The sequence below is a fragment of the Archocentrus centrarchus genome, unplaced genomic scaffold, assembly GCF_007364275.1.
Source record: "Archocentrus centrarchus isolate MPI-CPG fArcCen1 unplaced genomic scaffold, fArcCen1 scaffold_126_ctg1, whole genome shotgun sequence".
Taxonomy (NCBI): Eukaryota; Metazoa; Chordata; class Actinopteri; order Cichliformes; family Cichlidae; genus Archocentrus; species Archocentrus centrarchus.
Genome location: NW_022060171.1, coordinates 1 through 72,089, shown reverse-complemented (window position 1 = coordinate 72,089; position 72,089 = coordinate 1). Strand labels below are relative to the sequence as shown.

Below are 72,089 nucleotides of genomic sequence, written 5' to 3'. Positions count from 1 at the left end.
GCTAACAGCTGATCCCGGCTGTAAACAATAGAGTGGCTCACCGGTTCTCCAGATGAAGTGGTGAAAAGTCCCAAAAAGAGTATAAGGAATGCCACTACTCTAATGAAACTTTGCAGGTCCATGGCGGGTTTGATATCCGATATAACTACGAAACTAAGAGTCTGAAAGAAAACCTTAAAATACAAGAAAAACACACAAGAAAGGGAAGTAACCTGGGAGCTGCAGTAACAGGCTGCCTACCGTGGCGCCATTTTGGAAAGAAAAAAAAAAAAAAAACAAAAAAAAAAACCGTGAACCGTGAACGAAAAATAACCACACTTGCCGTTACACTCCCACCATCACACTGCTACTACAGCATGCGTGATCCTACATGTAAATTGACAATGAACTTAACAAGTGTTTAGTACATAAACATTACTTTTGAGTCCTTATTCTGCTTCAAGTAAGAGTATAGTCTTATGTATAGGCCTTTCCAAAACTGTCCTTGCTGAATGTGTTCCTTTACTGTCTCGAGTAGAGTCACTAATGAGAAGCTTGATCTTTCTGAACCTGCCGTCAGCTCCTGGGGTCACTTCCACCACTTTGGCGAGTTTCCTTTGGTTCCTTGGAACGCAATCCTCTTGTAGCAAAACAATGTCATTTACTTTTGTATTCCTTCGTGTTTTGTTCCATTTGTTTCTCTGCTGCAGATGACTTGACACAATCATTGTTTTGGAGGTCATAGTGGAAATCTTGAGTTTAACTGGCTCAAACTTGGAGTTTAGTGACTCAGCTGTGTCTCTTAGGATGAAAGTAGTGTCACTTTGAGTGTCAAGCAAGGCATACACAAGCCTTTCATTCTCTGGTTCATTCACAGTTGATACATAGACTGGGATGACTGAGGAAGTACAACCTTTGGACTTCTGTTGTACGACTCTGTTGGAAGTGGCTTGCTTACATTCCTGCTCTTGCTTGTCAGACACCCTTTCAGTTTCCTGATTAGTCCTTGTTGGTTGTTGATTAGTCTTTGATCCCTTTTCTTTATCCCTCTTTTCTCTGTCTTGATGTAGACAACTTGGATGAGGCTTCTGACATTTGTCACACACACTTCTGGAAGTACAGTTCTTAGAGTTATGTCCGTACTTGAGACAGCCGAAGCACAGGTTTTCAGACTGCACAAATTTAACTCTGTCTTCCACTGGCTTTTCCATTATCTTTCTACACTTATGTAGTGTATGACCAGGTTTCTTACAAAGAGACATGCAGCATTTGCCCTTTCATTGGAGCTCGTGTTGAGAGTTTTAACACATAGTGTACTACTTCTTCTTGATTTGTCTTTGCATGGGTGCTTGTTGTCTGGTTCGGTTGGCTTTATTGCCTGCAATGAGGTGATTGGGTTACATGCAATTCTTGCTTCTTTGTTCAGAAATTTGACAAAATGGCTGAAATCAGGAAACATTTTGTGTTCATCTTGGAACTCTGTAACCTTTCTGTTCCAACGTGCACTTAGCCAATCAGGCAGCTTTGCTGCTATTCTCTGATTTTCCACGCAGTCATTTAAAACTTGTAAACTTTGTACATAAGGGATGGCTGACTCAACACTGCTTAGGAAATCAGCAAACTCACGTAAATCTTTGCTGTCCTTGGTGGCAATTTTAGGCCATGACTGAATTTTGTCACGATAAGATTTGCCTATGACAAAGGGATTTCCAAATCTATCATCTAGCATGTCCCAGGCAGTGCGATATGCTGCGTCTGTTCCAGCTAGAAAGTGACCTTCAATAGCCTTCTTGGCTGAACCTCCAACACACTTTCTCAAGAAAAAAAGCTTTTCTTCCATTGGCAGATTTTTGCGGTCAACTAATGTTTGAAAGGATAACTTCCAATCATTATACTGCAGCGGATCACCTGTGAAGACTGTTGGCTCTGGGATTGGGATTCTGTTGGCTGTGATTGCTTCAGCGAGAGTTTTAACAAGATCAATGGAAGCTGCTTCATTTGCAGTTAAAATCTCGGTTTTCTGCACAGATTGCTGGCTTGTGAGATCTTCAACTTGAGAAGGGTTGAATGGTTTAGAGTGCACATTTGGAAAGCGTGATTGTGGAAGAGAACTATCTGGTTTGCTTGTAAATGAACAACAGGAGGGCTTTCTTCATCCTTGCTGTTTATGCTTTCCGCATAGACCTTTAATCTTGCTTGTGCTGCATTGCGCCTTTGCAGCTCTTTCAATAATTCCACTTCCCTTTTCTTCTCTTCTAACTTTGTTTTTATTGTGGTGCTCTCTGTTATAAATTGAGCTCTTTTCCTTGCATCCTCAACTTCAAGTTCTCTAATTTCTTCCTCACATTGATGCTGTGTTTTCATTATTTTAATTACCTCTTCAGTGGCTGCTACCTCAGCTGCAGCTTGTTGCCTTGTTGTAGTGTGACTATAGATGACTGGTGAGACATCTCGGACATGGACTTTGACTTACATGTGATCTTAGAGCTGATGCTGGATGAACTGCCTCCAAACACTGACTCAGAGTCTGGCCAGGGAATACTATCTGGATCGCCATTTTCTTCCAAAAGGCACTGAGCCTTTGCTCTGGCTGCATCACTGAAGGCACAGCAAACATCACATCTTCTTCTTATTTCCATATCAGGGCTTTCAATCTTTCTGATCTCATCGTAAGTGTTGCAGAGGTCTGTTGCAATAGTGTCTATAGCACTCACAGCTTCTGGTATCAAATCGATATCTTTATTCTTTACCATTTTTTTTAGGGAGTTTATGTGGTATTTTCCACTTCTTATAGATTCTTTGGGTAAATCGTTGTAACCTTGCCTCTTGTAAAGATTTCCCTTTTTCAGTTAGTGTGCGTATACGCTGGCTTCTGCGTAAGTCTTCTGCCTGTGTGAAAGTAGATGCTGAGGACTGTGGAGTTTCTTCTCCATTTACCTGCTCTTCTGCATCCTGCACTTCCCTTTCTTCATCTTGTACATTAAGCTCTACACTGCTTTCAGTGGGCTGTACTGTACTCTTACTTTCATCTGCCATAGTGTCTTGTTATTCTTTTAATCCTTTATTTTAGTTATATGTTTGTTCATTGAATCTTCTTATCTTTGATATAAGTTACTGCTTCTTTGAAGGGAAATGTTACGTTGAATCTTCAGTGAAGTTGAGGCTTTAACAACAATATACAACGCTGCTGCTGCTTCAAACACAAACTTCAGTGCTTGCTTATTTAGCTTCCACTTCTTAACTTATTTCTTTATGTATTCATGCCGTTGTCCAAACACATTATACTTCCCTTTGCACACATGTAGCATCTCTTGCTAGTAGCTTCGGTCTCGACGGTCTCGTTGCCTTCTCCAGGGCAGCGAAGTGTTCTACTATGCCGGCTTGTTCACAAACACGAGAGACACGAGAGTTCCTTTAACTGATGTTTACTGTGGTCTTGAATCTTCAGCTTGCTTCTCTTTACACCACAAGTACAACGTAGAACTGATAAACACACAGATGTACAAAATATTATCTAACTTGTCTCAGCTTATTTAAAATATACAATTTACAAACATAGAAAACATACCACTTTGGCCTGCAAGTGGACAAACCGGTGGACTTGGAAACACTTATTTCCCTCTTCGCTGTTCTTAACCCTTGTGCTCCCACTGCATTTGAATTCACGATTGTGTTTCTGGGGTATGAAGGACCCCCTCCGTAAGGTCTGCAATGGGGACTCGCAAACGCGTGATACATACGTGGGTCTCAGGTGGGGTCGAACCGACCCCCTGACAGAGTGAATCCCCATAGTGGCAGCTTAGGTCCTGTGTGTGTGTGTGTGTGTGTGTGTTTATCACTAACACAGGGCCGAGGCGTATTGCGCAGTGGCGCACCGGCCACGTGTGTGTGTGTGTGTGTGTGTGTGTGTGTGTGTGTGTGTGTGTGTGTAAAGAAAGTAAGAAAAACCTTTCGGTAACCGTTGATACCATCGACCCAGTGTTGATCAGGCAAGGAACCATTACACCCCCTATGCTCACTTCTAGATGTGGACAGGCTGAAACCAACTGGGAAACTGTCCCCAACCCATTTAAAACAACCTCTGAGCCAGTAGCTGTCCCCTCCGCACTGTGGCTCTGCGATGCGGTGGGCACTAGTTTTCCGAAGCCTGGGCTGCGTAAGATTGCCTTCCTGGGTTCGGGGGGCCCTGTTGAAGAAACCTGAGGCCGGCGAACTCGTTCACCATCACACTCTAGCAAAATGACCAGGTTGCTGACAACGTCTACAAATAATGGGAGCACTACGTACTGACCGGGTCGTGGGACGGGAACTCTGCAACAGAGCAATACTTTGGGTAAGCTGGGTAAGTTGCTCCTGCTGCCGCTGTGTAACAGTTGTTTCATCTCCATCATTTCAGCCCTAGTAGTAGAATGAACTTCTGAAAGGTTGCTACGGACCCCATACTGAATCCTATAGACAGCGGAGGCAGAATTACTACCGCCCCTTCCACTAGTAGACGATCCTTCCCGTTCCCATCTAATAGCTTCTCCCCTGACGTCAAGCAGCGACAGCCTAGGCTGCCTTCGCACGAGCTGCCTTAACTCACGGCGCAACGCTCCATCTAAAACCTGTTCTATAAACTGATCCCTTAACAAGACTTCAGCATTAGGCATGTTATTTGGAGAACACTGCTTAACCTTTTCCATAAGACTCATCAGTGCAAGAGAGAATTCTTGTATGCTCTCACCCTCTTGCTGTCTTCTGGAGAAGAAAGCCTCCTGTAAAGCAACGTAGGAGTCTGAACAACCATAAAGCTCTTGTAAAATAGCAATTATTTGTGCTGGATCAGACCTCTCTGCACTAGTACGATACTTTATCTCCTCCCGCGCTTCCCCCTCCAGATGATCATACAGAAAAATGCCTGATCAGAGATAGACAAATGGTGTGCCCTCACACAGGCTTCCACTTCCTCCAGCCATTCACTCAAGCCTATACCCGACCTTCCCCTAAACATTGGGCATTTTTTAATCACGGGGTACAAAAACTAATCTCTCTGCAACAGAGACACTAGCAATTGGGGGATCAGTGGGTGTCACCCTAGAAGTAGACGGTACAGCACTAGTCCCAGGCCTCAGCAGCCCTTTCCTGACGCAATCTCTCATTATCTGCTTTTAGCTGTGCGACCAAATCCCTGAGCTCTTGCAATTCATCCTCCATTATTATAATTTGTATCAGTAAACCCCTCTTAGCTGCTGTTTTGCCTTAAAACCAGAAGAACAAAATCTTAAAATTCACACAAAATAATAAAATAAATAAAACACAACAAACACGTCTCTGTACAAAAGCAAATCCTGCCGACAATCCGCCAAGTTTGTGGCGATGTAAGGTGGATCGATCTGTATTTCAAAATATTCAAAGGACACTAACAGCGAATCTGCTTATAAAACAAAAAGAAACCGACAACGCCACCCTGGAAATTCCACCCAGGGAAATATTCCTTCAACAGACGCCAATTCACCAGCACAAGAAGGACACTCAGGTTCGTTTCACTTACGACAGAGACGTTGTAAGATATAAAACAAAATAATTAATTTTGTTCATAAGAAACAATAAAACAACGATTGCATAAACAATATAAAAAAATGAACTGGAGCTGCGGCTTACCCGTGTCGAATGAGGTGCTTGAGGAAGGGGCTGAAGATCACCACCGCACACGTGAATACTTAATACCCATCACCAGCACACGCACACACAAAACCTAAGTGCCACACGAAGTCTTAGACAGTCAGTCATGGCACACAAAAAATAGATTCCCGCCACCAGGGGGCACCCAGATATAATCACGGCAGCCGTCAGCTCCCTAATAAAAGAAATAAAACAAATTACAATTTTAATCAATTTTAATAAAAAACACTCATCAGCAAATAAAAACAAGTCTTCAAATAATAAAACAGTGTGGGTGAGAAATTACTCACCACACACGCACATTAATAAAACCCAAGTTTTCTCAAATTAAAATCCCCACAACCCGCTGACCTTAAAAACCGGCAGGCGTGCAATAAAACAAAGTTAAAGCCAACGCCCGTGCCATAACAATGGTGCTAAAACTGTCCTCCTGCGCAGTCTTCCTGCCGGCACAACATCGAAGGGATCGCACCAATATTAAAGCAAGGCAGCGGGCATAAAACACTTGTATAAAAAAAGGGAAGGCAAAACAGCAGCACACTGTAGCTTTATCCCGGGGGAAGCGATGGTGGCGCCGTGGAAATCAACACGCCGCCGACCCAGGCCCAAACACCCTATAACACAATAAATATTAAAATGACTGGCGAAAATATTGAATGTAAACAGAAACCCGCGGAATTACATACCAGTCAATCAATGCTTGCAGGGACCAAATTGGCCAGTATGGGGCTTCCCCAGCTACTACCTACAAATTAAAAGGCAAATAAGCTACAGGATATTAAAATCGCATTACAATTAAAAAAAGGGAGTCATACCATACCCAAAGCTTATGGAGGGAGGGCTACAAGGTTACCACCAGTATACTCCGCTACAGCCAGGAGAAACGTGAATGAAAACCCGGAAGCGTGTGCATCACCGAGAGCAAGATCACAATATGGTGTTACACGCCGCCCTTTTATACCATGACCGCCCAATCATAGCAGCCATCCAATTAGAATCCATTCTGCTACCCAATCGTTTTAATGTTTATGATTTTACCGAGGAGCTTTCTGGTTTTAAGAGTGTGCCCTCAGATGTCACAAACACAGTACACATTGATAGTGGAACTGTTTGTAATATCTTTCGGAAGACTAAGGAGAGAAAAAGCTCAGGTCCTGATGGCATTGGAGGCCGTGTTCTTAAAAACTGTGCCCTGCAGCTGGCAGATATCTTTAGTTTTCTTTTTAACATGTCTCTTATACTCACAGGGTCCCTCAGCTTTGGAAAGCCTCAACCATTGTTCCTGTTCCCAAAAGTAAGGACACTCGGTCCTTGAATGATTTTAGGCCTGTTACCCTCACCTCATTAGCAATGAAGACATTTGAAAAGATTATTAAGGGGAATTCTTTTATCTAGAGTTAGAGAACATCTGGGCCCACTTCAGTTTGCTTACCGGACAGGCAGGGGAGTGGAGGATGCAACGGGAACCCTTTTAAACATGATTTTGAGACATCTGGAGGGCACAAAAACCCTTGCAAGGTTGGAGCAGATATAAAGTGGCACTCCTTAGTTATTGTACTTGGTGGACTGTAACAGAGGAAACCTCAGCCTGGAAGTGCCCAAATATAGACAGTTTATAAGTGCCCTGACCAGACAAGACAATATTCTAGTTCCCTGTTAGACTACAGAGAGCAATGCTATCACGTGGTCCCTGTGATGTGCTTGATAACGAGATGTCAATCCAAATATGAGACCTGAAATGATCCTAATATGTTGCAAACTGACCACAAAGAGAGGCAACCTGGATGTACACATAATCAAGGCAACAAAAAAGATGTAAAAAAAAAAGAGCCTCTGACATATTTAAGCTTGTCTCATATTTAATTCAATTCAGTTTTATTTATATAGTGCCAAATCACAGTCGCGGCAAGGGGGGTTTTAATTGTTGGTAAAGACCCTACAATAGAGAAACAGAGAAAATCCAACAGTCAAAACGACCCCCTATGAGCAGCACTTGGTGACAGTGGGAAGTAAAAACTCCCTTTAAACAGTAAGAAACCTCCAGCAGAACCAGGCTCAGGGAGGGGCAGTCATCTGCCGCGACGGGTTTGGCTGAGGTGAGAGAAAAAAGACATGCTGTGGAAGAGAGCCAGAGATTAAAAATAATTTATGATTAAATGCAGAGTGGAGTATAACAAAGTATATAAGGTCAATGAAAAGAAACCCCCCCCCAGCAGCCTAGGCCTATAGGCAGCATAACTAATGTTGTGTTTTTATACATATCCTGGATGTCTGGCAAAAGAATGGCTAACACAGAGAGAGAGAGAGAGAACCATTTACACTCACATTCACTCCTATGGCAATTTAGAATCACAATACCTAAATACTGCTTGACTATATTTATTCTTTTGCTGAATTTCTTTGTATTTGTGGCAACATTTTTTGTAATAGGAAAAGCCCTGGAATTGTCCCTTTCAGTCTGGTGCTACAAGTTTATAACAATACACGAGTATTTTGTAACAAAAGTAACAAAAGCAAAAGAAAACAAACTGTGTTTCATTATGACCTCATCAATCTGCATGCTGAGAGTTCCATAGAATGATAATGTATGAAAGGAAAGAACATTCTAAAGATCACAGGACTTTTCTCATTATAAAGCTGACACTTCCAAAGCAGAAGTCATTTCACTGTCTTTCTATTGTGAGTGCACAGCGAAAGTCAGAGCTCGAAGTTTGGATTTCCAAACGGTCTTCTATGCCTTAAACCTATGATAAAATAAAATACAGAATATATCAATAAAAATATATATAATTACATTGCAATCTGAACAAATACATTATAAATTAAATACAAATAATAAATAATTAAATAGAAGTAATGTCAGATATCATGACTAATAATACTAGGAAGAAACAAGGACCAAGTTATTTACACCAAAAAAATTTGTTCACATTTTAGCAGAGGTGGCAAAGTACAGACATTCTGTACTTAATTAGAAGTACAAATACTTAAAAAAAAAAAAAAACCACTCTGGTAAAAGTTGAAGTACTGCTTCAACTTCTTTACTCAAGCAAAAGTGAAAAAGTACAGGCTCTGAATTGTACTCAAAGTAAGAAAAGTAAAAGGAGCTATTTCTACCAGCTTTTTTCTGTGTTAAAGCTATCTGGACCTGCTATCTTGATATAATTAGATTAAATAATATTACATGAGAATACAAACATTATTCCAATCTTAAATTTGAATCAGCTTGAATGTGTCATGTAGGACACAAGCTGTGAAAGGGAATTTAAAAACAACTCTATTTTCTGTTGCCTACATAGCAGAGGGTCACTGCGCCTCCACACGAAACACAAAAATGAGGATACTCAGGGGTTCCAGTGGGATTCAGAAGGTGGGGGAACCCTAAGATCATGTTGTAGTGGCTCCATATGGGGAGAAAAATCACAACTTTGTCTTGTGAGCGCCAGTAAATGTTCTTGGTGTGCAGGCCTGTGATCAGCTGAGCTGTGTGCTGCCTGAAGTTTACACTCCTCTCTGCACTGCACAGCATACACTATGTTGCTAGCCTGCGTTTGGGGGTTTTGTCCTTGGGACCAGTTTGAGTCTTAAAGTGTGTCTGGGATGTCATGCTTGGAGCAAATTCTCCTGCATTTCTCTGACAAGCTGCTACATAAGAGATAATGTTAGTTGGTGTCCTGCCTTTCTTTCCTGTGCCATCTCCTCTGATTTGACGAAGGCCCAATTGGAATAACCACATGTGTTTTGAGGACGCCACTGTTCACATTTTGTACTGAGAACAAAGATGTTTGAAAGAGGCCATCTATGTCCACTGTGAACGGCCAGCATTGAACAGAGGTGGTGGCTCATGATAGCAGCTGTCAGCTTCCTAATACAGTGACATTATTGCAGTGAAATTATTGCAGTGTAATTATAGCAGTGCAATTATTGCAGTGTTCATGGTCACATGTGAAATTATCGTAGTGCTATTATCGCAGTGCCATATCACAGTGAAATTATTGCAGTGTGATTATTGCAGTGTCATGGTTACAGTGAAATTATTGCAGTGTTATGATACAGTGAGATTTGTGCAGTGTCATGGTTACAGTGTTATGATTACAGTGAAATTATTGCAGTGTTATGATTACAGCATTATGATTAAGAAGTTATCATGCTTCTGTGTTATGTTTATGCTTGTTTTGGATGGATGTTCTGTTTAACTGCAATTTCCCCATTTGTGGGACTAATAAAGGCATTCTTGATTCTTGATTCTTGATTCTTGATCATTACAGTTTTATGATATAGTGTTACGATTACAGTGAAAAGATTACAGTGATATCATTACAGTGAAATGATGAAAGTGTTATGACTGCAGTGATAACGATACAGCGATTTGGTTACAAAGTTGATTTCAGTGAATTTAATGCAGTGTTATAGTTACAGTGATATGATTAAAGTGATATGATAGTATTCTGATTACAGTGTTATGGTTACAATGATATGATCAGTGTTATTAAAACTTTTTGTCACTACAATCAATCACTAATTGTGATCTCAATATTGAACAAAGTGATTGTGATTATTATTTTCACCATAATCCTACAGCCCTAAATAAATGTATAACTCTGAGGTGTGTGTGCAGACGTTGTTCCTCTTCGTGTGTGTGTGTGTGTGTGGTGTGTGTGTGTGTGTGTGTGTGTGTGTGTGTGTGTGTGTGTGTGTGTGTGTGTGTGTGTAGGATTTTGGGATAACATGCCGGTCACCTGGTGTTATGATGTTGAAGATGGACAGAAGTTCTGTAATCCTGGTTCCCAATAGGCTGTTTGTTACAGAAGTTGGTCAGCCTAAAGACGCATGTGTGGTCAATGTGAGTTAGTGTGTTAAATTACATTTCACAATTTTTTTTCATGAACAGCTTCCACTTACATCTAATTCATTATTTACACTTTTACTTACATTGTTCCAACAAATTTAACCTCTATTATGCGTTCCTGGGTAATTCTGTACCCCAAGTCCCAATTTTTTAAAATAATATTATTGGAGTAAATGTTATCGAGCAATCCTTTTAGGAGTTTGTTCCTTGGTCCTTACTGGTCCTTTTTTTATGCATTGCCCTCATCAATCAATAGCCACTTATTAACTTTTTCATTTCAATTGCGAAAGTTACAGTTTTATGGACCTGGGGTAATTCTGTACCCCAGGGTTTCCATCATTGCCAAAATGTGTCTCTTTTTGATGCAGCACTGCTACCTTGTGGTATCTCTATATAGGTAGGATATATAGATATATATGTAGATATATACATAGATAGGACTGGAATACTTGAATCAAATCCTATATACATCCAGCTGCAACTGTAAAGATCTGGGAGAATAAGTAGGGGTAAGACATACAAAACCTGTCAGCACATCTGGCATGGCTAGAAATACAGAACATTGACCTTGGACTTGAGGAGGTTATTGTACAGTGAACACAGAAAAAAGTGATTTGTCGTAATAAAAAAATATTTTGAAAAGGTTTCATATCAGACAAATTTAGATGAAATTAGCTAGTCTTTCTATACATATATCTGGATATTTTTGCTCCCAAGTCTTATCAGCTACCTGGTATTGTGTAACTTCATTTTAGGTATGTTCATCCAGAATGAGGTTGCTAATGATAAATGTTTTGCAGAATATTCCAATTCAGTTTAAGTGCATTCAGTGTTTGTTTGGTGGTTAAATGCATGCAGTGCTTGCTTGGTGGTTAGATGCATGCAGTGTTCATTTATTGGTTGAAATAAAGTTCATTTTATGGTTATATCTATGCTTTCTTTGATTAAATCCATGGGGTACAGATTAACTCCAGGTCACTAAAAACGTAAGCAAAAAAGTGCACGCATATAAGGGTTAAATTGTAAATGTGTACAACCATTCCCTATTATCATCATGATCAGTCATTAATAAAGATATAAAGGTTCACACAGCTACAAACAGCCTGGACTACGACAGCAAGTGACATTTTTTACCTGATCATGATCTGAACTGTTGTATCTTTGTGATTGTTTTCCAGTCTAACTTAATGAACGGGATTCTTTTACATCTTTAACCACGTGGACATCACCATCTATTACCATATTGTGAGCATGAGCAACTCGGGGCACGATTGGTTGCTGCCAAGATTGAACCCAAATAATAAAAAAAATAAAATCTCTCAATCTATCACCAGGTGTGTGCTGATAGAGACTGCTTGACTATTGGATTGTAGTTCTTTTTCTCAGTAATATTGCAGTATGGAAATCTGAATTTACTTCCACTGAAAGCTCTTGGTTTTGTCTTCTTTGTTCTCTGCTCAGCTATGAACACCCTAACGATCAACGCCCTGATTGCTCTGGGGCCCAAAGTTCCTGAAAAACAAACTCACAGGGATGTTCAAGATCACTTACACCTACTCTGTTACTTTGTGGTTAGTACAAAAATGTTGTCTCCGTATGCTTAATGCTGCTGCAAACCTTCAAAAATACTTAAAGACTGTTACAGGTTAGAAAGATTGTGCGGCTGCTCTAGGTACAGTTAGAAAAAGGTTCCATTATTAATTTGTCATTATGAAGGTGAATAAATAAAGTTATTTCTATCCTGATTCTACTCCTGACCTGAGCAGATTACACAAAGATTTATATTTGTCCGTCTGCGCTTTAGGAAGACAAGACTATTCGCTGGGCATCTCGATGGGACTACATCCTGGAGTCAATGCCTCACACTAACATCCAGTGGTTCAGGTAACTCACAGACGCTGTCAGTGTTTCATAAATTTTATTTCCGTACTCTTTTGTTGTTGACACAGGTACAACTGGTAACTGATAAGTTTCCTTTACCAGTTAACGAGTAGTTAGCAAGCTCTTTAATCAGCACTGTTCCCCATGTTAAAGTAACCAGTTCTGTCCATCTGCTGTTCCTGATGTCAGTGGAATGTGGTGAACAATAATACCTTTGGGGGATTTTGTTCTGCATTAATCTGTTACTACATTAAGATGCTCTGGCTCATTTTGTATTCAGTGATTAAGTGTTGCATCACAACTTCCAGAACGCTAATATGAAGATGAAATTTACAGACAACATTGATAGTGTCCAAGGAGCATTTCCAGCTCTGGAACCATAGGGGTTTCTTTTTAGATATGTTTACTGCACTGAAAGTCATATTATTGTGTTTCTTGTGTTTTTCTCATTGTGTTGCCTAATTTTTTCTCATACATCCACTCTTCACTGGATGTCATCCAGTGAACATGACTGCCTGTTTTGAATGGAATAGATATTTGGCAGATGACCACTCAAAAACACTCACTCAAAATACTCACATCTGCTCTACTTTTCTCCCAGCATAATGAACTCCTTGGTTATTGTGTTGTTCCTGTCTGGAATGGTGGCCATGATCATGTTGAGGACTCTCCATAAAGATATCGCCAGATATAATCAGATGGACTCTGTGGTGAGTCTCTGTTTCTTTGACTGACAGAACTGCTGGTGTTGTGCTGTCCACTGCATTATACCTGAGTTCATAGTTACTAAATTTTAAAATAACTTTTTACTTTGACTGTCTCTACTACATGATCACACATGTCAGCCATGGCACAACATGACAGAGCTGCATCTGGTGGACATTGTGGTAATGTTTGTTGCTGTCATCATAGCTGGTCATCTGTCCTGTTCTACAGGAAGATGCTCAGGAGGAGTTTGGGTGGAAGCTAGTTCATGGAGATGTTTTTCGACCTCCCAGGAAGGGGATGCTGCTATCAGTTTTCCTCGGCTCTGGAACCCAGATCTTCATTATGACCTTTGTCACACTTTGTATGTCTTTGCTACTCCATCCATTCATCCATCCATCATCCATCCATTTTCTCTCATTATACACTATATTGCCACAAGTATTTCACTCACCATCCAAATCATTGAATCCAGGTGTTCCAGTCACTTCCACAGGTGTATAAACCAGCACCTAGGCATGCAGACTGCTTCTACAAACATCAGTGAAAGAATGGGTCGCTCTCAGGAGCTCAGTGAATGCGTGATACCGTGATACCTGTGCAACAAGTCCAGTCACTATTAAATATTCCACAGTCATCTGTAGAGTCAGTGGATGCTGAGGGTCATAGTGCACAGAGGTCACCGACTTTCTGAAGAGTCAATCACTACAGACCTCCAACCTTCATGTGGCCATCAGATCAGCTCAAGAACAGTGTGTAGAGAGTGTTCTTGTTAATGCTTCAGCATACCAAGACATTTGGGACAATTTGATGCTCCCAACTTTGTGGGAACAGTTTGGGATGGCCCCCTTCCTGTTCCAACATGACTGCACACCAGTAAATGGTAAATGGATCAGTTCTTATATAGCGCTTTTCTACTCAGTCTGAGCACTCAAAGCGCTACACAACACGTTTACATTTACCCATGCACACCCATTCATTAAAGCTAAGTGCTTTAATTATCTAACATTCACACACATTCACACTCCGACGGTTGCGTCGGAGAGCAACTTGGGGTTAAGTATCTTGCCCAAGGATACATTGGCATGTAGCCTGGAGTAGCTGAACCGCTGATCTTCCAATCAGTAGGTGACCTGCTCTACCTACTGAGCTACAGCCACCCCACCAGTGCACAAAGCAGCTCCATAAAGACATGGATGAGCCAGTTTGGTGTGGAAGAACTTGACTGGCCTGCACAGAGTCCTGACCTCAACCTGATAGAACACCTTTGGATGAATTAGAGCGGAGCCTGTGAGCCAGGCCTTCTCTCCAACATCAGTGTCTGACCTCACAGACACTGATGTTGGAGAGAAGGCCTGACCATTCTTCCAGAATGGTCAGAAATTCCCATAAACACTCCTAACCTGTGGAAAGCCTTCCCAGAAGAGTTGAAGCTGTTACAGCTGCAAAGGGTGGGCCCACATCATATTAAACCCTCTGGATTAAGAATGGATGTTACTCAGATTCATTTTTACTCTGTTTATACTCCACTCTGCATTTAATCATTAGTTATTAGTAATCTCTGTCTCTCCCCCCTCAGCCCCCTCAGCAGATGACTGCCCCTCCCTGAGCCTGGTTCTGCTGGAGGTTTCTTCCTGTTAAGGGAGTTTTTTCCTTCCCACTGTCGCCAAGTGCTGCTCACAGGGGGTCGTTTTGACTGTTGGGTTTTCTCTGTATTATTGTAGGGTCTTTACCCACAATACTAAAGCACCGTGAGGCAATTGTTTGTTTTGATTTGGCGCTTTAATAATATAAATTGAATTGAACTGAATTGAATTGAATTTCCAAGCGCTAGCTTTTCACTTTAATCGTCTTTTGCTTAGTTACATTTCAAATAACAGGTACCAACAGGTATTGCAATGCTTTTGCTCTGATCAGGCTTGTGAAGTGCATTTTTTCTTTGTGCTTTGTATGCACAACATCATTTTCGTTAGTAAACTTCATCACACTTGTACAACACAATCTTTGTTTTAAAGTAATTAGACTGTAGTTTAGGTTTTTTACTAAGATAAATAACAAGGCGATTTTTTTTAATCTATTACTAAATAAAATGACATGGGCTTAATATGCCTTCTTGTTTAATGTTGACCAAGTAGATGTCTTGTCATTATTTGTGGACTACTGTGGTTGGCAAGACAGCTGTGGTGCAGCTGTGTCTGAGAGAATGAGCCATTTTACTATCACTGACTAAATGAAACTCTTTTTGTGTTTGGTTTTTTTTTTGGTCTGATTTATGAGCACATGTAGACCTAAAGGGCACCAGGGTCATCGGTCTTATTGGTGAGACGCATTAGCACTTGAAAGGTAGTCCTAATGAATGTTGACTGTTAATTTTGTACTTGGCTAGTTTAATATTCCTTGTTTAATCTGTTCCACAGGATCAATCATTGCAGACAACACTGACTTCTCTACTGGATATAGAGATCCCTTCCAGGTGCCTCAAACCCCACTCACACCTATTGAGGTCACCTGAAGTGACAAGGTCTCACAAATCTCACAGTGCTTTCACAGAAACCCTTTGTGCTAATGACCACAAAAGTCCACAATAGTACTATGACCTGGAATGACTGAGTAGCTACACAGACAATGGGTCAACAACCACCTCCAAAGGGGACAACCCCCACTAGGGTTTAATAAAGTTCCAGTCACCTTTTATGAAGTTCTTGAGAACAGCAGGAACGACACTTTGCCGTCAACAGCGAGCAGCAGGTGGAAGCTATCAGGGATCAAAAAGCATCCAATTTCACCAATTATGCTGTATATGCATATGGTCAATACGGCTCCTATGACCATGGCTTGCAGCCATCTTTACTTGACACACTCACCCAAGGTAAGTGCTTGCAAACTTCAATACCCATGAAAAAAAGAGCCAAATTTGAATATTTTAAACTGATCATCAGAATGTTCCTATTTGATTGACTGTCATTTAATATTTCAAGATAAAACAGTCAGATGATCTCTTTCTTTAGAGACTGCATTGTGTCTGGGCTCATATTACAGTAGACCTGGCCTACACAAAGATCATTAACACTTTCACACTCATCAAACCATCTGACAAATATTCTTGTTGTTCCCGATTATCAGAAATCATTCAAATTAATAACTTCATTGGTGTTTGCAATCTTTTAGTCCTATTTGAAAGCTTGAGGTTCAGATCAGTAGTTCAATCTAAGAGATCAAAATAAACTGTGGACCAAATCTGTACATGTTTTGTTAGTGGTGGAGTGGTGGCCTAGGGGAGAAGAAGAGGGTCGTCACTGAGAGGACCCTGGTTCAATCCTCGGGCTGGCATCACTGTGGGTCCCTGAGCAAGCCCACCCCCCCCAGGTTTCTCCCCGGGCGCCCTTTGGCTGCCCCCTGCTCCAGGTGTGCTGTGTTGTGCTACATACTCCATGTGTGTGATGGGTTAAATGCAGAGAATGAATTTCACTGCATGTAAATGTATGTGACAATAAAGCTCTTTCTTCTTCTTCTAAGCTGTAATCTTTACAGGGATTTCTGCTGTAGAAACATGCACAGGTTAGAAACGAAGGCTGGCAGTGCTGCAAGGCTGGCTGCTCGTCACTGCCTCTGTTACCTGTTGAAGATGAGGCTCTGGCTGCTGGGGCTGGGGGGTCAGCATGTGCTCAGCTTCATCACCACTCTGGGTTCTTGGCTGACTCTGTGTTAGCATGTTGTCTGTGCAGATACATGCAAAGAGCTGAAGTTGTGTTAGCAGTGTAACACACCTGTTTCTGTTCCTGGAGGCAGGTTTTCAGTTTACATCCAGCTTTTGTCCTTTTGCGGATAAAAAAAAAGTATTGTCCATATACTCTTCTCCATGAAAAGCTGTAGACGGCTCCACCGTTTTCATCCTCCTGCACAGGGAGCTCAGTCAGCTGATTGTAGCAGGAGAAAAAAAGCATGTAGTTTTTATTTTATTTTCCCTTTTTGCCTGCCCGATGTGCAGATAACTAGAGGACCCAAGCATTAACATAATTGCAACGGTAATGTCATTAGTCAATTTAGCACAGTAATGAGTTATGTTATTTTGTTACTGAAAAATGTCATGTAATTACATTGATGCATTCCTTTGGAACACATTACAACCAACACTGCTGGTGAGGGTCCCCATTCCACCGCAAACCAACATGCAGGAGGCACAGCGTTCACTCGCCCATCAAATAAATGTGGAGCAGATAAAGTGGCACTCCTTAGTTATTGTACTTGGTGACTGTAACAGAGGAAACCTCAGCCTGAAGTGCCCAAATATAGACAGTTTATTAAGTGCCTGACCAGACAAGACAATATTCTAGTTCCCTGTTAGACTACAGTAAGCAATGCTATCACGTGGTCCCTGTGACGTGCTTGATAACGAGATGTCAATCCAAATATGAGACCTGAAATGATCCTAATATGTTGCAAACTGACCACAAAGAGAGGCAACCTGGCTGTACACATAATCAAGGCTACAAAAAAGATTAAAAAAAAGAACCTTTGACATATTTAAGCTTCTCTCATATTTAATTCAATTCAGTTTTATTTAATCACAGTCGCATCAAGGTGCTTTTTAATTGTTGGTAAAGACCCTACAATAGAGAAACAGAGAAATCCAACAGTCAAAACGACCCCCTATGCGCAGCACTTGGTGACAGTGGGAAGGAAAACTCCCTTTAAACAGGAAGAAACCTCCAGCAGAACCAGGCTCAGGGAGGGGCAGTCATCTGCCGCGACGGGTTGGGCTGAGGTGAGAGAAAAAAGACATGCTGTGGAGAGAGCCAGAGATTAAAAATAATTTATGATTAATGCAGAGTGAGTATAACAAAGTATATAAGGTCAATGAAAAGAAACAGTGCATTACAAGAACCCCCCCCCAGCAGCCTAGGCCTATAGCAGCATAACTAATGTTGTGTTTTTATACATATCCTGGATGTCTGGCAAAAAGAATGGCTAACACACACAGAGAGAGAGAGAGAGAACCATTTACACTCACATCACACCTATGGGCAATTTAGAATCACAATACCTAAATACTGCTTGACTATATTATTCTTTTGCTGAATTTCTTTGTAAGTGGCAACATTTTTTGTAATAGGAAAAAGCCCTGGAATTGTCACTTTCAGTCTTGGTGCTACAAGTTTAATACAATACACGAGTATTTTGTAACAAAAGTAACAAAAGCAAAAGAAAACAAACTGTGTTCATTATGACCTCATCAATCTGCATGCTGGAGTTCCATAGAATGATAATGTATGAAAGGAAAGAACATTCTAAAGATCACAGGACTTTTCTCATTATAAAGCTGACACTTCCAAAGCAGAAGTCATTTCACTGTCTTTCTATTGTGAGTGCACAGCGAAAGTCAGAGCTCGAAGTTTGGATTTCCAAACGTCTCCTATTGCCTTAAACCTATGATGAAATAAAATACAGAATATATCAATTTATAATACATTATAAATTAAATACAAATAATAAATAATTAAATAGAAAGGTCCTGCTCCTGTTCGGGAGCAGTCGTGTTTTGCTGTCTGTTAGCTGTTAATAATAATAATAATACCAATAATAATAATGTTATATACAATGTACATGATGTGCCTGTGTGTTGAGCCTTAACAGGCCGGACTATTGACAATATATTATTATTATCCTACAATGTGTAGGTTATATTGTGGTTTTTGTTGGGAGCAGTGATGGTTATACAGTCTTACAGCTGCTGGAATGGAAGGGTCGACGATAACGCTCCTCTGTGCATTTAGGATGCAGCAGTCTGTCACTGAAGGAGCTATCCAGCTCAGCAACAGCTTCATGCATGGGGTGGGAGAACCTTGTCATCGTGATGTTATTTTGGTCAGAGTCCTTCTGTCTCCCACCACCTGCACTGAGTCGATGAGGACATCCTAGGGACAGAGCTGGCTTTCCTGATGAGCTTGTCTATCCGCTTCCTCTCACCTGTAGATAAGCTGCTGCTCCAACATACTGCTGCATGGAAAATGACTGATGCTACTACAGTGTCATAAAAGGTCTTCAGGAGCACCCCCTGCACTCCAAAAGTGTGTGTGTATGTGTGTTTACTTTCTCTGGACCAGCTCAGGTCACACTGTTACAATTTCAGCCTCCGAGTGAGACTTTTGACCTGCGTAAGATCCAGTCCTGAGGTGCCTCAGTGGCCATTTGATTTGTTGGTTTTTGGTGTGTATAAATAGGCGCTACAGCGCCGTTCCCAGCGCCGTGTTGGCAGCTGCACATTTGCTGCCAAAGCGGACAGCCTGCGCAGCGTTTTTTTTGTGACTGTGAAGTGCAAAAATTGAGAGGAGAGTTTGTAGCTGAGAAATGTGTAAGTTTTGAGCGCCTTGAAATGTGCATATTGTTTTGCTGCTGTGATTTTTGGTGATAAACTTGAGTTTGGGCTGTTGTTTTTGCAGGGAGTTGTTGTGGAGCGCTCCCCCTAGTGGCGTTGAGTGTGATGACAGTGTTCGGGCCGGTGAGCGGGCGCCTATGGCAACCAAGTGGAATGCGCTGAGGCGTGTGTGTGTGTGTGTGTGTGTGTGTGTTGGCGGCATGTGTTTGTGTGTGTTTGTGAGTTAGTGTATTGTTAAGTAAATGTGTTTGTGAGGTGTGGGTGTTGTGGGCTTGCTTAGCTTGTAGTTGTGAGTTTTGTGTGTAAAGGTGAGTGTAAATGAAAGTGGTCGGGCAGTGGGCTCGAACCAGCGCTGTTTGGTTTGTAGGTCGGGAGTCCAGAATGGCGGCCCCTTTAGGCTCAGGGGCGGGGAAAGGCTCGGAAGTGTGATGGCGGCGCAATTTAAAGGCGTCTGCGGGAGCGGCGCACTGACCCGCGGTTGCCAAGTGGGATATGCATGCCAGAGGATAGAGGCAGGCGAGACCTTTCCGGCAATATGCGTGATTTGAGTATAGGAGATGCGCTTTAGGAGTTAAAGCAAAAGAATGGTGATATTTTGATTACCCAGAATGCATTGCAACCAGGAAGTAGTGTTTTTTTGGTGAAGGGAAGGCCGTAGAGAGCTGGGACGACTTCCAGCTGGGGGTTTTGGAGCGTGCCCGTCCCACTGGTGCCACCCACATGCTGGTGCGGCTTGCGGTTGGTGAGATAGCAACCAGGAAGTGGTGTATTTTTGGGGCCATGTGGTGAAGGGGAGGCCGTAGAGAGTTGGTAGCACTTACTACCTGGGGTTTATTGGGCATGCCAGTTCCAAGTGCACAACCCGCATGCTTGGTGGGCCTTGCGGTTGCGGAGATGCCTTCTCCAGGCAGGTTCTGTTGGTTCTGTGGACAAGTTATCCACATATTCTTGGACTAATTTTGGTAGGCTTGGCCACTCCTGGGAAACATGGAGAGGAAAACAACCTCATCCTCATGATAGAAAAGACTACAGAGACCATCGTTGACTTCAGGAGGAAAGCCCCTCAAGTGCACCCCCTCACCATCAGGGGCACTGAAGTGCAGAGAGTGGACAGCCACAAGTTCCTTGGCCTTCACGTATCATCTGACCTGAGCTGGTCTACGAACAGTGCAGCCACTGTGAAAAAAGGCTCAGAAGCGACTGCACTTCATCAGGCTGCTCAGGAAGGCTGGGCTGAGCTGCCGCCCCCTCACACAAGCCTACAGAGGCCTGGTGGAGAGCATCCTCACCACTGGCATCTCAGTGTGGTATGGCAACACCACTCAGGCTGAGAGGAAGGCTCTGCAGAGTCGTGAAAACTGCTGAAAACATTATCAGGACTAAACTCCCATCAGTGGACACAATTTACACACAACGATGCAAAAAGAGGGCACAGCACATAATCAGAGACCCATACCACCCTGCCCACTTTCTCCTCAGGCCCAAACACACAACAAACAGCCTGAGGAAACGTAGAGCAGACAGCATCATCACACACAGAACTAGATTCTGCAAAAGCTTCTTCCCTGCCACAGTCAGACTGATGGCAGAGCAAAGGACTGCTCACAGCCAAAATCCACTGTGCAGTACTCCTCACACAGCTAAAACCTGATGTGCAACATTTTATTTATTTATTCAGTTATTAAAATAACACTTGTTGGTGCAATATCTGTCTGGTCTGCATGTGCAATTTATACTGTGTTCTTTGTAACACTAAGTGTGCAATAACCGCTGTTCAGTATCCATCAACCTTCCATCTTTTGTATTTTTGTATATGTGTGCATATACATATATATATTTATGTCAATATTTACATATTTTATTCTATACTTTTTATTTTATTATATTGTATTATATTTTATTTTTATTTTCAATTCTTTCTACACTCCTACCCGAAAGCTCTGCACAAGAATTCCCAAACCTTATGTGTGAGTACAAATGGCAAATAAAGTCTTGAACTGAATTGAATTGAATTGAATGTTCACGACTGTTTTGATTTTTCCCATTTGTGGTTAATTGCTTTTAAGTGTGCCTAAAATTAGACCTATGCTAGTCGCTCAACCACATGTAATTATTATTCTGGCTTAATCACTACAGTGATTTGAAATGTCTTATACTTAAATGCTTGGCTATTTGTAGCAAAGTGCTGCCATCAGTTTCTATGAAACTAACTCCGGTCCATGGTGCTGACCGTGGTTCTGACCAGGGTTTCCTGTTTGTAAAGCAAGCGATAGACAGGTGACTTGTCAAAGTTTTACCCCGCCTTTATCCCATGATGGCTGGGATAGCCGCCACTCACCCCCCCACCCCACTGTAGCAGGATGTGACAGACAGCAGCTCCACTGCACGACTGTAAAATAAGAATTTACCTGATGATGAAGAAGAAGAAGAAGAAGAAACAGCCTTTATTGTCCCACATAGGGGTAATTTGGGTGTAACAGCAGCCGCAGTTATTATATTAATAATTATATTAATAATTATATTAATAATTTACACTATTGAGAAAATAGATATATATATATATATATATATATATAGTATATGTATATATATGTATATGTATATATATGTATATGTATATATGTATATATAAAAACAACAACAAGATTAACCTTAATAATAATAATAATAATACCAATAATAATAATATTATATACAATGTACATGATGTGCCTGTGTGTTGAGCCTTAACAGGCCAGACTATTTACAATATATTATATATTATCCTACAATGTGTAGGTTATTGTGGTTTTTGTTGGGAGCAGTGATGGTTATACATATGCCGGCTTGTTCAGAAACACGAGACACGAGAGTTCCTTTAACTGATGTTTACTGTGGTCTTAAATCTTCAGCTTGCTTCTCTTTTACACCACAAGTACAACGTAGAACTGATAAACACACAGATGTACAAAATATTATCTAACTTGTCTCAGCTTATTTAAAATATACAATTTGCAAACATAGAAAACATACCACTTTGGCCTGCAAGTGGACAAACCGGTGGACTTGGAAACACTTATTTCCTTCTTCGCTGTTCTTAATTAGCTCCGTATCGGGTTTGCTCGCATGAACTGTCTACCAAGCCCTTTTTAACCGGAAGTGATGTCATCGTCACTTTAAACTAAACCTTTCAAGATGGTCGTTTTACTACCACTTCAATATCAAACATTATTAATCCTTTGCTCTCATAAATGCCGTGAAAACGTTGAAAATAGAAAACAAGGCACTCAAAAAAAAAATGTGATATATAAACTTTCTCCATAGCAATAACAGCACCATAGCTACATCTAGTGGTAAGATAAGATAATATAAGATAAAACTTTAATGATCCCACGACGGGGAAATTTGCATGTTACAGCAGCTCAGTACAGAAAACTAAAAATAGAATAGAATAAAATAAAATAGAAAAACACTATACACATATACATAAGCATATACAGAAATATATAGTCAATACACACATGTACATATACACACACATCAAAACACTATATACAGATATCAAAATATTATATACATTTGTAGCCGGTAAGGTACACAGCATACACGGTATGCATTATATGGGTGAGTGTAATAAATAAAATGTATCTGACTGTATGGATAAAGTGATGGCAGAGGAGGTAAAGTGTCCAAGTGACTCAAGACATTATGAAGTGTTGTACAGTCTAACTGCTGTTGGGATGAATGACCTGCGAAAGCGCTCCTTCCTGCAGCGAGGATGTTTCAGTCTCTGACTGAAGAAGCTGCTCAGCTCACCCACGGTCTCATGCAGAGGGTGATGGGGGGTTGTCATGATGGATGTCAGCTTTGCTAACATCCTCCTCTCACCCATCACCATCACAGACTCCAGAGGACATCCCAACACAGAGCTAGACCTCCGCACCAGTTTGTCGATCCTGCTCCTGTCCCTTTCGGTGCATCCACCCCCCAGCAGGCCACTGCATAGAAAAGGGCAGATGCTACCACTGTGTCATAAAAGGTCTTTAACAGAGTCCTGCAGACACCAAAGGACCTCAGTCTCCTCAGCAGGTGGAGTCGACTCTGGCCCTTCTTATACAGGACATCTGTGTTTGTAGTCCAGTCCAACTTGTTATTGAGATGAACACCCAGGTATTTGTAGGAGACCACTGTCTCAATATGCTTTCCCTGGATGTTCACCGGTGCTGTAGGGGGTGGCTTCCTCCTGAAGTCTATGATCATCTCCTTCGTCTTGCTGGCGTTGATTTGGAGTGCGTTGTTCTCACACCAGCCGACAAAGTCACTGATGACACCCCTGTATTCCTGGTCGTTCCCATCTGATACACATCCAATGATGGCCGTATCATCTGAGAACTTCTGTAGGTGGCAGTGGTCCGAGTTGTACCTGAAGTCTGAGGTGTACAGACTGAACAGAAAGGGTGAGAGGACCGTGCCCTGTGGCGCCCCCGTGCTGCAGACTACCACATCAGACATACAGTCATGGCACCTCACATACTGTGGTCTGTTGGTGAGGTAGTCGATGGTCCATGCCGTCAGCTGACTGTCTACTCTGGCTCCCTCCATCTTCCCTCTCAGTAGTGCAGGCTGGATGGTGTTGAAAGCACTGGAGAAGTCAAAGAACATGACCCTCACAGTGTTTCCTGCCTGCTCTAGTTGAGAGAGGGATCTGTGCAGCAGGTAGATGATGGCATCGTCCACCCCAATGCCGGGCTGGTAGGCGAACTGCAGGGGGTCCAGCGCTGAGCTCACCAGTGGGCGGAGGTGATGAAGGATGAGCCTCTCCATGGTCTTCATCAGGTGAGAAGTCAGGGCCACAGGTCTGTAGTGGTTGGACTCCCTGGGCTGTGCGATCTTTGGCACTGGAACTATGCAGGAAGTCTTCCACAGTTCAGGAACCCTCTCCAGATTCAGGCTCAGGTTGAAGATATGCAGTACCACCTGACAGAGCTGGTCTGCACAATCCCTGAGCAGTCTGGGGCTGATTCCATCTGGACCCGCTGCCTTCCTGATCTTCGTCTTTCTGAGCTGACTTCTCACCTGATCAGTTGTGAGGTGGATGTGAGGCTGGGTTGGGGTGGGTGATGGGGCTGGCTCCGCTGTAGGTGAGGGTGAGGAGAGTGCAGGCAATGATAGCACTACACCAGGAGAGAGGGGGGTCAGCATACGGAGGGGGGCAGATGGGAGCTGAGGGGTGGGGGAGGTGGTCAACGACCCAGAGTCAAATCTATTGAAAAACAGGTTTAGGTCGTTAGCCCACCCCCGGTCAGCAGACACTGTGGCTCCTCCATTGTCCTCGAAGTGGCCAGAGATTTTTTTCATGTTTCTCCAGACTTCTCGGACTTTGTTATGTTGGAGCTGTTCCTCCATCTTCCTCCTGAAGCTCTCTTTGCCCCTCCGGATCTTGTATTTCACATCCTTTTGCACTCTCCTCAGTTCCTCCTTGTCTCCAGATCTGAAGGCCCTCTTCTTCTTGTTCAGCAGGGCCTTCAGCTCTGGGGTCACCCACGGTTTATTGTTGGAGAAGCACCGTACCTTCTTGGTTGGCACAGTGTTCTCCACACAGAAGTTCATGTAGTCTGTGATGCAGTGGGTGAGGGCGTCAATGTCCTCACCGTGAGGCCTGCAGAGTTCCTGCCAGTCTGTAGATTCAAAACAGTCTCTCAGGGCCTCACTGCAGTCCTCAGACCACAGTCTTATTATCTTCTTGGTGGGGGGTTTCTTCTTCACAATGGGGGTGTAGGTGGGGTGAAGAATGACCAGGTTGTGGTCTGAGTGGCCAAGGGGGGTAGAGGTGATGAGCTGTAAGCCTCCTTTGTGTTAGCAAACAGCAGGTCTAGAGTTTTATTGTCCCTTGTGTGGCAGTCAACATATTGGGTGAAGTTAGGGAGAGTGGAAGAAGGTGAGGCATGGTTGAAGTCCCCAGAGATGATAATCAGGGACTGCGGATGTGCCGTCTGTAACTGAGAGACGGTGGTGTGGATGTCCTCACAGGCTGCTGTAGCGTCGGCCGCCGGCGGGATGTAAACAGTTAACACAATAACATGTGAAAACTCCCGGGCCAGGTGGTATGGCCGAACGCTAACCGCTAACAGTTCAATGTCTTTGGTACAGCGCTGCTCCTTCACAGTGATGTGTCCTGGGTTACACCATCTCTCATTAACGTACATCGCCAGTCCCCCACCTCTCCTCTTACCACTCTCCCTCATGCTCCGGTCCGCTCTCACCAGCTGAAAGCCCTCCAATGTTACGACGGAGTCCGGTGGGTGATCCGTGAGCCAAGTCTCCGGGAACAGCAGGAGGCGGCTCTGCTGGTACTCCCACTGCAGTCTGGTTAGCGCCGTCAGCTCTTCCATCTTGTTGGGTAAAGATCTTACGTTGCCCATGAGAATAGATGGAATGCTCGGTTTGTACCGTCTCCTCCTCTCCCGGTACTTCGCTCCAGCTCTGCATCCCCTCCTCCGACGCCGTAATTCCTTCGGAATCTCGGGTCTCTCCTCCGGGAGTACGCTCCTGTTGCACAGGGCTAACAGCTGATCCCGGCTGTAAACAATAGAGTGGCTCACCGGTTCTCCAGATGAAGTGGTGAAAAGTCCCAAAAAGAGTATAAGGAATGCCACTACTCTAATGAAACTTTGCAGGTCCATGGCGGGTTTGATATCGATATAACTACGAAACTAAGAGTCTGAAAGAAAACCTTAAAATACAAGAAAAACACACAAGAAAGGGAAGTAACCTGGGAGCTGCAGTAACAGGCTGCCTACCGTGGCGCCATCTTGGAAAGAAAAAAAAAAAAAAAAAAAAAAAAAAAAAAAAAAAAAACCGTGAACCGTGAACGAAAAATAACCACACTTGCCGTTACACTCCCACCATCACACTGCTACTACAGCATGCGTGATCCTACATGTAAATTGACAATGAACTTAACAAGTGTTTAGTACATAAACATTACTTTTGAGTCCTTATTCTGCTTCAAGTAAGAGTATAGTCTTATGTATAGGCCTTTCCAAAACTGTCCTTGCTGAATGTGTTCCTTTACTGTCTCGAGTAGAGTCACTAATGAGAAGCTTGATCTTTCTGAACCTGCCGTCAGCTCCTGGGGTCACTTCCACCACTTTGGCGAGTTTCCTTTGGTTCCTTGGAACGCAATCCTCTTGTAGCAAAACAATGTCATTTACTTTTGTATTCCTTCGTGTTTTGTTCCATTTGTTTCTCTGCTGCAGATGACTTGACACAATCATTGTTTTGGAGGTCATAGTGGAAATCTTGAGTTTAACTGGCTCAAACTTGGAGTTTAGTGACTCAGCTGTGTCTCTTAGGATGAAAGTAGTGTCACTTTGAGTGTCAAGCAAGGCATACACAAGCCTTTCATTCTCTGGTTCATTCACAGTTGATACATAGACTGGGATGACTGAGGAAGTACAACCTTTGGACTTCTGTTGTACGACTCTGTTGGAAGTGGCTTGCTTACATTCCTGCTCTTGCTTGTCAGACACCCTTTCAGTTTCCTGATTAGTCCTTGTTGGTTGTTGATTAGTCTTTGATCCCTTTTCTTTATCCCTCTTTTCTCTGTCTTGATGTAGACAACTTGGATGAGGCTTCTGACATTTGTCACACACACTTCTGGAAGTACAGTTCTTAGAGTTATGTCCGTACTTGAGACAGCCGAAGCACAGGTTTTCAGACTGCACAAATTTAACTCTGTCTTCCACTGGCTTTTCCATTATCTTTCTACACTTATGTAGTGTATGACCAGGTTTCTTACAAAAGAGACATGCAGCATTTGCCCTTTCATTGGAGCTCGTGTTGAGAGTTTTAACACATAGTGTACTACTTCTTCTTGATTTGTCTTTGCATGGGTGCTTGTTGTCTGGTTCGGTTGGCTTTATTGCCTGCAATGAGGTGATTGGGTTACATGCAATTCTTGCTTCTTTGTTCAGAAATTTGACAAAATGGCTGAAATCAGGAAACATTTTGTGTTCATCTTGGAACTCTGTAACCTTTCTGTTCCAACGTGCACTTAGCCAATCAGGCAGCTTTGCTGCTATTCTCTGATTTTCCACGCAGTCATTTAAAACTTGTAAACTTTGTACATAAGGGATGGCTGACTCAACACTGCTTAGGAAATCAGCAAACTCACGTAAATCTTTGCTGTCCTTGGTGGCAATTTTAGGCCATGACTGAATTTTGTCACGATAAGATTTGCCTATGACAAAGGGATTTCCAAATCTATCATCTAGCATGTCCCAGGCAGTGCGATATGCTGCGTCTGTTCCAGCTAGAAAGTGACCTTCAATAGCCTTCTTGGCTGAACCTCCAACACACTTTCTCAAGAAAAAAAGCTTTTCTTCCATTGGCAGATTTTTGCGGTCAACTAATGTTTGAAAGAATAACTTCCAATCATTATACTGCAGCGGATCACCTGTGAAGACTGTTGGCTCTGGGATTGGGATTCTGTTGGCTGTGATTGCTTCAGCGAGAGTTTTAACAAGATCAATGGAAGCTGCTTCATTTGCAGTTAAAATCTCGGTTTTCTGCACAGATTGCTGGCTTGTGAGATCTTCAACTTGAGAAGGGTTGAATGGTTTAGAGTGCACATTTGGAAAGCGTGATTGTGGAAGAGAACTATCTTGGTTTGCTTGTAAATGAACAACAGGAGGGCTTTCTTCATCCTTGCTGTTTATGCTTTCCGCATAGACCTTTAATCTTGCTTGTGCTGCATTGCGCCTTTGCAGCTCTTTCAATAATTCCACTTCCCTTTTCTTCTCTTCTAACTTTGTTTTTATTGTGGTGCTCTCTGTTAGAAATTGAGCTCTTTTCCTTGCATCCTCAACTTCAAGTTCTCTAATTTCTTCCTCACATTGATGCTGTGTTTTCATTATTTTAATTACCTCTTCAGTGGCTGCTACCTCAGCTGCAGCTTGTTGCCTTTGTTGTAGTGTGACTATAGATGACTGGTGAGACATCTCGGACATGGACTTTGACTTACATGTGATCTTAGAGCTGATGCTGGATGAACTGCCTCCAAACACTGACTCAGAGTCTGGCCAGGGAATACTATCTGGATCGCCATTTTCTTCCAAAAGGCACTGAGCCTTTGCTCTGGCTGCATCACTGAAGGCACAGCAAACATCACATCTTCTTCTTATTTCCATATCAGGGCTTTCAATCTTTCTGATCTCATCGTAAGTGTTGCAGAGGTCTGTTGCAATAGTGTCTATAGCACTCACAGCTTCTGGTATCAAATCGATATCTTTATTCTTTACCATTTTTTTTAGGGAGTTTATGTGGTATTTCCACTTCTTATAGATTCGCTGAAAATCTTTGGGTAAATCGTGTAACCTTGCCTCTTGTAAAGATTTCCCTTTTTCAGTTAGTGTGCGTATACGCTGGCTTCTGCGTAAGTCTTCTGCCTGTGTGAAAGTAGATGCTGAGGACTGTGGAGTTTCTTCTCCATTTACCTGCTCTTCTGCATCCTGCACTTCCCTTTCTTCATCTTGTACATTAAGCTCTACACTGCTTTCAGTGGGCTGTACTGTACTCTTACTTTCATCTGCCATAGTGTCTTGTTATTCTTTTAATCCTTTATTTTAGTTATATGTTTGTTCATTGAATCTTCTTATCTTTGATATAAGTTACTGCTTCTTTGAAGGGAAATGTTACGTTGAATCTTCAGTGAAGTTGAGGCTTTAACAACAATATACAACGCTGCTGCTGCTTCAAACACAAACTTCAGTGCTTGCTTATTTAGCTTCCACTTCTTAACTTATTTCTTTATGTATTCATGCCGTTGTCCAAACACATTATACTTCCCTTTGCACACATGTAGCATCTCTTGCTAGTAGCTTCGGTCTCGACGGTCTCGTTGCCTTCTCCAGGGCAGCGAAGTGTTCTACTATGCCGGCTTGTTCACAAACACGAGAGACACGAGAGTTCCTTTAACTGATGTTTACTGTGGTCTTGAATCTTCAGCTTGCTTCTCTTTTACACCACAAGTACAACGTAGAACTGATAAACACACAGATGTACAAAATATTATCTAACTTGTCTCAGCTTATTTAAAATATACAATTTGCAAACATAGAAAACATACCACTTGGCCTGCAAGTGGACAAACCGGTGGACTTGGAAACACTTATTTCCCTCTTCGCTGTTCTTAACCCTTGTGCTCACACTGCATTTGAATTCACGATTGTGTTTCTGGGGTACGAAGGACCCCCTCCGTAAGGTCTGCAATGGGGACTCGCAAACGCGTGATACATACGTGTGTCTCAGGTGGGGTCGAACCGACCCCCTGACAGAGTGAATCCCCATAGTGGCAGCTTAGGTCCTGTGTGTGTGTGTGTGTGTGTTTATCACTAACACAGGGCCGAGGCGTATTGCGCAGTGGCGCACCGGCCAGTGTGTGTGTGTGTGTGTGTGTGTGTGTGTGTGTGTGTAAAGAAAGTAAGAAAAAACTTTCGGTAACCGTTGATACCATCGACCCAGTGTTGATCAGGCAAGGAACCATTACACCCCCTATGCTCACTTCTAGATGTGGACAGGCTGAAACCAACTGGGAAACTGTCCCCAACCCATTTAAAACAACCTCTGAGCCAGTAGCTGTCCCCTCCGCACTGTGGCTCTGCGATGCGGTGGGCACTAGTTTTCCGAAGCCTGGGCTGCGTAAGATTGCCTTCCTGGGTTCGGGGGGCCCTGTGAAGAAACCTGAGGCCGGGGAACTCGTTCACCATCACACTCTAGCAAAATGACCAGGTTGCTGACAACGTCTACAAATAATGGGAGCACTACGTACTGACCGGGTCGTGGGACGGGAACTCTGCAACAGAGCAATACTTTGGGTAAGCTGGGTAAGTTGCTCCTGCTGCCGCTGTAACAGTTGTTTCATCTCCATCATTTCAGCCCTAGTAGTAGAATGAACTTCTGAAAGGTTGCTACGGACCCCATACTGAATCCTATAGACAGCGGAGGCAGAATTACTACCGCCCCTTCCACTAGTAGACGATCCTTCCCGTTCCCATCTAATAGCTTCTCCCCTGACGTCAAGCAGCGACAGCCTAGGCTGCCTTCGCACGAGCTGCCTTAACTCACGGCGCAACGCTCCATCTAAAACCTGTTCTATAAACTGATCCCTTAACAAGACTTCAGCATTAGGCATGTTATTTGGAGAACACTGCTTAACCTTTTCCATAAGACTCATCAGTGCAAGAGAGAATTCTTGTATGCTCTCACCCTCTTGCTGTCTTCTGGAGAAGAAAGCCTCCTGTAAAGCAACGTAGGAGTCTGAACAACCATAAAGCTCTTGTAAAATAGCAATTATTTGTGCTGGATCAGACCTCTCTGCACTAGTACGATACTTTATCTCCTCCCGCGCTTCCCCCTCCAGATGATCATACAAGAAAATGCCTGATCAGAGATAGACCAATGGCGTGCCCTCACACAGGCTTCCACTTCCTCCAGCCATTCACTCAAGCCTATACCCGACCTTCCCCTAAACATTGGGCATTTTTAATCACGGGGTACAAAAACTAATCTCTCTGCAACAGAGACACTAGCAATTGGGGGGATCAGTGGGTGTCACCCTAGAAGTAGACGTACAGCACTAGTCCCAGGCTCAGCAGCCCTTTCCTGACGCAATCTCTCATTATCTGCTTTTAGCTGTGCGACAAATCCCTGAGCTCTTGCAATTCATCCTCCATTATTATAATTTGTATCAGTAACCCCTCTTAGCTGCTGTTTTGCCTTTAAAACCAGAAAGAACAAAATCTTAAAATTCACACAAAAATAATAAAATAAAATAAAACACAACAAACAACGTCTCTGTACAAAAGCAATCCTGCGACAATCCGCCAAGTTTGTGGCTGATGGTAAGGTGGATCGATCTGTATTTCAAAATATCAAGGACACTAACAGCGAATCTGCTTATAAAACAAAAAGAAACCGACAAACGCCACCCTGGGAATTCCACCCAGGGAAATTATCCTTCAACAGACGCCAATTCACCAGCACAAGAAGGACACTCAGGTTCGTTTCACTACGACAGAGACGTTGTAAGATATAAAACAAAATAATTATTTTGTTCATAAGAAACAATAAACAACGATTGCATAAAACAATATAAAAAAAAATGAACTGGGAGCGGCGGCTACCCGTGTCGAATGAGGTGCTTGAGGAAGGGCTGAAGATCACCACCGCACACATGAATACTTAATACCCAATCACCAGCACACGCACACACAAACCTAAGTGCCACACGAAGTCTAGACAGTCAGTCACGGCACACAAAAATAGATCCCGCCACCAGGGGGCACCCAGATATATCACGGCAGCCGTCAGCTCCTAAATAAAAGAAACAAAACAAATTACAATTTTAATCAATTTTAATAAAAAAACACTCATCAGCAAAATTAAAACAAGTCCTTCAAATAATAAAAACATGTGGGTGAGAAATTACTCACCACACACGCACAATAATAAACCCCAGTTCTCAATAAAATCCCCACAACCCGCTGACCTTAAAACCGGCAGGCGTGCAATAAAACAAAGTTAAAGCACGCCCGTGCATAACAATGGTGCTAAACTGTCCTCTGCGCAGTCTTCCTGCCGGCACAACATCGAAGGGATCGCACCAATATTAAAGCAAGGCAGCGGGCATAAAGCACTTGTATAAAAAAAAGGGAAAGGCAAAACAGCAGCACACTGTAGCTTTATCCCGGGGAAGCGATGGTGGCGCCGTGGAAATCAACACGCCGCCGACCCAGGGCCCAAACACCCTATAACACAATAAATATTAAAATGACTGGCGAAATATTGAATGTAAACAGAAACCCGCGGAATTACATACCAGTCAATCAATGCTTGCAGGGACCAATTGGCCAGTATGGGGCTTCCCCAGCTACTACCTACAAATTAAAAGGCAAATAAGCTACAGGATTAAAGTCGCATTACAATTAAAAAAAGGGAGTCATACCATACCCAAAGCTTATGGAGGGAGGGCTACAAGGTTACCACCAGTATACTCCGCTACAGCCAGGAGAAACGTGAATGAAAACCCGGAAGCGTGTGCATCACCGAGAGCAAGATCACAATATGGTGTTACACGCCGCCCTTTTATACCATGACCGCCCCAGTCATAGCAGCCATCCAATTAGAATCCATTCTGCTACACAATCGTTTTTAATGTTTATGATTTTACCGAGGAGCTTTCTGGTTTTAAGAGTGTGCCCTCAGATGTCACAAACACAGTACACATTGATAGTGGAACTGTTTGTAATATCTTCGGAAGACTAAGGAGAAGAAAAAGCTCAGGTCCTGATGGCATTGGAGGCCGTGTTCTTAAAAACTGTGCCCTGCAGCTGGCAGATATCTTTAGTTTTCTTTTAACATGTCTCTTAATACTCACAGGGTCCCTCAGCTTTGGAAAGCCTCAACCATTGTTCCTGTTCCCAAAGTAAGGACACTCGGTCCTTGAATGATTTTAGGCCAGTTGCCACTCACCTCATTAGCAATGAAGACATTTTGAAAGATTATTAAGGGAATTCTTTTATCAAGAGTTAGAGAACATCTGGGCCCACTTCAGTTTGCTTACAGGACAGGCAGTGGAGTGGAGGATTGCAACGGGAACCCTTTTTAAACATGATTTTTAAGACATCTGGAGGGCACAAAAACCCTTGCAAGGTTGGAGCAGATAAAGTGGCACCTCCTTAGTTATTGTACTTGGTGACTGTAACAGAGGAAACCTCAGCCTGGAAGTGCCCAAATATAGACAGTTTATTAAGTGCCTGACCAGACAAGACAATATTCTAGTTCCCTGTTAGACTACAGTAAGCAATGCTATCACGTGGTCCCTGTGACGTGCTTGATAACGAGATGTCAATCCAAATATGAGACCTGAAATGATCCTAATATGTTGCAAACTGACCACAAGAGAGGCAACCTGGCTGTACACATAATCAAGGCTACAAAAAAAGATGTAAAAAAAAAAGAGCCTCTGACATATTTAAGCTTGTCTCATATTTAATTCAATTCAGTTTTATTTATATAGAGCCAAATCACAGTCGTGTCAAGGTGCTTTTTAATTGTTGGTAAAGACCCTACAATAGAGAAACAGAGAAAAATCCAACAGTCAAAACGACCCCCTATGAGCAGCACTTGGTGACAGTGGGAAGGAAAAACTCCCTTAAACAGGAAGAAACCTCCAGCAGAACCAGGCTCAGGGAGGGGCAGTCATCTGCCGCGACGGGTTGGGCTGAGGTGAGAGAAAAAAGACATGCTGTGGAAGAGAGCCAGAGATTAAAAATAATTTATGATTAAATGCAGAGTGGAGTATAACAAAGTATATAAGGTCAATGAAAAGAAACCCCCCCCCAGCAGCCTAGGCCTATAGCAGCATAACTAATGTTGTGTTTTTATACATATCCTGGATGTCTGGCAAAAAGAATGGCTAACACACACAGAGAGAGAGAGAGAACCATTTACACTCACATTCACACCTATGGGCAATTTAGAATCACAATACCTAAATACTGCTTGACTATATTTATTCTTTTGCTGAATTTCTTGTATTGTGGCAACATTTTTGTAATAGGAAAAAGCCCTGGAATTGTCCCTTTCAGTCTTGGTGCTACAAGTTTAATACAATACACGAGTATTTTGTAACAAAAGTAACAAAAGCAAAAGAAAACAAACTGTGTTTCATTATGACCTCATCAATCTGCATGCTGAGAGTTCCATAGAATGATAATGTATGAAAGGAAAGAACATTCTAAAGATCACAGACTTTTCTCATTATAAAGCTGACACTTCCAAGCAGAAGTCATTTCACTGTCTTTCTATTGTGAGTGCACAGCGAAAGTCAGAGCTCGAAGTTTGGATTTCCAAACGTCTTCTATTGCCTTAAACCTATGATAAAATAAAATACAGAATATATCAATAAAAATATATATAATTACATTGCAATCTGAACAAATACATTATAAATTAAATACAAATAATAATAATTAAATAGAAAGGTAATGTCAGATATCATGACTAATAATACTAGGAAGAAACAGGACCAAGATATTTACACCAAAAAAATTTGTTCACATTTTAGCAGAGGTGCAAAAGTACAGACATTCTGTACTTAATTAGAAGTACAAATACTTAAAAAAAAAAAAAAAACACTCTGGCAAAAGTTGAAGTACTGCTTCAACTTCTTTACTCAAGCAAAGTGAAAAAGTACAGGCTCTGAATTGTACTCAAAGTAAGAAAGTAAAAGGAGCTATTTCTACCAGCTTTTTTCTGTGTAAAGCTATCTGGACCTTGCGATCTTGATATAATTAGATTAAATAATATTACATGAGAATACAAACATTATTCCAATCTAAATTTGAATCAGCTTGAATGTGTCATGTAGGACACAAGCTGTGAAAGGGAATTTAAAAACAACTTTATTTTCTGTTGCCTACATAGCAGAGGGTCACTGCGGCTCCACACCGAAACACAAAAATGAGGATACTCAGGGGTTCCAGTGGGATTCAGAAGGTGGGGGAACCCTAAGATCAGTTGTAGTGGCTCCACATGGGGAGAAAAATCACAACTTTGTCTTGTGAGCACCAGTAAATGTTCTTGGTGTGCAGGCTGTGATCAGCTGAGCTGTGTTGCTGCCTGAAGTTTACACTCCTCTCTGCACTGCACAGCATACACTATGTTGCTTAGCCTGCGTTTGGGGGTTTGTCCTTGGGACCAGTTTGAGTCTTAAAGTGTGTCTGGGATGTCATGCTTGGAGCAAATTCTCCTGCATTTCTCTGACAAAGCTGCTACGTAAGAGATAATGTTAGTTGGTGTCTGCCTTTCTTTCCTGTGCATCTCCTCTGATTTGACGAAGGCCCAATTGGAATAACCACATGTGTTTTGAGGACGCCACTGTTCACATTTTGTACTGAGAACAAAGATGTTTTGAAAGAGGCCATCTATGTCCACTGTGAACGGCCAGCATTGAACAGAGGTGGTGGCTCATGATAGCAGCTGTCAGCTTCCTAATACAGTGACATTATTGCAGTGAAATTATTGCAGTGTAATTATAGCAGTGCAATTATTGCAGTGTCATGGTCACAGTGAAATTATTGCAGTGTGATTATTGCAGTGTCATGGTTACAGTGAAATTATTGCAGTGTGATTATTGCAGTGTCATGGTTACAGTGAAATTATTGCAGTGTTATGATTTCAGTGAAATTTGTGCAGTGTCATGCTTACAGTGTTATGATTACAGTGAAATTATTGCAGTGTTATGATTACAGCATTATGATTAAGAAGTTATAATGTCTGTGTTATGTTTATGCTTGTTTTGGATGTATGTTCTTTTAACTGCAATTTCCCCATTTGTGCAATAAAGGCATTCTTGATTCTTGATTCTTGATTCTTGATCATTACAGTTTTATGATATAGTGTTACGATTACAGTGAAAAGATTACAGTGATATCATTACAGTGAAAGTCTCTGGAGCTTGAAAAAGGCGACTGGACTTCTTTTTGTTCTTGAAGACGTTTCACCTCTCATCCGAAAGGCTTCTTCAGTTCTCAACAAATGGTGGAGAGACCCAGGTATTTAAACCCCTGTGGGCGTAGTCCCCTGGAGGTGGTTATGACCCTCTATTGATCATGTGCTTGAACACATGTGCCCATGTGTGAAGGGGGCGTGGGTCATATTTAATCAGTGGTTTCAGTTTGAAACCAAATTAGGACTCCGCTCCATTGTTTCCTGTGGCCTATTGAGGTCACTGGAACAAAGGTGTGAATGGGGGTTGAGACGTCTGGGAAGGGAGCTCAGGACAGCACTGTAAGCGGGGGAAAGTTGGTGACGTAATCCACCTCCTCTGTTCAATGATGGTTGTTCACAGTGGACATAGATGGCTTCTTTCACTCCTCTTTCAAACCATCTGTTTTCCCTGTCCAAAATGTGGACATTGGCATCCTCAAAAGAGTGCCCTTTTTCCTTCAGATGCAGATGTACTGCTGAATCTTGTCCTGTCGAGGTGGCTCTTCTATGTTGTCCCATTCGTTTGTGAAGAGGCTGTTTGGTTCACCAATGTAGAGGTCCGAGCATTCTTCACTGCACTGAACAGCATACACTACATCGCTGATCTTGTGTTTGGCGGGTTTGTCCTTGGGATGAACCGTTTTTGTCTTAGGGTGTGACTTGGTTTGAAGATAACTGAGATGTCATGCTTGGAGAAATTCTTCTGAGTTTCTCTGACAAGCCTGACACATATGGGATGACAATGTGTTCCTCTTGTCCTTCCCATTCTCTGTAGTTTGTGTTTGGCCTTCATTCCTGTGCATCTTAGCTGATTTGTATGAAGGCCCAGTTGGGTTAACCGCATGTTTTGAGGGCTTTCTTAATGTGTGTGTGTTCCTTATGCTTCCCTTCTGCCTTAGAGGGAACACTTTCCGCACGGTGTTGTAGGGTCCTGATCACCCCAAGTTTGTGTTCCAGAGGGTGGTCAGATCAGATTTGTGCACTTTTAGATCTCTGCCTTACCACAACATATTTTAAATACAATGATGGATTCTACAGACAGAAGCATGGATGTGCCATGGGCTCCCCAGTGTCTCCCATTGTAGCCAACCTTTACATGGAGGAAGTGGAAAGTAAAGCTCTTGGTTCTTTCAAAGGGAAGGCACCTAGCCACTGGTACAGATATGTAGATGACACCTGGGTCAAAATCAAAACCCGAGAAGTAGAAGCCTTCACGTCGTCACATCAACTCAGTGGATAAATACATACGTTTTACCAGGGAGGACACCAGAGATACAAGTTACCTTTCCTGGACTGTGCGGTGCTTATCGAGGAAGATGGAAGCCTCAACATTGAAGTTTACCGGAAGCCCACACACACAGACCAGTATCTCCTCTTTGACTCCCACCACCCTCTGGAACACAACTTGGGGTGATCAGGACCCTACAACACCGTGCGGAAAGTGTTCCCTCTAAGGCAGAAGGGAAGCATAAGGAACACACACACATTAAGAAAGCCCTCAAAACATGCGGTTACCCCAACTGGGCCTTCATCAAATCAGCTAAGATGCACAGGAATGAAGGCCAAACACAAACTACAGAGAATGGGAAGGACAAGAGGAACAACATTGTCATCCATATGTGTCAGGCTTGTCAGAGAAACTCAGAAGAATTTTCTCCAAGCATGACATCTCAGTATACTTCAAACCAAGTCACACCCTAAGACAAAAACTGGTTCATCCCAAGGACAAACCCGCCAAACACAAGATCAGCGATGTAGTGTATGCTGTTCAGTGCAGTGAAGAATGCTCGGACCTCTACATTGGTGAAACCAAACAGCCTCTTCACAAACGAATGGCACAACATAGAAGAGCCACCTCGACAGGACAAGATTCAGCTGTACATCTGCATCTGAAGGAAAAAGGGCACTCTTTGAGGATGCCAATGTCCACATTTTGGACAGGGAAAACAGATGGTTTGAAAGAGGAGTGAAAGAAGCCATCTATGTCCACTGTGAACAACCATCATTGAACAGAGGAGGTGGATTACGTCACCAACTTTCCCCCGCTTACAGTGCGTCCCTGAGCTCCCTTCCCAGACGTATCAACCCCCATTCACACCTTTGTTCCAGTGACCTCAATAGGCCACAGGAAACAATGGAGCGGAGTCCTAATTTGGTTTCACTGAAACCACTGATTAAATATGACCCACGCCCCCTTCACACCTGGGCACATGTGTTCAAGCACATGATCAATAGAGGGTCATAACCACCTCCAGGGGACTACGCCCACAGGGGTTTAAATACCTGGGTCTCTCCACCATTTGGTTGAGAACTGAAGAAGCCTTTCGGATGAGAGGTGAAACGTCTTCAAGAAACAAAAAGAAGTCCAGTCGCCTTTTTCAAGCTCCAGAGACTACTATGACCTGGATAACTGAGAATCTACACAGACATTACAGTGAAATGATGAAAGTGTTATGACTGCAGTGATAACGATACAGCGATTTGGTTACAAAGTTGATTTCAGTGAATTTAATGCAGTGTTATAGTTACAGTGATATGATTAAAGTGATATGATTAGTATTCTGATTACAGTGTTATGGTTACAATGATATGATCAGTGTTATTAAAACTTTTGTCACTACAATCAATCACTAATTGTGATCTCAATATTGAACAAAGTGATTGTGATTTTCACCATAATCCTACAGCCCTAAATAAATGTATAACTCTGAGGTGTGTGTGCAGACGTGTTACTCTTCGTGTGTGTGTGTGTGTGTGTGTGTGTGTGTGTGTAGGATTTTGGATAACATGCCGGTCACCTGGTGTTATGATGTTGAAGATGGACAGAAGTTCTGTAATCCTGGGTTCCCAATAGGCTGTTTTGTTACAGAAGTTGGTCAGCCTAAAGACGCATGTGTGGTCATGTGAGTTAGTGTTAAATTACATTTCAATTTTTTTCATGAACAGCTCCACTTACATCTAATTCATTATTTACACTTTTACTTACATTGTTCCAAAAATTTAACCCTATTATGCGTTCCTGGGGTAATTCTGTACCCCAAGTCCCAATTTTAAAATAATATTATTGGAGTAGAAATGTTATCGAGCAATCCTTTTAGGAGTTTGTTCCTTGTCCTTACTGGTCCTTTTTTTATGCATTGCCCTCATCAATCAATAGCCACTTATTAACTTTTTCATTTCAATTGCGAAAGTTACAGTTTTATGGACCTGGGGTAATTCTGTACCCCAGGGTTTCCATCATTGCCAAAATGTGTCTCTTTTTGATGCAGCACTGCTACCTTGTGGTATCTCTATATAGGTAGGATATATAGATATATATGTAGATATATATACATAGATAGGACTGGAATACTTGAATCAAATCCTATATACATCCAGCTGCAACTGTAAAAGATCTGGGAGAATAAGTAGGGGTAAGACATACAAAACCTGTCAGTACATCTGGCATGGCTAGAAATACAGAACATTGACCTTGGACTTGAGGAGGTTATTGTACAGTGAACACAGAAAAAAGTGATTTGTCGTAATAAAAAAATATTTTGAAAAGGTTTCATATCAGACAAATTTAGATGAAATTAGCTAGTCTTTCTATACATATATCTGGATATTTTTGCTCCCAAGTCTTATCAGCTACCTGGTATTGTGTAACTTCATTTTAGGTATGTTCATCCAGAATGAGGTTGCTAATGATAAATGTTTTGCAGAATATTCCAATTCAGTTTAAGTGCATTCAGTGTTTGTTTGGTGGTTAAATGCATGCAGTGTTTGCTTGGTGGTTAAATGCATGCAGTGTTTCTTTGGTGGTTAGATGCATGCAGTGTTCATTTATTGGTTGAAATAAAGTTCATTTTATGGTTATATCTATGCTTTCTTTGATTAAATCCATGGGGTACAGATTAACTCCAGGTCACTAAAAACGTAAGCAAAAAAGTGCACGCATATAAGGGTTAAATTGTAAATGTGTACAACCATTCCCTATTATCATCATGATCAGTCATTAATAAAGATATAAAGGTTCACACAGCTACAAACAGCCTGGACTACGACAGCAGTGACATTTTTACCTGATCATGATCTGAACTGTTGTATCTTTGTGATTGTTTTCCAGTCTAACTTTAATGAAAGGGATTCTTTTTACATCTTTAACCACGTGGACATCACCATCTATTACCATATTGTGGAGCATGAGCAACTCGGGGCACGATTGGTTGCTGTCAAGATTGAACCCAAAAGGTAATGATATTATTTTTATCTGACATGGGTCTTTTTTTGTCAAAACAAAATTGCCAGATTTTTAGCTTTGTTTGATTAGTAGATGTTAACATTTGATTCTACTATATAACATTTGGCAAATTTTCACAGAGCTCTGATGCCCTCTCCTGGTGTAAGAACACATCCCAGGCACTAGTAGAACAGTGTGGTAGTGTTACCGTTTTGTGTCCCTTGCACTATCCTGTTTGTTGCTCGCTGTCTCCGATGCTCTTCCTTTGACTGCCCTCCCTGAGTCTGATTCTGTCAGAGATTTCTTCTGCTAAAGGACAGTTTTTTCTCTCATCTGTCACCAGGTGTGTGCTGATAGAGACTGCTTGACTATTGGATTGTAGTTCTTTTTCTCAGTAATATTGCAGTATGGAAATCTGAATTTACTTCCACTGAAAGCTCTTGGTTTTGTCTTCTTTTGTTCTCTGCTCAGCTATGAACACCCTAACGATCAAAGCCCTGATTGCTCTGGGGGCCCAAAGTTCCTGAAAAACAAACTCACAGGGATGTTCAAGATCACTTACACCTACTCTGTTAACTTTGTGGTAGTACAAAAATGTTGTCTCCGTATGCTTAATGCTGCTGCAAACCTTCAAAAATACTTAAAGACTGTTACAGGTTAGAAAGATTGTGCGGCTGCTCTAGGTACAGTTAGAAAAAGGTTTCATTATTAATTTGTCATTATGAAGGTGAATAAATAAAGTTATTTCTATCCTGATTCTACTCCTGACCTGAGCAGATTACACAAAGATTTATATTTGTCCGTCTGCGCTTTAGGAAGACAAGACTATTCGCTGGGCATCTCGATGGGACTACATCCTGGAGTCAATGCCTCACACTAACATCCAGTGGTTCAGGTAACTCACAGACGCTGTCAGTGTTTCATAAATTTTATTTCCGTACTCTTTTGTTGTTGACACAGGTACAACTGGTAACTGATAGGTTTCCTTTACCAGTTAACGAGTAGTTAGCAAGCTCTTTAATCAGCACTGTTCCCCATGTTAAAGTAACCAGTTCTGTCAATCTGCTGTTCCTGATGTCAGTGGAATGTGGTGAACAATAATACCTTTGGGGGATTTTGTTCTGCATTAATCTGTTACTAAATTAAGATGCTCTGGCTCATTTTGTATTCAGTGATTAAGTGTTGCATCACAACTTCCAGAACGCTAATATGAAGATGAAATTTACAGACAACATTTGATAGTGTCCAAGGAGCATTTCCAGCTCTGGAACCATAGGGGTTTCTTTTTAGATATGTTACTGCACTGAAAGTCATATTATTGTGTTTCTTGTGTTTTTCTCATTGTGTTGCCTAATTTTTCTCATACATCCACTCTTCACTGGATGTCATCCAGTGAACATGACTGCCTGTTTTGAATGGAATAGATATTTGGCAGATGACCACTCCAAAAACACTCACTCAAAATACTCACATCTGCTCTACTTTTCTCCCCAGCATAATGAACTCCTTGGTTATTGTGTTGTTCCTGTCTGGAATGGTGGCCATGATCATGTTGAGGACTCTCCATAAAGATATCGCCAGATATAATCAGATGGACTCTGTGGTGAGTCTCTGTTTCTTTGACTGACAGAACTGCTGGTGTTGTGCTGTCCACTGCATTATACCTGAGTTCATAGTTACTAAAATTTTAAAATAACTTTTTACTTTGACTGTCTCTACTACATGATCACACATGTCAGCCATGGCACAACATGACAGAGCTGCATCTGGTGGACATGTGGTAATGTTTGTTGCTGTCATCATAGCTGGTCATCTGTCCTGTTCTACAGGAAGATGCTCAGGAGGAGTTTGGGTGGAAGCTAGTTCATGGAGATGTTTTTCGACCTCCCAGGAAGGGGATGCTGCTATCAGTTTTCCTCGGCTCTGGAACCCAGATCTTCATTATGACCTTTGTCACACTTTGTATGTCTTTGCTACTCCATCCATTCATCCATCCATCCATCCATTTTCTCTCATTTACACTATATTGCCACAAGTATTTCACTCACCATCCAAATCACTGAATCCAGGTGTTCCAGTCACTTCCACAGGTGTATAAACCAGCACCTAGGCATGCAGACTGCTTCTACAAACATCAGTGAAAGAATGGGTCGCTCTCAGGAGCTCAGTGAATGCGTGATACCGTGATACCTGTGCAACAAGTCCAGTCACTATTAAATATTCCACAGTCATCTGTAGAGTCAGTGGATGCTGAGGGTCATAGTGCACAGAGGTCACGGACTTTCTGAAGAGTCAATCACTACAGACCTCCAACCTTCATGTGGCCATCAGATCAGCTCAAGAACAGTGTGTAGAGAGTGTTCTTGTTAATGCTTCAGCATACCAAGACATTTGGGACAATTTGATGCTCCCAACTTTGTGGGAACAGTTTGGGGATGGCCCCTTCCTGTTCCAACATGACTGCACACCAGTAAATGGTAAATGGATCAGTTCTTATATAGCGCTTTTCTACTCAGTCTGAGCACTCAAAGCGCTTACACAACACGTTTACATTTACCCATGCACACCCATTCATTAAAGCTAAGTGCTTTAATTATCTAACATTCACACACATTCACACTCCGACGGTTGCGTCGGAGAGCAACTTGGGGTTAAGTATCTTGCCCAAGGATACATTGGCATGTAGCCTGGAGTAGCTGAACCGCTGATCTTCCAATCAGTAGGTGACCTGCTCTACCTACTGAGCTACAGCCACCCCACCAGTGCACAAAGCAGCTCCATAAAGACATGGATGAGCCAGTTTGGTGTGGAAGAACTTGACTGGCCTGCACAGAGTCCTGACCTCAACCTGATAGAACACCTTTGGATGAATTAGAGCGGAGCCTGTGAGCCAGGCCTTCTCTCCAACATCAGTGTCTGACCTCACAGACACTGATGTTGGAGAGAAGGCCTGACCATTCTTCCAGAATGGTCAGAAATTCCCATAAACACTCCTAAACCTGTGGAAAGCCTTCCCAGAAGAGTTGAAGCTGTTACAGCTGCAAAGGGTGGGCCACATCATATTAAACCCTCTGGATTAAGAATGGATGTTACTCAGATTCTTTTTACTCTGTTTATACTCCACTCTGCATTTAATCATTAGTTATTAGTAATCTCTGTCTCTCCCCCCTCAGCCCCCTCAGCAGATGACTGCCCCTCCCTGAGCCTGGTTCTGCTGGAGGTTTCTTCCTGTTAAAGGGAGTTTTTCCTTCCCACTGTCGCCAAGTGCTGCTCACAGGGGGTCGTTTTTGACTGTTGGGTTTTCTCTGTATTATTGTAGGGTCTTTACCCACAATACAAAGCACCATGAGGCAATTGTTTGTTGTGATTTGGCGCTTTATAAATAAAATTGAATTGAACTGAATTGAATTGAATTTCCAAGCGCTAGCTTTTCACTTTAATCGTCTTTTTGCTTAGTTACATTTCAAATAACAGGTACCAACAGGTATTGCATGCTTTTGCTCTGATCAGGCTTGTGAAGTGCATTTTTTCTTTGTGCTTTGTATGCACAACATCATTTTCGTTAGTAAACTTCATCACACTTGTTACAACACAATCTTTGTTTTAAAGTAATTAGACTGTAGTTTAGGTTTTTTACTAAGATAAATAACAAGGCGATTTTTTTTAATCTATTACTAAATAAAATGACATGGGCTTAATATGCCTTCTTGTTTAATGTTGACCAAGTAGATGTCTTGTCATTATTTGTGGAGTAGTGTGGTTGACAAGACAGCTGTGGTGCAGCTGTGTCTGAGAGAATGAGCCATTTTACTATCACTGACTAAATGAAACTCTTTTTGTGTTTGGTTTTTTTTTGGTCTGATTTATGAGCACATGTAGACCTAAAGGGCACCAGGGTCATCGTCTTATTGGTGAGACGCATTAGCACTTGAAAGGTAGTCCTAATAAATGTTGACTGTTAATTGTGTACTTGGCTAGTTTAATATTCCTTGTTTAATCTGTTCCCACAGGATCAAATCATTGCAGACAACACTGACTTCTCTACTGGATATAGAGATCCCTTCCAGGTGCCTCAAACCCCACTCACACCTATTGAGGTGACCTGAAGTGTCAAGGTCTCACAAATCTCACAGTGCTTTCACAGAAAACCCTTTGTGGTAATGACCCACAAAAGTCCACAAAGTACTATGAGCTGGATGACTGTATGCTGTATATGCATATGGTCAATACGGCTCCTATGACCATGGCTGCAACCATCTTTACTTGACACACTCACCCACAGGTAAGTGCTTGCAAGTCAAGTCAAGTCAAGTCAAGTCAAGTTTATTTATAAAGCACATTTAAAACAACGACGTTGACCAAAGTGCTGTACAAGATCTGTAACCCCAAGGACTATACTAAATAAAAATAAAAATATATAAATAAATAAATAAAATAATAAAATAAAAATAAATAAATAAAAACATTAAGAACAATAAATAACATAAGAAAATTAAAAATTAAAACGTTTAAAACAAGTACCATAAAAATACCATAAAACAATCATCTAAAAGGAGGTAGCACTGCAGCCAAATGCCAAGGAAAAGAAATGTGTTTTTAATAGAGATTTAAATGTGTGTATCGTCTGAGCTGTGCGGATATGGAGAGGTAGATCGTCCATAGCTTTGGTGCTGCTGCTGCAAAAGCTCGATCACCTCTCTGTTTTAGTCTAGTTTTAGGCCTCTGTAAGAGCAGCTGGTTCGATGACCTCAGAGCTCTTACAGGGGTGTGACAGTGAAGCAGCTCAGACAGATACAAAGGTGCCAGTCTGTTTAAGGCTTTAAAAGTAAGCAATAAAATCTTAAAATCGATTCTAAAACGGACAGGGAGCCAGTGAAGGGATGACAGGACTGGGGTAATGTGTTCATGCTTTTTTAAACCGGTTAAAAGACGAGCTGCCGCATTCTGGACTACCTGCAGGCGGCGCACAGATGATTGATCTATGCCAAAGTACAGAGAATTACAGTAGTCCAGGCGGGAAGTAATAAAAGCATGAATAACTTTTTCCAGGTCCTGCTGCGGGAGATAAGGTTTTACCTTGGCAATAACTCTGAGTTGGTAAAAACTGATTTTGGTAACAGCACTTACTTGCTTCTCCATTTTAAAACTACTATCTAAAATGACACCCAGATTTTTCACAGCATCACGACAGTGAGGAGCCAAATGACTCGGAGTGCCAGAGGAGTAGCTTGAGGGGTCAAATTTACCAAAGCATATGACCTCGGTTTTGCTTTCATTAAGATTTAGGAAATTGTTTCTCATCCAGGACTTGATGTCACTTAGACAGCTCAGCAGGGGTTCCCATGGATCTCTGCTGTTCAGTTTGATGGGCATATACACCTGGATGTCGTCAGCAAAACAGTGGAAACAAATATTATGTTTCCTAAAAATCGACCCTAGAGGCAACATATACAATGAGAAAAGAATTGGGCCCAGAATGGACCCCTGAGGCACTCCACAAGAAAGCTTTGCTGTGGTAGAAAAACAGTTTCCTAGATGGACAGAGAAACTTCTATCAGTAAGATAAGATCTGAACCAAGTCAGAACCGTGCCTTTAATGCCAATTTCATGTTCTAGGCGGGATAGAAGGATCTCGTGGTCCACAGTGTCAAAGGCAGCTGACAGATCTAGAAGTACTAAAACTGCAGGACTACCAGAGTCCACAGTTAAAAGCAGATCGTTAAAAACTCTTAAAAGAGCCGTCTCTGTGCTGTGACGCATTCTAAAACCTGACTGAAACTTTTCCCACATTCCATGTTCACTTAAAAATGCTTGAAGTTGCTTAAAAACAACTTTTTCAAGAACCTTGGATAAAAATGGTAATTTAGAAATTGGTCTGTAATTTGAAAGAACATCAGGGTCAAGGTTCTTCTTCTTGATTAGAGGCTGTACAACTGCATGTTTAAAGGCAGCTGGAACACAACCAGATGCAAGCGCACTGTTAATCAGAGCGAGGATAGTTGGTCCCACTGAATCAAAAGCCTCTTTAAAAAGGCGAGACGGAACACAGTCTGTGGGAGAGTTTACAGGTCTCATATTTTGAATCACCTCCTTTAGTGTGGAGAGTGTGACAGGCTCAAACTGCTCAAAGACAGCTCTGCTGGGAGGAGGTGCAGATGAGTCTGTTTCAGGCTGAGGTGATGAAGGCCTGAGGGCAGAAATTTTTTCCACAAAAAATTTCTTAAAGTTTTCGCACAGTGCAGGACAGACCTTGGCTTGGTTTACATTACAGCGAGGATCAGCGAGTGAATTAAAAACACTAAAAGAAAATGAGGCCTGTGACTGTTACTTGAAACAATGTTAGAGAAATAAGCAGACTTTGCATATTTTACTGCTTTCTGGTATTTCAATAAACAGTTACGCAGGATCTCTAAGGAGACATGGAGCTTATCCTTTTTCCACCTTCTCTCAGCGCGTCTGCACTCACGTCTGAGAGCGCGGGTTGTCTCATCCAGCCAGGGCTGGGAGGAAGGTTTGGTGCGTTTGGTTGTAAAAGGGGCAATACAGTCCAGTACAGCAGTGCAAGCAGATATAAAAGAGTTAGTGAAGTCCTCGGTATTCAGGCTCAAGCAAAAATCCAAATTGCTTAAGTCAGAGTTTTTAAAAGCAGCTGCAAAATCAGCAGCGCATGAAGAGTTAACCAAGCGCACACGACGTGTAGAGGATACTCTATTTATCCCAGAGCTGGGGAGCGCTGCTGTAAATAAAACAGGAAAATGGTCCGATATACCACAGTCACGTATCCCCGTGATGCAGACTCTAAGTCCATAGGACAACACCAGATCCAGTGTGTGACCTTTTTCATGAGTGGGACCACACACGAGTTGTGTTAAGTTAAAAGAGTCAATAAGCGAGGCAAATTCTTTAACCAGTGGACCACTCTCACAACACACATGAATATTAAAGTCGCCAACAATTAAAATACGGTCATATTTTAGTATGAGACCCGTCAGCAAGTCAGCAAAGTCACCAATGAAGTCCTTCGTGCACTTCGGTGGTCGGTAAATCACCGCGCAGAGCACCGAGGGGGAAGAGTTTATCTCCAACAGCTGCAGTTCAAAGCTGGCGTACAGGTCTGCCGAGACCTGACGACAGCGAAAACTGCATTTAAATATTGAAGCAAGTCCTCCACCTTTTCCAGAGATCCGCGGGGAGCTGAAGAAAGAACAGCCGCGAGGTAAAAGTTCGGAAAAAGGTGCAGACTCACCAGCATGAAGCCACGTCTCAGTCACAAACATAAAATCCAACTGCTGTGCGATGAAAAAGTCATTGAGAAGGAAAGTTTTGTTGGCTAACGATCTAGCATTTAGTAGGGCCATTCGGATGTCCAGATCCTTGTTAGCTGAGGCCAGGGCCCGCTTCAACAGGCGAAGGTTAGCATGGTTTACGCCGCCTCCACGATCCCGCATCCTGCGCCAGGACGAGGGACGCCGAGTCTCCAGGATGACAGGTGGGACAATCGGCCTGATCCAGCGACGCCCGAAATCCACAGGCAGCCCAACAGCCTTGAGGCGGCAAAGACCACCATCCAGGGGGTAATGAACAGACAAACCTAGGAGTCTCAGGTAAGTTTTGACCCGCACCGCGATACCTCCACGCTTTCCGCGTCTCCTCTGGCGTTTGTTGGGGACCGGAGCACTGGGCAGCCGGCGCAAATTCTCAGGTACATCCGATAGGTGTGGAGGAAAAATCGTTGAGTTTTTCTTTACAGTATATGCTGGTACCAAAACAAACTGGAGGTTTAGAAGTGTCTGCCGATCGTAGGTGATCAAAGCGGAGACATCTGGGCAGATGACTACCAGGAACAGAGCGACAGCAAACAATACACAGAACAGCTGACGGCAGCCCGTACACAGTGGCGCCATCTTGGTTCATGCAAACTTCAATACCCATGAAAAAAAGAGCCAAATTTGAAATATTTTAAACTGATAATCAGAATGTTCCTATTTGATTGACTGTCATTTAATATTTCAAGATAAAACAGTCAGATGATCTCTTTCTTTAGAGACTGCATTGTGTCTGGGCTCATATTACAGTAGACCTGGCCTACACAAAGATTATTAACACTTTCACACTCAATCAAACCGTCTGACAAATATTCTTGTTGTTCCCGATTATCAGAAATCATTCAAATTAATAACTTCATTGGTGTTTGCAATCTTTTAGTCCTATTTGAAAGCTTGAGGTTCAGATCAGTAGTTCAATCTAAGAGATCAAAATAAACTGTGGACCAAAATCTGTACATGTTTTGTTAAGCTGTAATCTTTACAGGGATTCTGCTGTAGAAACATGCACAGGTAGAGTCGAAGGCTGCAGTGCTGCAAGGCTGGCTGCTCGTCACTGCCTCTGTTACCTGTTGAAGATGAGGCTCTGGCTGCTGGGCTGGGGGTCAGCATGTGCTCAGCTTCATCACCACTCTGGGTTCTTGGCTGACTCTGTGTTAGCATGTTGTCTGTGCAGATACATGCAAAGAGCTGAAGTTGTGTTAGCAGTGTAACACACCTGTTTCTGTCCTGGAGGCAGTTTTCAGTTTACATCCAGCTTTTGTCCTTTTGCGGAATAAAAAAAAAGTATTGTCCATATACTCTTCTCATGAAAAGCTGTAGACGGCTCCACCGTTTTCATCCTCCTGCACAGGAGCTCAAGTCAGCTGATTGTAGCAGGAAGAAAAAAGCATGTAGTTTTATTTTTACTTTCCCTTTTTGCCTGCCCGATGTGCAGATAACTGGAGGACCCAAGCCTTAACATAATTGCAACTGTAATGTCATTAGTCAATTTAGCACAGTAATGAGTTATGTTATTTTGTTACTGAAAAATGTCATGTAATTACACTGATGCATTCCTTTGGAACACATTACAACCAACACTGCTGGTGAGGGTCACCATTCCACCGCAAACCAACATGCAGGAGGCACAGCGTTCACTCGCCCATCAAATAAATGTGGAGCAGATAAAGTGGCACTCCTTAGTTATTGTACTTGGTGACTGTAACAGAGGAAACCTCAGCCTGGAAGTGCCCAAATATAGACAGTTTATTAAGTGCCTGACCAGACAAGACAATATTCTAGTTCCCTGTTAGACTACAGTAAGCAATGCTATCACGTGGTCCCTGTGACGTGCTTGATAACGAGATGTCAATCCAAATATGAGACCTGAAATGATCCTAATATGTTGCAAACTGACCACAAAGACAGGCAACCTGGCTGTACACATAATCAAGGCTACGAAAAAGATTTAAAAAAAAGAGCCTTTGACATATTTAAGCTTGTCTCATATTTAATTCAATTCAGTTTTATTTATATAGTGCCAAATCACAGTCGCGTCAAGGTGCTTTTTAATTGTTGGTAAAGACCCTACAATAGAGAAACAGAGAAAATCCAACAGTCAAAACGACCCCCTATGAGCAGCACTTGGTGACAGTGGGAAGGAAAAACTCCCTTTAAACAGGAAGAAACCTCCAGCAGAACCAGGCTCAGGGAGGGGCAGTCATCTGCCGCGACGGGTTGGGCTGAGGTGAGAGAAAAAAGACATGCTGTGGAAGAGAGCCAGAGATTAAAAATAATTTATGATTAAATGCAGAGTGGAGTATAACAAAGTATATAAGGTCAATGAAAAGAAACAGTGCATTACAAGAACACCCCCCCCCCCCCCCCCCCCCCCAGCAGCCTAGGCCTATAGCAGCATAACTAATGTTGTGTTTTTATACATATCCTGGATGTCTGGCAAAAAGAATGGCTAACACACACACAGAGAGAGAGAGAGAACCATTTACACTCACATTCACACCTATGGGCAATTTAGAATCACAATACCTAAATACTGCTTGACTATATTTATTCTTTTGCTGAATTTCTTTGTATTGTGGCAACATTTTTTGTAATAGGAAAAAGCCCTGGAATTGTCCCTTTCAGTCTTGGTGCTACAAGTTTAATACAATACACGAGTATTTTGTAACAAAAGTAACAAAAGCAAAAGAAAACAAACTGTGTTTCATTATGACCTCATCAATCTGCATGCTGAGAGTTCCATAGAATGATAATGTATGAAAGGAAAGAACATTCTATAGATCACAGGACTTTTCTCATTATAAAGCTGACACTTCCAAAGCAGAAGTCATTTCACTGTCTTTCTATCGTGAGTGCACAGCGAAAGTCAGAGCTCGAAGTTTGGATTTCCAAACGTCTTCTATTGCCTTAAACCTATGAGAAACATCCCTGAAAATATCAACAGATGATAAGTTTCTCAGAGGAAATGGAGGCCCTGGTGATAAAGCTGCAGGTAATGGCAACAGGCAGCAGTAGTTGAGCGCGTTGTGTATTCGTATTTTATACTATTTCTTATTTTTGTTATAGGGCAAATGTTAGAAAAGCAACAATCATGATGACTTACGCTTGCTTAGTGCACTTATTTTTTTTTAATCGTTTTGACATTTTTGTGTCACTTTTTTGGGCGGACTCTGTGTGAACCAAGAATGTCGGCATTATAGCCGGGATTTCCTCCTCTTCCTGCTGGACTCGGGTGTGGGCTTTGTGGAACCCTTCCATCCATCCATCCATCCATTTTCTTCCGCTTATCCGGGGCCGGGTCGCGGGGGCAGAAGCCTAAGCAGAGAAGCCCAAGCTTCCCTCTCCCCAGCCACCTCCTCCAGCTCATCCGGAGGGACCCCAAGGCGTTCCCAGGCCAGCCGAGATACATAATCTCTCCAGCGTGTCCTGGGTCTACCACGGGGCCTCTTCCCGGTGGGACATGCCCGGAACACCTCACCCAGGAGGCGGCCAGGAGGCATCCTAATCAGATGCCCGAGCCACCTCAACTGGCTCCTTTCGATGTGGAGGAGCAGCGGCTCTACTCTGAGCCCCTCCCGGATGGCCGCACTCCTCACCTTATCTCTAAGGGAGAAACCACGGTGGAAGGAATACGGCTTTGTGGAACCCTCTGCAGTTTTTCCCACGGATATTCTCCGGATTGGAAACTCCACGGAGAATCGACGTTGGGAGCACAGGTTGTGTGGGGTCAGAAATCGGGGGAGACGCGGTGGTGTGCGTCAGAGGCTGAAGCGGCAGGGCTACCGTCGGATGCCACTTCCCACTATGATGTTGGCAAATGTCCAGTCACTCCGTGGGAAAATTGAGGAGCTTCAGGCAAATGTCAGGAGTAGTTATAATAATGCGGCCCTTTCACACCTAGGTGTGATTTTTCACACCTAGGTGATAAAAAAGCCTTGCGCGTGCATGTGAGGTGCGTGTGCGCGTGCGTGTGTCCGTGCGTGTTTGCGCTGACGTGTGATAATGACGTACACGGGGCAGTTTAGCGGCGGATTACTAACGTGATTTTTAATGAAAGTATGTTTTTAATGTACAGCGTACAATGAGGAGTGGTACAATGTATTTTTTCATTATTAAAACATGGAACGGAGGTCATGTGATCAGCTGTCACGATGATTTTTGTTGTTGTTCCGATGAATGCGCAAAGGATCATGGGAGTTCTCATTTTGGTGTTTATGTGTTTAGTTACAGAATTATCAGCTATGTTTTGCTGCTCTCTCATCGATCTTATTAGTGTGAGATGTGAATTGTGTAGGGTGTGTAGTATGGAGGGTATTTATTTAATGAAACACCGTGACCGTGGTGGATGTAGCCATAATGGCCTAGCCTCGCCGTGGCGATTTTGCAGTACGGTGGTCTGTTCCCTGTGAGCAAGTGGTTTCTGTGTGAATTGAAGCGTATTTCATGTATAGGGTCACAGTCATGTGAGTAAGTAATGCAAAGTTAACTCAAAAGTCTCTGAGTTTTCTTTCTTTGTTCTACCGTGACGCATGCGCTGTGCGATCCAACAATCGGTCTCACTATCTTTCCCGCATGGCTCTCCTTATTTCCCGGATGTTCATCAAAGAGGTTCAAATCTCACCGCACACTGGCTAAATAAAAATACAATGGTAAATAATCTAATATCCGAGCTCACTTGTGAAGCATAAAGCACACAACACAGTGGCTAAATAAAAATACAATGGTAAATAATCTAATATCCGAGCCCACCTGTCGAGCATAAAACAGATAACACAGTGGTTAAATAAAAATACAATGGGGGTTAAGCCAATGTCCGTGTTCACCAGTGGGGGGGTGTTACACTGCATCGTTTACATACAGAACGGAGGATGACCCAGGGCTCACATCAAAAGCTAGCAGATTCAGTCTGAAACCGTACCTTTCACCCACCCACACACACACTCCCCCACACAAATAATTAAAACAGTGGTCTTACTAAAAAACCGAGGCACTGTTAATATAAATTTAAAAAAAAAATATACTGACATCCACAACATATCCCAACATCCGCTTAGCAATGTGTAACTTTTTAGAAAGCCATAACCCGGCGACAACTTGGAGTACGACCCTGACCTGTGTCAGTACAGGGCGTCTGTGTTAATAAAACTGCACTTCCTGTATGGGATCACAAACATGTGAGTAGGTAATGCATAGTTAGCTCAAAAATCTCTGAGTTTTGCTTCTTCTAGCAAGCTGTCCCACAGACTTTTGTGATGTTCTTGAGTGAAATGAGTAACTACTTTTACTGTGAAAACCAAAGAAATTCCGACAGTATTAAAAAATATCAGACTATGCTCAAACTAGGCAATCCTATATCAACATTCTCCTCACAGAGTTAAGACAGAAAAACAGAATCTCACGCTTATCATAAGCTTTATGCGGTGAGCAGTACATTATTTTTCCATGTTAAAGCGTGGAGTGATGAGAGTGTGATCAGCTGAAACGGAGTTCTTTTGTTGTTCTTTCAAATGAAGGCGCAAAGGATCATGGGAGTTCTCATTTCGGCGTTTATGTGTTTAGTTACAATGTTATCGGTCATGTTTTGCGGATCTCTCATCGATATTATTAATTTGAGATATGAATTACGCATGCGGTCAGGTACGGAGACTAACTAGTAATGGAACACCGTGACTGAGATGTCTGTATCCGCTAAGGGCCTACCGTCACCGCGGGTGTTTCAGAGCAGCACGTTTGTGTTTCTTGTCAATAAAGCTGCAGTTCCTGGCTATGACCAGTGAGCGCACGTCAGAAACTCTAAAATCAACTCGAGTTCTCTAGTGTTTCATGTATTTGAGCGTCACAAGACCGTCTCAAACGTTGGTTGTGAAGAGAGTCGTGTAGCTTCTTTTTCCCCCAAAGTTTTTCTTTCTAAACTGACTCTGGCGTAACGCTACACTCGGACTTTTAAATGGATCCAGGTAAGCATATACTTTTACACAAAATTATGTGAACCTAAACTGTATTCTGTATAGCAACTCATTCCTTTTTTTTTAAAAAAAAAAGAAAAATAAATAAATAATTGTACGTTTGTGTATTTTGTGTATATTACATTAATGATAACTAACGATGCATGTTTTCCAGACGTTAAAACTTCACCGCCACAACCATCACGGGTGATGACCGTACCTCCTCCTGATTCTTCATCTTCTTCACCTCCACCATCTCGCCAATTACCTGAAGAGCCGCTGTCGCGGCGCGGGGTCACGGCTGTTAAGATCGCTACACTACACATTCTGTGTAAGGCCGTGCAGAACTATCATGAAGGGATATGCCACGGATGTCGAGTCAAACACCCTAGCTATGATCAGCACAGCTGTAAGCAGGTTATTCCTGATTTCTTTTACGCGCCCCATTACGACGAAGTGATGAAAATATTCTGGACAGATCGTCTCATTCCTGCCGTTCGACTCTTCTTGTGGTCTAACAGTCGGGACGACGCACGTAAGGATTTCACATGGATTGTGGACGCTCAGGTGTCTGAATTGTTGCACGCATTAAACATCTTAGATGCAATAGACAGTTTGTATCATGATCTGAGGGAGGAATATTTCTTTGAGGACTTACCAGCAGAGCTTATTATGGTGGAAAACTACTGGATAGGCAAACACAGACTGTGTATGTAATGCATACTCTGTATTTTTGGTTTATGGGTTGAAATAAAAAAAAATATCAATGTTAAAAACTGTACAGACTCCTCATTTTTAAACTCTGCATTCCTCATGGAAAACAGTGCAATATATGTTTAAAACATTTTTTCATTCATTCATAAAAACATCACATACTATGTCCCAACAAAACAAACAAACAAAAAAAAACTGTGGTTATAGCAATAGTTGTGTATTTTTCCTATCTAAGGTGCGTTTCTTACACCATTCTTGTAATTCTATTTGTTATCACATCTGCATTTTCTTAAAAAAAAACAAAAAAAAAACTAACCGACTCTAATTTTCAGGTACAAAGAGGTCGGCACTCACACGACGTTCATTAGCTGAACTTTCACTCATGTACACTTTAACTATTCATCCCTATTACCAGGGTGAGTTACTTTAGTTTCTGTTTTTACCACCAAAGATGTTTTCACTGAGCTTGATAAAACCTGACAGTTTGGCGAAATCATTATAGGTGCAGAATAGGGTTTAATCCCGGGATCCGGGATTCCCGGGAAATGCGATCAGAACCATTTCCCGTTTCCCGGGAAACGTTAGACGGGAAACCGGGAAAAAAGTCGCGCGCGTCGATTTGACTTTCAGAAAGAAAAGAAAGCTTCAGAATGTTAAATTTAAGGAAATATTGAGAGAAGGGTTCGTTTAATGCGAAAAGCATTACTCTTCATTTCAGGCACGTTCAGCCTCCGTTTAAGGCTTCAGCCTTCATCTCAAGCGTTTTAATAGAGGTATTACACAGTTGTACTTTTTTCCTCTTTAATTTGTTAAAATCGTAGTCAATGTGTTTACCCTAAGGTATTTTGTATTATATAATTTTATATTATTATATATTGTTATATTGCATTATATAGCCTATAAAATATGCCTGCCCTGAACAATAAAGAAATATCTGTTTAACTTCGAGTGTTTCTTTTCCTCGTTTGCAGCCGCTTACTAACAACCATGAATTAGGATACGGGCCTAATGGGTGAAGAAATTATCATGAAATAGATTGCTTTAACATATTTCGCTTTTAAAATGGAGTTGAGTAAAATGTATATTTTTTAGGCTATAAGGATTGGCCAGTTTTTCAAAAGACGATTCACAGCGAACCTACTTTAACCCTCAGACACGGTGTTATAAATTTGCTGTTGCCAGAATGGCAATGACCAAGTCGTAGTGCATTACTCAAGGCCCTGTGTTATGCCATATTATAGTGTAGTACGGTAGTTAACTTTTCAATGACTATTACAGCGTTCCACTGGTGGAGATACAGTGTAACAGATGTCGCCACGACAGCGTGGCTGAGCCATTATCAATGCTGTGGAGATGAACCGTATTGTTTTGCACCAGCAGTTGTAAAATATCTTGGTATAATTCCATGTACAATGGAGGAATATTTGAATTATATTTGTTAAGGGAGTGTTGAGGAACGATACAACACCGCATAGCTCGAGCACTCAAATGCCGAGATGTAGGTTTTATTGCGTTAATCAAGCCAACGTTGCCCCCTACTGGGCATAACAGGACATAGCTGGAAAGCTACCTCTACAATATCACAATAGGTTAAGGCCGACACAGGCTACAGAAGGCCTAATTAAAATAAATAAATAAATAAACTTTTTCCCGGGATTCCCGGGAAATGGCTCGTCATTTACCGGGATTTGATTCATGTCATTTTAGGGAAAAATATTAAACCCTAGTGCAGAATCTCATCCTTTTTTCCACACAGCATACCCCAAAGTACGATTCAAGCTCACAACAGAATATCACACAGGAGGAAATAATGCCTCAGAGACGTGTATAATCGTATTTTTGTGTAAGTCAAAATGATGCACCGATTTACCCATTATCCGTGTTTCTATTCTTTTTTTTTCATCATTAACAGAGGATCTTAGCTTGTTAATGAAACATCTCTGCACAGTTTGTCTTCATCAGAATCAACTCAATAGACTACAGCAGAATAAAAGTTTATTACAGGGTGTTGTTAAAACACATCAATTCGGCTAACATGTTTAAACAAACTTTTATAAAATAACAATGCTAACAGACCGTATGTCTGCATCATGCAGAAGGATTAGGATGTTGATAAATCAGATCATACAGACTAGCACGTTTTTTTTCATGTTTAAACTGTGTTTTTCTGTATCTTAGACTGCATAGTGCCCACAGGGCTAGAGCCAATCAAGGGTGGGCCCCGTCAGAGCAAAGGATCATGGGAGTTCTCATTTCGGCGTTTATATGCTTAGTTACAATGTTGTCAGTTATGTTTTGCGCTTCTCTCAGCGATGTTATTAATTTGAGATGCGAATTACGTACGTTTGTCAGGCATGGCGACTAGCTAGTAATGGAACACCGTGACTGAGAAAGGGTGTAGCCCTTAATGACCCACGGTCACCGTGACTGGTTCAGAACACGCATATGCTGCAGTACTTACATATGACCAGCAGGATAAGGGCAGGAGCTCAGGAATTGGTGATAAAAGCTTGTCTCTGTAGTGTGTTATTATTCACAATGGCCCAGGAGTATGATCTGGTGGGGGTGCATAACTTCCCTGTGGAGACGTGTCAGCTACACGCGGGCGTGCTCGACATTGTTAAACTTACCGTCAAATCCGTTCTAAACATGCTTATTCAAAAACACAAAAGAGAGATTTGTGCAGGATGTGAAGCCTCACACCCCTCACAAAGAAGACACACCTGTGGGGCTCCTGTAGATAGACACTTCTTTTTCCAGTATTATGACCATCTATCAAAAAGATTTTGGAATGGACATTTTATACCTATAATGATGCAAATTCTCCGTTTGGAAGGTTTCAACCCTGACAAACACAGGCTTATGGGTGCAACGGAGGCTTATCTCCATGAGTTAAGAGAGGTCAATGATATTGAACGGGCGCTTTTTGAATTGGAGGACAGTGTTATTGGTGTCAAACGGTCATCTGTTGACCATGTTTTAAATCAAAAGTATCATCTGTGGAATTAACTTCATTGTATGCATTTAAATCGAAATTGCATACTTTTTTTTTTGGCTGGGTCCATCGTTTGTACTTGATTTACTTAACTTATGTTATAATTTTTTTGTTATTTTAAGGCTATTTTATGTATATCTTTTAACTATGTGATGTTTGTATTTCTGTTTTACATGATTATATTCTACTGATGCTTATCTTAGTCTGAACACCCATGAAAATAAGAGATTTTTAATCTCAATGGTTCCTTTCCTTGCTAAAATATCAGCTTAGTTTGATATCACTATAGTGGACTTAAGTAATTTTTCATAGTATCATATCATTGTTTGTTGATGCGCAAAGTCTGCAACAATATGTTTTTTAAAATAAAAGTTTGTAGTGCAGTACTGGTGAGGCACAGCAGCGTTTTTATACACAAATCTGCACACTGAGGTCTAGTGAACGTGTAGGCATACAAAGTATTTTGTTTATCTCCACAGTTTGCATATCACTCCTATTGTGGTTTTAGTTTAAAGCAGCTGTATAAGAGAGAGAAAAAGCATTAACTATATTCTAACAGTACACGTGAAAGAAAGCTCTAAGTTTACTCAAACAGGGCGGCAGTGCGCACATCTACTATGAAATGGGTGAATATCAGTTAGGATTATCTACTAGGCTTTGTTTTGTGAGTAAAAAAATCACTGTACTGAATTGTATTACTTAAAACTATGAGGTGAAATTAATACCATCACACAAGGCTGTGATGTTTATGTATCCAAAAATCAAAACATTCAGCGCACTGAATGCATTATTGGTTCAGTGTCTGCTTGACTATATTTATTCTTTTGCTGAATTTCTTTGTATTGTGGCAACATTTTTTGTAGTAGGAAAAAGCCCTGGAATTGTCCCTTTCAGTCTTGGTGCTACAAGTTTAATACAATACACGAGTATTTTGTAACAAAAGTAACAAAAGCAAAAGAAAACAAACTGTGTTTCATTATGACCTCATCAATCTGCATGCTGAGAGTTCCATAGAATGATAATGTATGAAAGGAAAGAACATTCTAAAGATCACAGGACTTTTCTCATTATAAAGCTGACACTTCCAAAGCAGAAGTCATTTCACTGTCTTTCTATTGTGAGTGCACAGCGAAAGTCAGAGCTTGAAGTTTGGATTTCCAAACGTCTTCTATTGCCTTAAACCTATGATAAAATAAAATACAGAATATATCAATAAAAATATATATAATTACATTGCAATCTGAACAAATACATTATAAATTAAATACAAATAATAAATAATTAAATAGAAAGTAATGTCAGATATCATACTAGGAAGAAACAGGGCCAAGTTATTGAGACCAAATAAATTTGTTCACATTTCAGCAGAGGTGGCAAAAGTACAGACATTCTGTACTTAATTAGAAGTACAAATACTTAAATAAAAAGAAAAACACTGGTAAAAGTTGAAGTACTGGTTCAACTTCATTACTCAAGCAAAAGTGAAAAAGTACAGGCTCTGAATTGTACTCAAAGTAAGAAAGTAAAAGGAGCTATTTCTACCAGCTTTTTTCTGTGTAAAGCTATCTGGACCTGCTATCTTGATATAATAAGATTAAATAATATTACATGAGAATACAAACATTATTCCAATCTAAATTTGAATCAGCTTGAATGTGTCATGTAGGACACAAGCTGTGAAAGGGAATTTAAAAACAACTCTATTTTCTGTTGCCTACATAGCAGAGGGTCACTGCGCCTCCACACCGAAACACAAAAATGAGGATACTCAGGGGTTCCAGTGGGATTCAGAAGGTGGGGGAACCCTAAGATCAGTTGTAGTGGCTCCACATGGGGAGAAAAATCACAACTTTGTCTTGTGAGCGCCAGTAAATGTTCTTGGTGTGCAGGCTGTGATCAGCTGAGCTGTGTTGCTGCCTGAAGTTTACACTCCTCTCTGCACTGCACAGCATACACTATGTTGCTTAGCCTGCGTTTGGGGGTTTTGTCCATGGGACCAGTTTGAGTCTTAAAGTGTGTCTGGGATGTCATGCTTGGAGCAAATTCTCCTGCATTTCTCTGACAAAGCTGCTACGTAAGAGATAATGTTAGTTGGTGTCTGCCTTTCTTTCCTGTGCATCTCCTCTGATTTGACGATAGGCCCAATTGGAATAACCACATGTGTTTTGAGGACGCCACTGTTCACATTTTGTACTGAGAACAAAGATGTTTTGAAAGAGGCCATCTATGTCCACTGTGAACGGCCAGCATTGAACAGAGGTGGTGGCTCATGATAGCAGCTGTCAGCTTCCTAATACAGTGACATTATTGCAGTGAAATTATTGCAGTGTTATGGTTACAGTGAATTATCGCAGTGACATTATTGCAGTGAATTATTGCAGTGTTATGGTTACAGTGAAATTATCGCAGTGACATTATTGCAGTGAAATTATTGCAGAGTCATGGTCACAGTGAAATTATCGTAGTGTTATTATCGCAGTGCCATTATCACAGTGAAATTATTGCAGTGTGATTATTGCAGTGTCATGGTTACAGTGAAATTATTGCAGTGTTATGATTACAGTGAAATTTGTGCAGTGTGATTATTGCAGTGTCATGGTTACAGTGAAATTATTGCAGTGTTATGATTACAGTGAAATTTGTGCAGTGTCATGGTTACAGTGTTATGATTACAGTGAAATTATTGCAGTGTTATGATTACAGCATTATGATTAAGAAGTTATAATGTCTGTGTTATGTTTATGCTTGTTTTGGATGGATGTTCTGTTAACTGCAATTTCCCCATTTGTGGGACTAATAAAGGCATTCTTGATTCTTGATTCTTGATTCTTGATCATTACAGTTTTATGATATAGTGTTATGATTACAGTGAAAAGATTGCAGTGATATCATTACAGTGAAATGATGAAAGTGTTATGACTGCAGTGATAACGATACAGCGATTTGGTTACAAAGTTGATTTCAGTGAATTTAATGCAGTGTTATAGTTACAGTGATATGATTAAAGTGATATGATTAGTATTCTGATTACAGTGTTATGGTTAAAATGATATGATCAGTGTTATTAAAACTTTTTGTCACTACAATCAATCACTAATTGTGATCTCAATATTGAACAAAGTGATTGTGATTTTCACCATAATCCTACAGCCCTAAATAAATGTATAATTCTGAGGTGTGTGTGCAGACGTGTTCCTGTTCGTGTGTGTGTGTGTGTGTGTGTGTGTGTGTGTAGGATTTTGGATAACATGCCGGTCACCTGGTGTTATGATGTTGAAGATGGACAGAAGTTCTGTAATCCTGGGTTCCCAATAGGCTGTTTTGTTACAGAAGTTGGTCAGCCTAAAGACGCATGTGTGGTCAATGTGAGTTAGTGTTAAATTACATTTCACATTTTTTTTCATGAACAGCTCCACTTACATCTAATTCATTATTTACACTTTTACTTACATTGTTCCAACAAATTTAACCCTATTATGCGTTCCTGGGGTAATTCTGTACCCCAAGTCCCAATTTTTAAAAATAATATTATTGGAGTAAATGTTATCGAGCAATCCTTTTAGGAGTTTGTTCCTTGGTCCTTACTGGTCCTTTTTTTATGCATTGCCCTCATCAATCAATAGCCACTTATTAACTTTTTCATTTCAATTGCGAAAGTTACAGTTTTATGGACCTGGGGTAATTCTGTACCCCAGGGTTTCCATCATTGCCAAAATGTGTCTCTTTTTGATGCAGCACTGCTACCTTGTGGTATCTCTATATAGGTAGGATATATAGATATATATGTAGATATATATACATAGATAGGACTGGAATACTTGAATCAAATCCTATATACATCCAGCTGCAACTGTAAAAGATCTGGGAGAATAAGTAGAGGTAAGACATACAAAACCTGTCAGCACATCTGGCATGGCTAGAAATACAGAACATTGACCTTGGACTTGAGGAGGTTATTGTACAGTGAACACAGAAAAAAGTGATTTGTCGTAATAAAAAAATATTTTGAAAAGGTTTCATATCAGACAAATTTAGATGAAATTAGCTAGTCTTTCTATACATATATCTGGATATTTTTGCTCCCAAGTCTTATCAGCTACCTGGTATTGTGTAACTTCATTTTAGGTATGTTCATCCAGAATGAGGTTGCTAATGATAAATGTTTTGCAGAATATTCCAATTCAGTTTAAGTGCATTCAGTGTTTGTTTGGTGGTTAAATGCATGCAGTGTTTGCTTGGTGGTTAAATGCATGCAGTGTTTCTTTGGTGGTTAGATGCATGCAGTGTTCATTTATTGGTTGAAATAAAGTTCATTTTATGGTTATATCTATGCTTTCTTTGATTAAATCCATGGGGTACAGATTAACTCCAGGTCACTAAAAACGTAAGCAAAAAAGTGCACGCATATAAGGGTTAAATTGTAAATGTGTACAACCATTCCCTATTATCATCATGATCAGTCATTAATAAAGATATAAAGGTTCACACAGCTACAAACAGCCTGGACTACGACAGCAGTGACATTTTTACCTGATCATGATCTGAACTGTTGTATCTTTGTGATTGTTTTCCAGTCTAACTTTAATAAAAGGAATTCTTTTTACATCTTTAACCACGTGGACATCACCATCTATTACCATATTGTGGAGCATGAGCAACTCGGGGCACGATTGGTTGCTGCCAAGATTGAACCCAAAAGGTAATGATATTATTTTTATCTGACATGGGTCTTTTTTTGTCAAAACAAAATTGCCAGATTTTTAGCTTTGTAGATGTTAACATTTGATTCTACTATATAACATTTGGCAAATTTTCACAGAGCTCTGATGCCCTCTCCTGGTGTAAGAACACATCCCAGGCACTAGTAGAACAGTGTGGTAGTGTTACCGTTTTGTGTCCCTTGCACTCTCCTGTTTGTTGCTCGCTGTCTCCGATGCTCTTCCTTTGACTGCCCTCCCTGAGTCTGATTCTGTCAGAGATTTCTTCTGCTAAAGGACAGTTTTTTCTCTCATCTGTCACCAGGTGTGTGCTGATAGAGACTGCTTGACTATTGGATCGTAGTTCTTTTTCTCAGTAATATTGCGGTATGGAAATCTGAATTTACTTCCACTGAAAGCTCTTGGTTTTGTCTTCTTTTGTTCTCTGCTCAGCTATGAACACCCTAACGATCAAAGCCCTGATTGCTCTGGGGGCCCAAAGTTCCTGAAAAACAAACTCACAGGGATGTTCAAGATCACTTACACCTACTCTGTTAACTTTGTGGTTAGTACAAAAATGTTGTCTCCGTATGCTTAATGCTGCTGCAAACCTTCAAAAATACTTAAAGACTGTTACAGGTTAGAAAGATTGTGCGGCTGCTCTAGGTACAGTTAGAAAAAGGTTCCATTATTAATTTGTCATTATGAAGGTGAATAAATAAAGTTATTTCTATCCTGATTCTACTCCTGACCTGAGCAGATTACACAAAGATTTATATTTGTCCGTCTGCGCTTTAGGAAGACAAGACTATTCGCTGGGCATCTCGATGGGACTACATCCTGGAGTCAATGCCTCACACTAACATCCAGTGGTTCAGGTAACTCACAGACGCTGTCAGTGTTTCATAAATTTTATTTCCGTACTCTTTTGTTGTTGACACAGGTACAACTGATAACTGATAAGTTTCCTTTACCAGTTAACGAGTAGTTAGCAAGCTCTTTAATCAGCACTGTTCCCCATGTTAAAGTAACCAGTTCTGTCCATCTGCTGTTCCTGATGTCAGTGGAATGTGGTGAACAATAATACCTTTGGGGGATTTTGATTCTGCATTAATCTGTTACTACATTAAGATGCTCTGGCTCATTTTGTATTCAGTGATTAAGTGTTGCATCACAACTTCCAGAACGCTAATATGAAGATGAAATTTACAGACAACATTTGATAGTGTCCAAGGAGCATTTCCAGCTCTGGAACCATAGGGGTTTCTTTTTAGATATGTTACTGCACTGAAAGTCATATTATTGTGTTTCTTGTGTTTTTCTCATTGTGTTGCCTAATTTTTCTCATACATCCACTCTTCACTGGATGTCATCCAGTGAACATGACTGCCTGTTTTGAATGGAATAGATATTTGGCAGATGACCACTCCAAAAACACTCACTCAAAATACTCACATCTGCTCTACTTTTCTCCCCAGCATAATGAACTCCTTGGTTATTGTGTTGTTCCTGTCTGGAATGGTGGCCATGATCATGTTGAGGACTCTCCATAAAGATATCGCCAGATATAATCAGATGGACTCTGTGGTGAGTCTCTGTTTCTTTGACTGACAGAACTGCTGGTGTTGTGCTGTCCACTGCATTATACCTGAGTTCATAGTTACTAAAATTTTAAAATAACTTTTTACTTTGACTGTCTCTACTACATGATCACACATGTCAGCCATGGCACAACATGACAGAGCTGCATCTGGTGGACATGTGGTAATGTTTGTTGCTGTCATCATAGCTGGTCATCTGTCCTGTTCTACAGGAAGATGCTCAGGAGGAGTTTGGGTGGAAGCTAGTTCATGGAGATGTTTTTCGACCTCCCAGGAAGGGGATGCTGCTATCAGTTTTCCTCGGCTCTGGAACCCAGATCTTCATTATGACCTTTGTCACACTTTGTATGTCTTTGCTACTCCATCCATTCATCCATCCATCCATCCATTTTCTCTCATTTACACTATATTGCCACAAGTATTTCACTCACCATCCAAATCATTGAATCCAGGTGTTCCAGTCACTTCCACAGGTGTATAAACCAGCACCTAGGCATGCAGACTGCTTCTACAAACATCAGTGAAAGAATGGGTCGCTCTCAGGAGCTCAGTGAATGCGTGATACCGTGATACCTGTGCAACAAGTCCAGTCACTATTAAATATTCCACAGTCATCTGTAGAGTCAGTGGATGCTGAGGGTCATAGTGCACAGAGGTCACCGACTTTCTGAAGAGTCAATCACTACAGACCTCCAACCTTCATGTGGCCATCAGATCAGCTCAAGAACAGTGTGTAGAGAGTGTTCTTGTTAATGCTTCAGCATACCAAGACATTTGGGACAATTTGATGCTCCCAACTTTGTGGGAACAGTTTGGGGATGGCCCCTTCCTGTTCCAACATGACTGCACACCAGTAAATGGTAAATGGATCAGTTCTTATATAGCGCTTTTCTACTCAGTCTGAGCACTCAAAGCGCTTACACAACACGTTTACATTTACCCATGCACACCCATTCATTAAAGCTAAGTGCTTTAATTATCTAACATTCACACACATTCACACTCCGACGGTTGCGTCGGAGAGCAACTTGGGGTTAAGTATCTTGCCCAAGGATACATTGGCATGTAGCCTGGAGTAGCTGAACCGCTGATCTTCCAATCAGTAGGTGACCTGCTCTACCTACTGAGCTACAGCCACCCCACCAGTGCACAAAGCAGCTCCATAAAGACATGGATGAGCCAGTTTGGTGTGGAAGAACTTGACTGGCCTGCACAGAGTCCTGACCTCAACCTGATAGAACACCTTTGGATGAATTAGAGCGGAGCCTGTGAGCCAGGCCTTCTCTCCAACATCAGTGTCTGTGAGGTCAGACACTGATGTTGGAGAGAAGGCCTGACCATTCTTCCAGAATGGTCAGAAATTCCCATAAACACTCCTAAACCTGTGGAAAGCCTTCCCAGAAGAGTTGAAGCTGTTACAGCTGCAAAGGGTGGGCCCACATCATATTAAACCCTCTGGATTAAGAATGGATGTTACTCAGATTCTTTTTTACTCTGTTTATACTCCACTCTGCATTTAATCATTAGTTATTAGTAATCTCTGTCTCTCCCCCCTCAGCCCCCTCAGCAGATGACTGCCCCTCCCTGAGCCTGGTTCTGCTGGAGGTTTCTTCCTGTTAAAGGGAGTTTTTCCTTCCCACTGTCGCCAAGTGCTGCTCACAGGGGGTCGTTTTTGACTGTTGGGTTTTCTCTGTATTATTGTAGGGTCTTTACCCACAATACAAAGCACCGTGAGGCAATTGTTTGTTTTGATTTGGCGCTTTATAAATAAAATTGAATTGAACTGAATTGAATTGAATTTCCAAGCGCTAGCTTTTCACTTTAATTGGCTTTTTGCTTAGTTACATTTCAAATAACAGGTACCAACAGGTATTGCATGCTTTTGCTCTGATCAGGCTTGTGAAGTGCATTTTTTCTTTGTGCTTTGTATGCACAACATCATTTTCATTAGTAAACTTCATCACACTTGTTACAACACAATCTTTGTTTTAAAGTAATTAGACTGTAGTTTAGGTTTTTTACTAAGATAAATAACAAGGCGATTTTTTTTAATCTATTACTAAATAAAATGACATGGGCCTAATATGCCTTCTTGTTTAATGTTGACCAAGAAGATGTCTTGTCATTATTTGTGGACTACTGTGGTTGGCAAGACAGCTGTGGTGCAGCTGTGTCTGAGAGAATGAGCCATTTTACTATCACTGACTAAATGAAACTCTTTTTGTGTTTGGTTTTTTTTTGGTCTGATTTATGAGCACATGTAGACCTAAAGGGCACCAGGGTCATCGTCTTATTGGTGAGACGCATTAGCACTTGAAAGGTAGTCCTAATAAATGTTGACTGTTAATTTTGTACTTGGCTAGTTTAATATTCCTTGTTTAATCTGTTCCCACAGGATCAAATCATTGCAGACAACACTGACTTCTCTACTGGATATAGAGATCCCTTCCAGGTGCCTCAAACCCCACTCACACCTATTGAGGTCACCTGAAGTGTCAAGGTCTCACAAATCTCACAGTGCTTTCACAGAAAACCCTTTGTGGTAATGACCCACAAAAGTCCACAAAGTACTATGAGCTGGATGACTGTATGCTGTATATGCATATGGTCAATACGGCTCCTATGACCATGGCTGCAACCATCTTTACTTGACACACTCACCCACAGGTAAGTGCTTGCAAACTTCAATACCCATGAAAAAAAGAGCCAAATTTGAAATATTTTAAACTGATAATCAGAATGTTCCTATTTGATTGACTGTCATTTAATATTTCAAGATAAAACAGTCAGATGATCTCTTTCTTTAGAGACTGCATTGTGTCTGGGCTCATATTACAGTAGGCCTGGCCTACACAAAGATCATTAACACTTTCACACTCAATCAAACCGTCTGACAAATATTCTTGTTGTTCCCGATTATCAGAAATCATTCAAATTAATAACTTCATTGGTGTTTGCAATCTTTTAGTCCTATTTGAAAGCTTGAGGTTCAGATCAGTAGTTCAAACTAAGAGATCAAAATAAACTGTGGACCAAAATCTGTACATGTTTTGTTAAGCTGTAATCTTTACAGGGATTCTGCTGTAGAAACATGCACAGGTAGAGTCGAAGGCTGCAGTGCTGCAAGGCTGGCTGCTCGTCACTGCCTCTGTTACCTGTTGAAGATGAGGCTCTGGCTGCTGGGCTGGGGGTCAGCATGTGCTCAGCTTCATCACCACTCTGGGTTCTTGGCTGACTCTGTGTTAGCATGTTGTCTGTGCAGATACATGCAAAGAGCTGAAGTTGTGTTAGCAGTGTAACACACCTGTTTCTGTCCTGGAGGCAGTTTTCAGTTTACATCCAGCTTTTGTCCTTTTGCGGAATAAAAAAAAAGTATTGTCCATTTACTCTTCTCATGAAAAGCTGTAGACGGCTCCACCGTTTTCATCCTCCTGCACAGGAGCTCAAGTCAGCTGATTGCAGCAGGAAGAAAAAAGCATGTAGTTTTATTTTTATTTTCCCTTTTTGCCTGCCCGATGTGCAGATAACTGGAGGACCCAAGCATTAACATAATTGCAACTGTAATGTCATTAGTCAATTTAGCACAGTAATGAGTTATGTTATTTTGTTACTGAAAAATGTCATGTAATTACATTGATGCATTCCTTTGGAACACATTACAACCAGCACTGCTGGTGAGGGTCACCATTCCACCAGCAAACCAACATGCAGGAGGCACAGCGTTCACTCGCCCATCAAATAAATGTGGAGCAGATAAAGTGGCACTCCTTAGTTATTGTACTTGGTGACTGTAACAGAGGAAACCTCAGCCTGGAAGTGCCCAAATATAGACAGTTTATTAAGTGCCTGACCAGACAAGACAATATTCTAGTTCCCTGTTAGACTACAGTAAGCAATGCTATCACGTGGTCCCTGTGACGTGCTTGATAACGAGATGTCAATCCAAATATGAGACCTGAAATGATCCTAATATGTTGCAAACTGACCACAAAGAGAGGCAACCTGGCTGTACACATAATCAAGGCTACAAAAAAGATGTAAAAAAAAAAAAGAGCCTCTGACATATTTAAGCTTGTCTCATATTTAATTCAATTCAGTTTTATTTAATCACAGTCGCGTCAAGGGGCTTTTTAATTGTTGGTAAAGACCCTACAATAGAGAAACAGAGAAAATCCAACAGTCAAAACGACCCCCTATGAGCAGCACTTGGTGACAGTGGAAGGAAAAACTCCCTTTAAACAGGAAGAAACCTCCAGCAGAACCAGGCTCAGGGAGGGGCAGTCATCTGCCGCGACGGGTTGGGCTGAGGTGAGAGAAAAAAGACATGCTGTGGAAGAGAGCCAGAGATTAAAAATAATTTATGATTAAATGCAGAGTGGAGTATAACAAAGTATATAAGGTCAATGAAAAGAAACAGTGCATTACAAGAACCCCCCCCCCCCCCCCCCCCCCCCCCTCCCCCCAGCAGCCTAGGCCTATAGCAGCATAACTAATGTTGTGTTTTTATACATATCCTGGATGTCTGGCAAAAAGAATGGCTAACACACAGAGAGAGAGAGAGAGAACCATTTACACTCACATTCACACCTATGGGCAATTTAGAATCACAATACCTAAATACTGCTTGACTATATTTTTTCTTTGCTAATTTCTTTGTATTGTGGCAACATTTTTTGTAATAGGAAAAAGCCCTGGAATTGTCCCTTTCAGTCTTGGTGCTACAAGTTTAATACAATACACGAGTATTTTGTAACAAAAGTAACAAAAGCAAAAGAAAACAAACTGTGTTTCATTATGACCTCATCAATCTGCATGCTGAGAGTTCCATAGAATGATAATGTATGAAAGGAAAGAACATTCTAAAGATCACAGGACTTTTCTCATTATAAAGCTGACACTTCCAAAGCAGAAGTCATTTCACTGTCTTTCTATTGTGAGTGCACAGCCAAAGTCAGAGGTCGAAGTTCGGATTTCCAAACGTCTTCTATTGCCTTAAACCTATGAGAAACATCCCTGAAAATATCAACAAGATGATGAGTTTCTCAGAGGAAATGGAGGCCCTGGTGATAAAGCTGCAGGTAATGGCAACAGGCAGCAGTAGTTGAGCGCGTTGTGTATTCGTATTTTATACTATTCTTTCTTCAGCTCCTGAAGGACGTGCTGGCTTTGGATGACTTACCGCTGGTGGACCGCGCTCATAGAGCTCTACGAAGGCGCCCAGACGACACAGGACCTCCTCGGGCGTTGGTGGTGAGACTCCATTATTACCGCGACGTTACAATGATCCTCCGGAAGGCCATGAATCAGAGGGACCCTCGCCTACCGTGGGCAGAAGATCTGCATCTTTCCCGACTTCACCCCCGATGTGGCGAGACGCAGAGCTGCTTTTAACGGTGTTAGAGCACTTCTTCGGGACAAGCCAGGAGTGCGGTATGGACTTTTATATCCCGCAAAGCTGAGAGTGACTTTCAGAGGAACAGAATCAATGTTCACGGATGCGAAAGAAGCCCAGAGGTTCGCGGAGCAACACTTCGGCACGGGTGGAGATGATGCAGGCGTCCCCGCGGCGGACACCTGATGCAGATGTGGTATGGCTGGATTCTGGTAGTACTCAATGTTGGACTGTTCTATGATGTTCATCCAGCTAAGTTTATATAATGCTTAGAATCTTCACTTTGATTACATAACTAGCTGCCTTAAGTCTCGTTGATAATTTGAAGTGGGCTGATGTTTATAGATAGGCAGCTTATATAACCTGAAGCATGCTTTTCAGATCATTTTTTTCTTGTTTCAAATGCTCGGATGTTGTTTTGGTGCTCGAATTCTATATTTTGCAGAGCTTTCTAAACTTCTAATTAGGAGTTAATAGTAAGGGAAGTTGTTAGTTGAGTAGTTAATGTGTCTTGTTGTGTAAGTGTTACTCTTAATTTAATTTTCCTGGTTATTCTTTTCTTTATAGCTTCCTTAGAGGGGTCGCGCCTTACTTTGCAGGTTCTTCTTAGTATAGGCAAGACAGTAAGCATTTTGTTTAAAGGGGTGGGCTGGGACTTGTATATGGTGTATAACCATCTCTTTCACACTTATGAGGACTTATATATTCTTTTTCATTCTAATCTGAGTTATGCAGGTTAATTCAACACAAACAAAGAAGGGCGGACAAGTTACCTTAGTCACCTGGAATGTTAAAGGTCTGAATAATCCTGTTAAGAGGGGTAAAATATTAACACACCTAAAGACATTGTCCAGCGATGTAATTCCTTCAGGAAACCCACCTTAAAAAGAATGAGCACATAAAACTTGAGATGCAGGTGGACAGGGCAAGCCTATCACTCTACTTGTGCAGTGAGAGCCAGAGGCGTGGCAATATTATTCAAGAAAGGTACACCTTTTACCCATAAATCAACCATATCCGATAGGGAAGGCAGATATTTAATACTAGTTGGAGAACTATACTCTGTTCCTATAACTCTGGTTAATATATATGGCCCCAACATAGACTCTCCACTTTTTTACAAACATGTCTTAGCCCAAATACCTGACATTTCGCAGACTAATCTAATCATTGGAGGGGATCTGAATCTTGTTTTAGATCCATACTTGGACCCAGTGACGTGCAGTCAGGGGAGGCAGGTGAGGCACGGCCTCACCTGTCATCGTGGAAATATAAAATTAAAAAATAAATTAAATGGTTATATTCATTCAGTGATTTGTATTTTAAAGTTCTTTTCCATTTAACTACACCATTTTTAGATTAGTTTTTTCAAAATCGCTGAATTTTCGCATTTGCCGGTCAAATACTAAGAGACGAACGGTGAGGCACCAGCCCTGCGAGCCGCACCACGGATTGCGCAATCCGTGGTGCGGCTCAGTATAGTCATTGCCAATGACTACTAAGTGTGCTGGCATGCTATGCAGTGAGACCGGATTACTTTCCCTTTGCATGTGGCTATTAAAATGTTCTAACACTTTTACTATATGAACTAAATTTCTATATTTTAGCTGGTGTATATAATGCACAGTTTTTTTTTTTTTTTTTCATTACAACTGTATGTGTGTGTAATGCATTCTTGTGTTGAGCGATCATGAAACTGCTGCGAAGAGACACTAGGTGAGGCACGCAGTTCTCGTGCCTCATGGTAGGGGGCGCTGGTGATCCAGGGACTCTACGACTCCTCGGTGGCAAGCTACCATAAACAGTTAGCAAGGCCAGTTAGTTTTTCCTGTTGCTTGGCCTTATGTTCAACATGGAAGATTACATAACTCAACTGAAAGAATTTTCTAAACTGGACTTTCAATCGAAGCAGAAGATAATAATTAAAGGAAGACCAACACCGGAGCTAAAAGGTTTGCTTCAGACTATGTTAATGTTAAACAAAACAACTGTTGCCAATCAAATGGTGAATAAGCTATATGTTTGTAAATCTGATGTGATGACGTCAGTGCCTCACCAGTCACGACCCTCACCGCACGTCACTGCTTGGACCGCTCGTCAACACGTAGAGCACCGGCCTCTAATGCTAGTATTTTCCTTAAGGAATACCTAAATAATTCTAATATGGTCGATAGCTGGAGGATTTTTAACCCACAGGGAAGAGCCTATTCATTTCACTCAAACGTTCACAATGTGTACACACGAATTGATTATTTACTGATAGATGCAAAATTACTGCCCTATACTAGGGAAGTAAAATATCATAATATAGCAATTTCAGACCACGCCCCCCTTTCTCTAGATTTACATTTAGATAATTTGAACCAAACTGGAAGACCATGGAAATTAGACCCGCAACTGTTGAAGGAACCAGACTTCTGTAAGTTTATCAGAGAGCAAATTACTTTCTTCTTTGAGATGAATGATCTTCCAGGAACGTCTCCTTCAATACTGTGGGAGACTATGAAAGCCTATTTGAGGGGAGGTATTATATCTTTTCGGGCGGCAAGGAGGAAAAAAAAACGTGCAGAGTTGGTGGATTTAGAGCAACAAATTAGGTGTCTGGATAAGGATAACGCTACACGCCCCTCCACAAGAAACTCACAAAAAAATTATTTCGCTGAGGTACAAATATAATCAGTTGCTGTCAGATCATATCATTAGGGCTTTTATTTTTACTCAACAGAAATATTTTGAATTTGGGGGAAAAACCTAATAAGTTACTGGCTAGACAATTAAGGAAATGGAACATGATCGTACAATTAATAAAATTAAATCAGAAAATGGGGAAATTCTAAACCTCACACAAAGACATTAATCATAGATTTAAACAATTTTATGAATCACTGTATTCTTCCCATGCTATAAAAGATGATTTAATTATACAGAAGTTTTTAGATAGTTGTAATCTCCTAACTTTAACCCAGGAAGATAAGATCTCTCTTAATGCATATCTCTCATGCACAGACATTCAGGCTATTAAATCATTAAAAAGTGGGAAAGCGGCTGGTCCTGATGGATATCCTGGGGAATTTATAAAGAATTTAGTGACCTTTTATCACCTTACTTGCTAAAAATGTACACTCAAGCTAACTCAGATAATATCCTAACCGCCTACTATGAGGGAAGCCACTATAATACTAATACCAAAAAAGGACAAGGACCCTGAGGA

General features: G+C 41.5%; 1 protein-coding gene across 1 annotated transcript; it reads left to right on the top strand.

Annotated features, from left to right (window-relative positions):
• The first annotated feature begins 60,428 nt into the window (after positions 1 to 60,428).
• Positions 60,429 to 69,064, top strand: LOC115775425 (transmembrane 9 superfamily member 2-like). The gene is made up of 8 exons (XM_030722962.1): positions 60,429 to 60,553; positions 61,763 to 61,887; positions 62,339 to 62,450; positions 62,684 to 62,763; positions 63,364 to 63,472; positions 63,699 to 63,851; positions 68,632 to 68,736; positions 68,819 to 69,064. The coding sequence occupies exons 1-8, from the start codon at positions 60,437 to 60,439 to the stop codon at positions 69,062 to 69,064; spliced, it is 1,047 nt and encodes a 348-aa protein (XP_030578822.1). The 5' UTR covers positions 60,429 to 60,436.
• The last annotated feature ends 3,025 nt before the right edge of the window (positions 69,065 to 72,089 follow it).

Coding starts and splice junctions, on each gene's coding strand:
- LOC115775425 (XM_030722962.1), top strand. CDS start 60,437: ATGCCGGTCACCTGGTGTTATGATGTTGAAGATGGACAGAAGTTCTGT. Junction 60,554..61,762: donor AAGACGCATGTGTGGTCAAT/GTGAGTTAGTGT, acceptor ATTGTTTTCCAG/TCTAACTTTAATAAAAGGAA. Junction 62,451..62,683: donor CCTACTCTGTTAACTTTGTG/GTTAGTACAAAA, acceptor TCTGCGCTTTAG/GAAGACAAGACTATTCGCTG.